The following is a 72,089-nucleotide window of genomic DNA, read 5'->3' on the forward strand; positions in this document are numbered from 1 at the left end:
GTCAATATGTGACTACATCTCCAAGATGTGATCACACCTAGACCTTGCCTTGCCAATAGGGCTTGAGTGACCTTAAACTTTTTAGGAACTTGTGGGTTAGGGAGAATAATTGGAGGAGGTGAAAGAAGTATGATATCCATGGGACATCATCTTCATTTAGGAAAGCTTGTTTCAAGAGATTTGGGAAGATCATAAATGTCTAGACCAGACATCTTTTTGGGAGATATTCAAGATAGTTGATTTAAAGTCCTTAATATGACACCCAATATGAAATATTAAGGCTAGGACCCAACAAACTATTTTATAACTTAGAAGAGGGATGCCGTAATCCAAGTTATAAAATATTTGAAGGTAGGTGAATGACGATTCACCAATTTCCACCATGAAAAACGAAATAATTTATTAGGTTTTAATTGGATTTGAAAGTCCTAGATCTTTGAGATTCATTGAACTGTTCAAAGGCATGTTTCAATCTCAAGTGTGCCCTTCAGGTTTTGTGACTGGGATGCCGAGGATCACAAAACAAGGTGTGAATAACCATGCAAATATACTTGGTACCCTTAATATTTACCCCTTAATCAGTGTGCCAGTTAACCACACACGCTCCACCGATACTATGATAAATATTAAGTTACCCTTTGCCTACCTTGTTAAGTCCAGGTTAGTGTGCCGGTTAACCACACACGCTCCACTAACGACTTAAGCAAAGTGCAAAGTGTAATTTCATGGGTTAGCACCAAATTCACATTTTCCTAAGTAACTAAGATTGGGTATTAATAAGAGTTTAGTTACTTAGTATTTATCATTAATACTTTTAATGAAAGGAGAATTATAGTCCTTGTCCTACCCGTTCGGCTAACGACGCTCCACCAGTCAAGGAAGCGGTGGGTGAGAGTGGACACCCATTAAACTGCCATTTTATAGGCAGTAACCTTATACCCCCCTTATAGACCGGCTTCGTGAATGAGGCCTACTAACGGTAAGACTGACTTTACTCTTATACATATATATAAATATTATTAACTTATAATATTATAAAGTATAAGGGTTGAATTTTAACTTTTAAAATTCTAAGGGCTAACTTGGAATTAAAGTATTCATAAGTGAAAACTTTTCAAATTCCAAAACTTGAGGGCAAGTTTTGAAACTATTCAAAACTAATTAATTCCATAACTTATGAGTTTAAAGTAGTTTTAATAAAAATAAAAATAAAAAAAAAAAAAAAAAAAACTCTTCAAGTTCCATAACTTGAGGACAAGTTATGGAAGACTTTAAACTAATTAATAAAAAAAAATAACTTTTTTTTATTGTAACTTATGGAACTAATTAAGGTTACACTTTTTTTTTTTAATTTAATGAAGAGACTCTTCATTTTGTAACCTTTGCCAACTTTTATGAGTTTTATGATTCTTAAATGTGACTTTTCATATAACTTGAGGACAAGTTACAAAAACACACTTTGGAATCAACTCTTAGATTAAAATGGATTGAAAACAACTATTTCACACAACTTTTCTATTAATCTAAGAACCTCATAAGAACAAGATAATTCAAATCATCAATCTTCAAGAAATTAGCATGAACATACAAACTAATACAAATCTTGAAATTATGACAATTATCTTAGAAATTGGATTAGCATGAACATTACCACATCAAAAACAAGTTTATAAGTCCAAAAACATCTTAGGGTAATGTTCCTAGTCCAATTCCAGCCAAAACAATCGAATATATGCATCCAACTCGATTTTTCAGCTACTTTTGCAAGTATAACAAGAAAACAAGCCTAGGCTCTGATACCACTGTTGGGTTATGAGCATTCTAACACTCCTAAGTGTACATGCAACCCTAAATACCTTGGATCTATGGTTTCTCTATTATACATACAATTATGAACATCCAAGGTATTATCCTAATCTAGCATACAAAATAATAAATATAACAAGATAGAATACATACCTATTTGATGTAGAATGTCTTCATGAAGCTTGAGTGCCTAGTGCCCTAAGTGTGACACCTCAAATGGTTCACACAACACCAAATACACTTGGAATAACTTGAGAGAAACTTGAACACTCCTTAAAATCGTCTAGCCCTCACACTCACACATTAGTGTACGATTTCTTGAGCCATGGGATTCTTTTATATGGTGGCTATTAGGGTTACACCATGTAACTCATAACTTTACCCATTCCTTATGCTCCATGGATTTTAACCTCCATGGAGTATCCATGGGTCACCCCATGGACTTAGTCCAATATAAGGAATCTTGGATCACAAGCCCACATATATAAGAATGAATGATTTACACAATCAGCCCATATATTTAATTAGTCTCCTTTTGATCACTTAATTAATTCCAAATTAATTCTTGATCAATACTAATTAAATAACCTTATTAATATATTAGAACTTATAATATATTAACCAACCTTAAGTGTTATTTCTCTCATTATAGTCTATCCAAATGCATGATGCCATGCAACCCAAATGGACCATGCCGGGTCGGGTCAAGTCTTACCAATTATAGTTATGGACTTAGACATTAATCCAACAATAAGCACATAAGATACTCTGGTCACATATAGATCACTACTCATAGTAATTATAATGAGAAGACTCACCTCATAAGCAAGCAAGCAATCATTCTCGAACTAGCCACCGCCTAACACATACGGTAAATATCTCTGATTAATACTCGATTCTCAACTCTAAGTAATCTGAAGGTTACTACTTCTCTCTCTACTCTGGAAGTGGGTAAAAGACCATTTTACCCTTACATGGTCTCCATTACTCATGATTGACCCAACCCTAAAGTCAACAAAAGTTAAACTCGAGTCGACAATCCTTTTGACCCGACTCGCCGAGTGCACCCATGTGACTCGTCGAGTCCACTCGTTTTCCTCAGAAGTCTCGCAAAGTTCCAGCTCAGCTCGTCGAGTTGACCCCCAACTCGTTGAGTTATCGCATGATCAAGCTCATCGGGACAAACCCTCACCGACTCGTCGATTCGGCTCCTCGACTCGGTGAGTCCATTCAGACTCTCCTCACTTTCAGACGATCTCAAGGCAGAAAACCTTTCCAAACTTTAGATCTACACTATTAAGGCTCGTTATCACGTAAAGTCACAAGCTTTACGCCCATGCATGGCACTTAGGTCTTGAAATGCCAAAAACATACTTTAACAAAGGTTTTCACTCAAGAGCATTAACATGGCTGGATAAAGCAGGGACTTTTGGACTCCAGGGACCTCACATGGTCCAGATCTGAAGTTCAAACCTCAATATGAACTTAAAACACTCAAGGTCCTCATAATACATGGAAAAATCCCTAGCTTCCCAAAATCATGAGATCTACTAAAGAAAATGAGAAAGGTGCAAGCTTTATACCTTTCCCAGAAGCTCTAGAGTGAAACAACCACGGATCTAGCAGCTCCTTCTCATCCCTTGGCTTGGAATTCTTCCTTTCTCTTCACAAGATGCACCAAACACTCAAAGTTAGCTCAAAACACTCTCTCTAAGCCCAATGGCCGATTAGGGTTTACTCTCAGTGAAGGTGAGCCGCAAATGAGGCTATAAGTTCCCTTATATAGGTCCCAAACCCGGGGATTTAGGGTTTCATTGCACAGCACCAACTCGGCGAGTCCGCTCTCTGACTCGTCGAGTCCGCTCATTAATCCCACGCGGATAACTCGACTCTACTCGACGAGTTGGACTCATAACTCATCGAGTCACCCAATAAATCTCAAAATAAACACATAATTAATATACTTGGGTTTCCGGATGTTACATAAACATTGGCAGCTATAGACTTAGTGCCTAATAAATAACATCGGCAACTATGGACTTAGTGCCTATTAGATAAACACTGGTAGCTATGGACTTAGTACCTATTAGAGAAACGCTGGTAGCTATGGACTTAGTACCTGTTAGAGAAACGCTGGTAGCTATGGACTTAGTACCTGTTAGATAAATGCTGGTAGCTATGGACTTAGTTCCCGATAAATGAAGATTAGCAGCTATGGATTTAGTACTTTATGAACGAGCATTGGCAGCTATGGACTTAGTGCCTGTCATATGAACCCTGGAAGCGATGGACTTCGAAATGAATGAATGCATGATAGATGATTCTTAGGGTAGACCCTTAAGAATAACGATGATAATGGGGATGGGTAATTGGGTTAATTGTTTGATGATTAAACATAATAATTATATTATTGTGGGTTGAAAACCCTATGTACTCACCAGGTTTCCCAACCCGACTCACTCAGTTTATTTGTATCACATGTGTCGATACGAAGCTGCATTACACTGAAAGATTAAAGGAGATGTAAATCACTAGTGTAAAAGAATGTAAGGTCTATTTATGCTTATGTTTCTGTATTAACGATGACATCCTAATGTTTTAATATAAACAAATACATTTCTTCGGAAATGCTTTGATAAAACCTTTATCATGTTTTGTGGGAACAAAATTCCGCAACATTGTTCTTTAAAAAGGATACTCTGATTTTAAAATAAACATAAATAAAATTTTTAAAATGACCGTGGACAGATATTATTAAAGCGCGAGGCATGAGAGGTATGAGATCATCACTTCGATGATCACTACCAAGATGAAGGACGGAGAGTCTGTCACAGCCCATCTGCAGAAAATACAGAGATATGTCGACCGCCTGCAGAAGTTAAATGTTGACTTCACTGAGGAGCTGGCGATTGATATCATTCTTCACTCTTTACCTCCTTGCTACAACCAGTTCCGCATGACCTACCACATGAACAAGGAGGAGGCCACGTTGAGCAAGCTTCAAGGCCTGTTGAGGACTGCTGAGAGCAACCTCAAGGACAAATCTATTGCATCAACTCCTACTACTGCTTCCCCCGTCTTGGCTATTGGGCAGGGGAAGGGTAAGAAGAGGAAGGCTCCTTCCAAGAGCCACCATAAGGGAAAGTCCCATGATGACACCTCTTCTAGTGGGACCAAAGATGGTTCAGTTGCACCCTCCTCCAACCCGAAGGATGCAGAGTGCTACTACTGCCATGAGAAAGGGCATTGGAAACGAAGTTGCCCGAAGTATCTGCAGGACATCAAGGATGGAAAGATAAAACCATCCTTCGCAGGTATTTATTCTATTAAATATCACATGCTATTTCTTGGGTTCTCGGTACAGGATGTGGTTTTCACATTTATTCTGATTTGCAGGGCCTAAGAAGAAGTAGGGATGTGGAGCATGGGAAGATAAACTTGATCATGGGGAACAGAAGAGCGTCGCCTGTCACAAAGATTGGAGTTTACTCTTTACTGCTTAGTAGTGGGTTAGGGATAGATTTGAATAATTGTTGCTATTTGCCAGAAATGGCAAGAAACATCATTTCTTTTCATGGTTTATATAAACAAGGATTTAGATTTTCGTTTGATAATGAAAAGGGTTCTATTAATGCTTTCTTTAATGGTGTTTTCTATTTTGAAGCATTGCCTTGTAATGGAATATATGAAATTGTGATGGTTGTAGACAACTTAGGAAATGATGTGTTGCATATCGATTCTTCCAACAGTTTGGACAAAGCATGCTTATGGCATTGTCGTCTTGGGCATGTCAACAAGAAACGCATAGCCCAACTCCAAAAGGATGGAGTGTTGGAGTCATTAGACCTTAGGGACGATGACGTGTGCGAGTCTTGTTTACTTGGAAAGATGACCAAGTCACCCTTCACTGGTACTTGTGAAAGGGGTGAGGGTTTATTGGATCTCATACACACCGATGTGTGTGGGCCCTTTAGATCCACCACAAGGGATGTGAGCCACTTCTATGTGACTTTCACCGATGATTATAGCATATATGGGTATATCTACTTAATCAAGAACAAGTCTGAAACCTTTGAAAAGTTCAAAGAGTTTAAGCAGGAAGCGGAGAATCAGCTGGGCAGGAAAATTAAGATGCTCCGATCCGATCGAGGTGGTGAGTACCTTAGTCTTGAATTCCACGATTACCTCAAGGAATGTGGAATTGTTTCGCAATTGACGCCTCCTAGGACACCGCAGTTGAATGGTGTGGCTGAGAGGCGTAATCGAACCTTATTGTACACGGTTCGTTCCATGACGAGTCATGCTTCGTTACCTATCTCATTATGGGGGTATGCCTTAGAGACTGTCGCCAATATCCTTAACCTAGTCCCTACAAAGAAGGTTGCCAAAACACCTCATGAGATGTGGACAGGGAAAGCTCCCTCGTTGGCACATATCAAGGTTTGGGGTTGTGAGGCTTTCGTAAGACGAGAGACTCACAACAAGCTCGAACCTCGTAGTGAGCGATGTATTTTCATCGGCTATCTGCAGAAGTCCTTTGGATATCTATTCTATAGACCGAGTGACAATGTTGTCTTCGTTGCGAGGAGAGGGGTTTTCCGAGAGCGAGAACTCATAAGCCAAGGGGACAGTGGGAGGCAAATCGATCTTGAAGAGCTTTAAGAATCGAACGATGAAGGAACCTCTAACACTGGCGCTCAACCTGAGGAGGAAACTCATGTTGAACCAGTTGACGAGTCCCTACCTCTTAGACGTTCCAGTAGAGTTAGTTTTCTACCGGAGTTTTATGGTTTTCATATTACTACCAAAGGTGATACGTTTATTAGTGATAGTACACTAGTAAATTTGGATGAACCTAACAGCTACAAGGAATCCATGGCAGGCCCAGAGTCTGCAAAGTGGAAAGAGGCTATGGACAACGATATTCAGTCCATGTATGACAACCAAGTTTGGAATTTGGTTGACAATGTGCCAGGTCGTAAGACGGTCAGGTGCAAGTGGATCTTCAAGAAGAAGACTGACATGGATGGGAAGGTACACACTTATAAGGCGCGATTGGTTGCGAAGGGCTTTACTCAAACTCCCGGACTTGACTATGATGAGACCTTCTCACCAGTTGCGAAGATAAAGTCTATTAGAGTGATGCTAGCCATAGCTGCGTTTCATGACTATGAAATAAGGCATATGGATGTCAAAACTGCCTTCCTTAACGGGAAGCTGGCTGAGGATGTTTACGTGAGTCAGCCAGAGGGTTTTGTCGATGAAAGCATCCAAATAGAGTGTGTAAGCTTGAGAAATCCATTTATGGATTGAAACAAGCATCTCGCAGATGGAATCTTTGTTTCGATGAGAAAGTCAAAGAGTTTGGCTTCCTGCGAAGCGAAGATGAGTCATGTGTATATGTCAAAGCCAGTGGGAGTATAGTAAGCTTCCTCGTATTGTATGTCGATGACATAGTACTTATAGGAAACGACATCCTAACCTTGAAAGAGGTTATGTCCTGGCTTGGGAAGTGCTTCGCTATGAAGGACCTCGGAGAAACTGCCTATATTCTAGGAATAAGGATAGTGAGAAACAGGAGTAAAAGGTTAATAGGACTTAGTCAAAATACTTACTTGGATAAGGTACTAAAATGTTTTAGTATGAAGAATTCCAAGAAAGGGGAGTTACCGATCCAAAGCAATACCAAGTTGAGTAAGACTCAAAGTCCGAGTACCGAGGCTGAGATAGCAGATATGAGTCGAGTACCTTACGCTTCCGCAGTTGGCTCGATCATGTATGCTATGACTTGTACTCGCCCTGATGTGGCCTTCGCTTTGAGCATGGTCAGCAGATATCAAGGGAACCCTGGTAGAGTGCATTGGACCGCAATCAAGAATATTCTTAAGTACCTTCGGAGGACTAAGGAATGGTTTCTTATCCTCGGTGGGAGTGATGACTTAAGGGTACGAGGGTATAGTGACGCCAGTTTTCAGACAGACCGAGATAATTATCGATCTCAGTCAGGCTAGGACTTTACCCTGAATGGAGGAGCAATGACTTGGAAAAGTTCCAAGCAGGAAACCGTAGCTGATTCAACGTGTGAATCAGAGTACATAGCAGCTAGCGAAGCGTCGAAGGAGGCAATATGGTTGAAGAACTTCATTGGAGACCTTGGAGTTGTGCTAGCCATAAAGGAGCCCATGGAAATTTTTTGTGATAACGAAGGTACGGTTGCCTTAACCAAGGAACCGAGGGATCATGGCAGATCCAGGCATATTGACAGGAAATATCACTTCATTAGACATCGGGTAGAAGAGGGACTTCTCGTAGTGAAGAGGGTATCGTCATAGGATAACCCAGCAGATCCCCTTACAAAGGGACTGAGTAGGGTTAAGCACTTGCAGCACGCTAGGAGCATTGGGCTGAAGGACGATATAAGTTTTAGTGATTAGATAGTTTTGCTACGTGTAATAGATAAATTGTAATTAACATTTGATGATTAAATAAAGTAGTATTATTTATAAGTAAAGTTACTGTCTTGTGTTAATTATTTACCTATTGTTTCACTTTGCATGTTTTGACTTCCTGAGTAATAAGACTATTCGAACAGTCCACAGTCGTTCATATGTTGGAAGTAGATATGAAAGAAGATTGTCGTGAATTGGTTTGTAGACTGTCTAAAGTGTATTATACATAGAAAACGTTTGCTGCAACGTTCATGAGTGCTTATGAAATAAGATTTGAGCATTGGATTAAACCCACGCTTACTAGTATCAGTTCATGGAATTTATCACGAGTGAACGTAAGACGATAATATCATATAGTCTTTAAACCTAGATATATGGTTTATTGTTTGCAAGTTGGTTGTGCATTGATAATGCGTAAACGCATCAGTAACTTGATGTTATAAAACGCATTGTTGTGTATGATTTGATGAGTGAATAGTAAAATGCATATAAGTCGAGTTTATTTGTTCCTTTTATCCTAAGAGGGTAAAAGCGATATTTGGGCCCCTCGATGCTTTGGTTTGACTAATGTGTCGGTCCCGGTCAGGACTGAGTTGATGTGTTCAATTAAGTCTTATGTCAGACAAATCAGAGATCGAGAAACAAACTGTTGGACAATAAGTATGACTATGTTCCATGTAATTGTCCGCACGATATCTTGAGAACGGACTATACGATCCCTTATCTAAAGGACCAATCAGAGTTCGACATCGGCTTTTGAGAGCTACGATTGCTAATCGGATCTTGAAGTCGTACTTGCATTTATAGTTATTAAACTTATCCAAGTGGGAGACTGTTGGATTAGTGGCTAAGTCCATAATTATATTTGGTATGTACTTGACCCGGTTTTAGCATGGTCCTTTTGGGTTGCCTTCACCAAAGCAACTTGACTGGATGATTAATGGAGAAAGAGGTTATTATGGTTTATTAATATATTATAAGAGAAATCATAGGTCAAGAAGTAATTAAGAAATTAATTTTGTGATCAAAAGAAATTAATTGAACTAAAGGGGACTGGTATTGCAATTATAAGATAATTGGTTTTGGGCTATGAATCCCTATGGATCAAGGGGGACGAAATTAGGGTGGAAGGCCACCTTGAAATCGTCCAAGGCCTTATTCCAGAAGGTTCCATTGGACTGCTTAAGGCCTAAGCTAACCAATTAGGGTTTTGACTGAAACCCTAGCAGCTCAAGTATATAAGGACCCCTAGGGCTACAGAAATCGGCTACCAGAAACCCTAAGAAGTCCTTAGAGCCGATTTTGTGCCTCCATCTCCTCTCTCTAAGATCATCCTTCTTGCCTTGGTGTTTGTGAGCCATTAGAGGTATTACAATTGTGATACTAAGCTCTTGAACTTGAAGATTCTTGCTACTATCAAAAGGTAATCATCTAAACTTGTTGTAGTTGTAGATTTCGATTTTTGTAGTATGTTAGATTAGGGTTCATAAGCTTTGGATGATTTGCATGTACAATAGAGAAACCTAGATCCAAAGCTTTAGGGTTTTGCATGTGCATATAGGAATGTTCTTTTACTCAAAACCCATAAAAAAAATGTAATTTAGCTTTCCATACAAATAGTTTGGAATAGAAAAACGATCCATAATGGTTTTCCAATGTTCTTAGAGCAATGTTGGCTCCTAACGATACACCTAGATAGTTGAATGGAAGGGATTCAACTTCATCCAAGAGATCTTGCTCATGCATTTACTTCCTTTTCTTGAACACAAATGCCAAATACTTTTGATTTGTGAAAGTTTACTTTTAGACTAGATGATGTTTGAAAACATCTAAGAATGTGACAGGTGTTTTTAAAATTGGTTTGTGACCATTCACTAACAAATATTGCATTATCGTCATAAAATAGATGAGAGATTTAAAGGCTACTGTTTGGGACTTAAATGCCATGAAACAAAGACTTGGAGCATGCTGTTTTCATAACATTTAATCATACTATGGCTATTATTAATAACAAAGGGGGAGAGGGGGTCATCTTGTTGTATGCCTTTGGTAATTAGGAATTCCTTCGTGGGTGATCCTTTAACAAGAACAAAAGCACGAGCAAGCTAAGACATCCCCTAATCCATGATCTCCAACTCCATCAAAATCTCATTTGAGCCATGATTGAGTCAATGAAGCTAGGGGTGAGCATTTGGACCGGTGGACCGGACCGGACCGTTTTTTTGGACCCCCGGGCCGGTTCTCGGTTCTAGGAATCCATCCCGGTCCGGTCCGGTTTTTATCGGGTTTAGAACCGGTTGGACATGATTTTAAAAAAAATTTGTAATTTGTGAAAATTTTTAAACAACCATAACTCATTCATTTTAAATCGGATTGACACGCGGTTTTTTCCAACGTTTAACTTACAGTTTGTAGATGAATTTAGACTATAGTTTTGTTGATTTTGGTATAGTATTCAATGAGTTATAGACTTTCAAAGTTGAGCTATCAAAGCTGAAAAATTTCAGCTTTTCAGCAACATTTTTAAAATTTTGTAATCTGTGAAAATTTTTAAACAACCATAACTCATTCATTTTAAGTCGGATTGACACGTGGTTTTTTCCAACGTTTAATTTACAGTTTGTAGATGAAATTAGACTATAATTTTGTTGATTTTGGTATTATATTCAATGAGTTATAGTCTTTCAAAGTTGAGCTATCAAAGCTGAAAATTTTCAGCTTTTCAGCAAGTTTTTTAAAATTTTGTAATATGTGAAATTTTTTAAACAACCATAACTCATTCGTTTTAAGTCGGATTGACCGGAGGTCTTTTCCAACATTTAGTTTACAGTTTGTAGATAAAATTTAGATTATAATTTTTATGATTTTGATATTATATTCAGTGAGTTACAATCTTTCAAAGTTGAGCTATCAAAGCTGAAATATTTCAACTTTTTAACTATCATTTTATACTATAATTCTGAATTTTATGTATCTTTCATAGATAAATCATATGAAATTGATCTTGGTGAACTTGATTTATATGTTAGTTGATTTTATTTGGAAAATTAATTTTGCAACTTATAATATTATAACATCAAGGTAGATTAGTTATGCATGAAACGGAAACATAATCATTTTTACAAGTTGTATCGTATCAAACCTAAAAACTTATTTTAACGACTTGTACTCTATGCAATTAAAGTTGTACCGGTTCAAACGTGTCCTAGAACCGGAAAACTCGGACCTGGACCCGGACCCGGACACGGACACGACTCATCCGGTCCGGTCCATGGTCCACAATATTCTCCATAACCGGTCTGGTCCAAACGCCGGTCCGGTCCGGTCTAAATGCTCACCCCTAAATGAAGCCCTTTTAAATAAGAACATCGTCTTTTTTATTTTTTGGCCCAAGAACATAGTTTATTTACTATAAATGGGCCATCAAAGATGTTTCTTTCTTTTAAAATACTCAATCTCGATGAAGAAGATTGGCATTTATTTTATACATGGAAAGTTCCCTTAGTTGTCTAAACAAAAAAATCTCAAATTGTAATTGCTTTTACAAAATATGGCCCTAGTTTTGACAAGAAAAATGATACTACACAATATAACGAAAATAACAAGTTTGAAGATTTAAATGCAGAAAACAACGAAAAACAATCGATTCATCCACAATTCACAATACAAAACCTCAAAGTTGAAAAATATTGTGGGGGAAAAACAAAATCCCTCTATATCCGAAACTTATTCTTCGCTAGCATTTATCAAAAACGCCTTTTCAAAATCCTCAATTTATCATGACTCAAGTAAAAGATTCGCCATCATTTTATACTTATATAATCCCAAAATTTGACTCAAAATAAAAAAAAATTAAGCACCACCGGAACCATACTTCTTTCCGAACACAACAACCTGAAGTTTGTCATACCCAGCAAGAACACCAGCACCAGCCACCGCACGTAAAATGTTGGCACCAGCACCCTTGAAGAGTGACTTGGCGCCTTCATTTTTCAGGATTTGAGTGAAAGCGTCCAGAGAGCTTTTGTACTTGACAGCTTCACCTGACGTCATCATCATTCTTCTTCTCACTGTGTCAATTGGATATGATGCGAGTCCAGCACCATTAGTGATCAGCCATCCGAGACCAAAACTAGCAAAGAAACTATCCTGCAAATTTCCAGTCAAAAGAACCGGTTTCAAGGAATCATACATTCCGAAGTACAACCCACGATAAACAATGATTCCAACACACGAAATATTAAACCCACGATATAACCCAGCAATTCCATCCGAAGCCAAAGTCTTCTTGTAAACATCCACCAACCCATTAAACTGTCTCTCTCCACCCTTCTTAGCAGCCTTCGCATCATTAGCCAAACGAGTCCTCGCATAATCCAAAGAGTAGACAAACAACAAGGAGGAGGCACCGGCGGCACCACCAGACCCAAGGTTTCCGGCGAACCACTTCCAGTACCCATCGCGATCTTTCTTGAAGTTAAACAGCCTCTTGAAGTAGTCTTTAAAAGCAAAGTTAAGTGCTTGAGTAGGGAAATAACGAATGACATTAGCTGTGTTTCCTCTCCATAAAGAACCGAATCCTTCTTCATTGATTGTTCTTGAAAAGCATTCTCCGATTCCTTTGTAGGGTTCAGAAAGACGCCCGGTTTTGATCATTTCGTCTTGGTTTTGGATCAGGAGTTTGACACGTTCGATTGGGGCGGCGGCGGTTTTGGAAACGGCGGCGGAAACGCCGCCCATGAGGAAGTCGATGGCGAATCCGGCGAAGCCTTTTTCTGATGGGGCTTGGATGAAAACAGGGGAGGGGTTTGTGATTGCGAATCCATTGTTTGTGTAGTTTCCGTATGTGAATTGTCTTGTGGAGGGATTCTGGAATGAACCATAACGGGATCGGAGATCTTGGGAGAGGTGGAGTTGGGTGGTGAATTTGGTTATGGTTGATGAATACTGATTTTGATCGGCCATTGTTTTGAAATCAAAACCTGGAAGATTAAACAAATCATATACGATTGTCAAATTTAGGTATTGAATTGATATGAACAAATCAACAAAATCATGCAAGTTTCCATTCACAGCAAACTTAACTTTTTATATATCATAAGTTAACAGGGGTAATATTGTGACTTTTTAATTACAGTATGTTAAGATCTCCAAAATAGGGGTGAATATTTTCAGTTGACATAAACAGCAGAAGCGATTTGATTCGTCAACCTGTAAACTTCTAGGATACAACTCGGAAAAGCTCAGAAGCATGTAAAATTAAGCATCTGATTTCAAAACGACTAGTAAATGATGCGTCGTTATAAAAAATGTCTGGAATACGAAACCAAAATTCATCAGATTTTTTTTATTTTGACATCATGAAGCTGGCCACCTTTAAGGTGATAAAAATCACATGAAATTCTGCTACAAAAATCGATCAATAATTTCTGGAAACATTCTGCCTCGTGGAATATCGCATATACGAACAGATCTAACGCTAAGCATCGAAACAATATGAATCAACTATAAGTAAACATGAATAGACCTTGAACCAAGTATCGAAACAATACGAATGATAAATCAACTAACAGATGCACATCGAATACATCTACCAAGGCAGATCTATTTTAGAAAAGCAAAGTACAAATAACAAACTACACAGGAGATCTAGAACAGCATGTAGAAAATAGCATAAAAATTTTGCGAAATTAACATCTAGCATTTCTGTATGAACCTAACAATACTTTTTGAGACAAAAAACCGATCATACCGGCGGCGAAACGGCGGAGAAAATGCAATGTGAAAAGGGAAGAGAGAATACCTCAGCGATCTGCTGAATGCTCGGAGAGAATAACGAGGAGATATGGTGCGAAGCCAAGTGACGATCTCGTAATGCTCAATGGAGCAGTATATATAATTGGGGATTGACCTGCGACTGCGAGGGATTCGATTATGGAGGAGCGTTCGAGTGCTTCGCGGGTGTATTGTATTTGCAATCGAGTATTTGATCCAACCGTGAAGATTGTGTCTTGGGAAAGATCGGCGGTGGGGAGATGATGTTCTCGATGCAGTGGAGTTTGAAAGTATCGATATTGTCTATTTGTGTAAAACGCAGTATTTTGACAAAAATATATTTTAATAATTTTATTATTACTATCACTGCGTGATTTTGGTTTTAGATTGTTCCGTCAACGATGGTGACCAATTTTTTTAATAATGTTTTTGACTTTTTGGAAAAACGGTAAAATAAAATTTTTAAAATTTTTAAAAAGTTGTAAGTTGGTTGTATTTAGAAAGGTATTCAAAATTTTATAAAAATTTTAATTTTAGGGTAAAATTTTAAGATCAAAATCCAAATTAAAATTCTAATGAAAAATAGAAATTTTGGAATTTGATAACATGTTATACCTAACAGGTCCAAAAACTATTTCACAGTTTCTTTTTCGATGTAATAAAAGACACCAGAGAATTCACCTTTTCCAAACACAATATTAACCATTGTTTATATTATTTTGTGTAAATGTCGTGTATATAAATATTATTTGATAGTTTGGTGCCTTTATAACTAATATGCCTCGAAAAGTCTAAATACTTTAATTGATTTTTATAAATATTTTGAAATCAAAAGCCCTTTTGCGATCATCAAACGAGCAACTCATGGGAAATATGGCGGGTCGATATTAATCGAAGTGTCCACTGCACCGACCACCCCCATGTTACTTGGAAGGGTCGATATTAATCGAAGTTTTGTGGCCAGTTAATAAAAATGTCTTTTGTATACTTTTTATATGTTATCTTATAATAATCAATAATTCAATATATTAAAATAATTAACATTATTCTCATCGAATCGGTCAATATCATTTGTTCGAAACTTCTTATTCTCCATCAAACAATCAATGCATAACTTTGCAAAACGAGGTTGTCTTATGGTATATCATTGTCTTATGGTATATCAAACCTCGATTACAACATCGAAGTAATATTTTATCACTTTTAACAGGGTCCGGTCCTAGACAATTTGGGGCCCGGGGGAAAAAAAAATTTGGAGCCCTTATAATTTTTTTTTTTGTAAAGGAGTGTGGCACCTCCAGAAAAATTTATTAATTAAAAAAAATAATACAATTGAAGGCTAGGGACTCCTCACCTATGTAAAGAAAAAACTTCGGGATAGACCCCGGATGCCAAACAACCTACCATCTATTAATACAAAACGACAAAATAAAAAGGCCAGAGCACGAACCCTAATACATAAACATAACAAAGAAAAACTACATAAATAAGTGATAAAAGGCAACCAGTAAACAGATAACAAGAAACAAACAAATTAACAAATAAATAAAAAGAGTTCTCTTGTACCTCCTGTTGTTGGCTGCATGTGATGCTAATGTTGTGAGCCTAACAAAAAACAAACAGCTTAACAAATAAAAAAAAAAGTTCTTTTGTACCACCTGTTGTTGGCTGCCTTTGATGCTAATGTTGTGAGCTTGTAAATAACTTCTAAGCACTTGCCAAATGCCAACTGAAAAAGCTCCAAGTCACAACAGAAAATTATGAAGTTAAAAAAAAACGGAAGTCATATTAAAATGATGAACATTCTTACATTCAAAAACTGAAATTAAACAAATGAGTAACAAATTAACTCTAAAAAAATCGAGAGGCCACTTAGAGTGAGAGTTACACGGATTCATAATCACTCAATCAGAAGGTCATAAACTTGGATTTGGATAAGTTGGATTCTCTGATTCTTACACAACATAAAATTCTGAAGATCAAAAAAGATTCATAAAAGAATAGAATATCATTATATCACAGATTCACAGAATAGTAAGAAATTTCAATTCAAGGCTAGAAAGTATAACTTACAGAAACATAAGAAATTTCACAAATCACAAATTCACAACCAACGATTTCGGTTGGAATGCTCAGAGTCTCAGACGCTAATGCGACTTCGTCTGTGACTAGCAATTCTCAGAATTTCAGTGGTCTGGTGCTATTCCAGTCTTTCCAGAAAAAAAATGAAACTTGGAAATCAAAAAATAGAAGGGCAATAATCAGGAATCGTGAAAACTGAAACCAAGAAGCAAATAATCTAATTTTGAATGTCGATTTGAGAATCAGATACCCTAAATCAGAAATCAGAAAAGATGGAGAATCGGAGAAGAAATCAGAGATCGAGATCGATTCAACAGAAATTGAAAAAGAAATAGAACAAATTTGAGTTCTGACCGTTGCTTACCTTATCGATTCCGGAGAAAACGTTTGGATTTTCCATGGAAATTGATCGTTGAAGATTTAATTTGCCTTGGAAGTCGGACATCACTCATCTCTCACACACCAGTCTCGCACACCAGTAGCGATCGCTCATTCCTCCCGCTTCCTGTTTGGGTTGGCACATTGGGCTTCAATAACCGGTCAAATAAGCTAAAACCTAATGGGCTACTGCTATAAAATTAATATAAGAAATTTAAAATGGGGGTCATTTGGCATTTGGGGGCTCGGGGCGGTCGCCCAGCTTGCCCAGGCCCGTTATTCATTTTTCCAAAAAAAAAAAAAAAAAGATTTTGGTTGTTTAATGTGTCAGTATTAGAAAAAACAAACACATACAAATAAAATTAAAGAATAATACTTTTATAATTTAATAAAATATATCAAGTAGACGACTCCAGCTTAGTTAATATGTAGTCACAGGTTGTGACTACATATTAACTAAGCTGGAGTCGTCTACTTGATATATTTTATTAAATTATAAAAGTATTATTCTTTAATTTTATTTGTATGTGTTTGTTTTTTCTAATACTGACACATTAAACAACCAAAATCTTTTTTTTTTTTGGAAAAATGAATAACTTATATAAAATTATAAACCAACATTAGCAATATGTTAAGCCTTAAGGTACCGAGTACAACAAAAAATGCAGAATAAGAAAGAAAATCCAAGGTACAAAAATATGTAAAAATTACATAGGAGAACAACTCCATTCCGCCCAGTTTATATATAGCTTCCTGTATTTGCATCATTCATATGTTTGAAAAATGATTGCATCTGCAGTTTTTGTTGGAGATATCATGATTTTCTTGAAAATTTTATCATTCCTCACTAGCCAAATGTTCCACAATATCACATAGAATATCATAATCAATGTCTGTTTTTTCTTGGGATAGTTCCCCATGAGTCGGCAAAATCCAAGAGCTCATCTACTGTTTTGAATTGAATATTTTGTAGTCCACACCACCTAAAAATCCAGTAATATACATTTTTGGAAAAATCACAGTCCACCGGTACATGATTAGTAGATTCCACATGTATCCCACAAAGCTGACAATTGGAGGATAGAACTATAATACCCTTGTGCCTTATATTTTATGTGACCGGTAATCTTTCCATTGATGCCCTCCAAACAAAGCATTTAACTTTTAGTAGGATAAGTTTTGACTAGCATATCTTGTATCCCTGAACTTGATTTGCTTAGAATCCACCAGCCTTCTCGTGATACTCACCAAGTAAGTTTCATTTGGATTAAGATTGAACCAAAAACCAATATTTGAGGGAGAACGAAATTCGATTGAACCAAATAGAAGGTAGAAATTGTGTAGTTCAATCATAGACACATAATCCGTTGGCAAGTATTTCCATTGCCATGTGAATCCATTGTTTCCCAGTCTCTCCATAAGCGTACACCTTTTGACTTTTTCCAGCTTATATAATTGGGGAAACCGATATTGCAAAGTAGTATTCCCACACTAAGTATCCTTCCAAAATAGAATGTTACAATTTGAGCTGGGAATGACAGAAAACAACCTATTTGCGTCAATGTCAAGCTTGCTAAGATTTTTTATTGCCTTGGAGATGTTGTCCCATACCCCTCTTGCGTCTTTTATCACTAGGTAATTAGATGCCTGTTTTTTTAGATTATGTATGCTTTCTATGTTATCAGTCCATAAACACCCAGCTTTATTTTTCAGTCTCCACCACCACTTTGTGAGTAATGCCAAGTTTTGAGCTTTTAATGTCCCCACATTGAGATCTCCATCCTTTTTATCTACCACCACTTTAGACCATTCAACCCAATGTATTTTACATTTCTCACCAGTGCCACCCCATAAGAATCTATGTCTTAATTTTTCAAGATAATCTCGGATACCTTGTGGAGCCTTGAATAGGGATAGGTAGTAAGTTGGTAGAATTCCAAGAACTGATTTTACGAGTGTCAGCCTACCCCCAAATGACAAGGTATTTGCTTTCTAGGATGAGAGTTTTGACAGAAATTTCTCAAATATAGGCTTCCAGTTTTTTTTTTTTTTTTTTTTTTGAGTAACATGTTGGCACCGACAGGTACGCCGAGATATGTAAAGGGAAGAGAACTCTTCAAGCAACCAAGAATTTGGGGCATGTTTTGTAATTCAGTGTCTGAGGTTCATATACCAAACAACGAGACTTATGGAAGTTTACTTTTAGACCAGAGGATATTTGGAAAACACTTGAGAATGCGAGATAGCTTTTATATGTTGCCACGATCCCATCGTCTACATAGAATAGATGGGAGATGATTGGCCCTGAATAAGGAAGTTTGACACCCTGTATCAAAGACTTGTCGCAGACACCCTTTATAGCAACGTGTAATCTAACTGGATCTATGTTTTCACTATTGAATGCTATAATCTATAAACATCAAAGAACCTTATGGAAACCCTAGTTTAATCAAAATTAATAAGAGGGTTAGGGTTTACATACCTTTTGATTATCCTTGTAAATAACCGATGAAATCCTTTTTCAAAAGCTCATGGAAGCAAGCACCAAAAATCTCGTGCCTCTGATGGTTCACACCCAAACCCTAGCCACTAAGAAAGATTGAGAAGAGAGGAAATAGGATGGAAATTCGGCTATCCTTCTAGGAGTATGAGTGACCGAAAATGGGGAGCCAAAGGACCATATTTATAGATGATAGGAAAACCCTAAAAACCCTTGTTTGAAATAAAACAATATTTCAAATCCGGGATTAACTAGTTTCCTAGTTATACATATTATCTATATGAAACTAGTTGTGAGACCTATGTATTACATAGGTTAATTATATATATATATATATATATATATATATATATATATATGTATATATATATATATATATATATATATATATATATATATATATATATATATAGAGGTCTAAATATTTAACAACTTTGAATTTATAAGAAAATAAGAAATATAATGAATTATTACAATGGAAATGTTTTTTATCTTTTAAATTTAAACAAAAAATTTTAATAAAAAAAAAACTAATGAGCTTTAATTTTGAAATTTTGAAATTAAAATGTAAGCTCATTAATGACATTGATATCCATTTATTATTTTATTTATTGCAATTATTACATAAAAATATTATGTGGAATTTAATAAAATAAAAATACTTATGAAATGACATTTGGACAAAAAAGTAATTCAAAATAACCATAAAATTACATTTGGCAAATTAAATATGAGTGTGACAAGTGGCAAAAAAACATTTATTTATTATAGTAGATATTCCACAAACCCTAGGGAGCCTCCAATTTTCGGCCAACCCTAGGAATTTTCTAGAATTCATCTCTTGTTCAGCTATTAAACAATTACAACTTTAGTCTTTGTACTTTTAATTAATGTAATTAATCTCAAAATTAATTCTAATTAATCTCTTATTAATTCTTAATTAAATAATATTATTTCTAACTAATATATTAATCTCATAATATACTAATAAATCATTTATTGTTATTTATTAATATTACAAAAGATCAATAAACTAACCTCTCTCTTTAAAAAAAACATTTTTATCAATTACTAGGCTTGAGGGCAACAAAAAAAGATTTTGCTAATAATTTAAGTATATACCAATTTATTTATTGACTTAGACACTTAATCCAACGAAGGCAAGTGCCCTCAAGCCATACCAATCAAGTCTTACATGTAAAGATATGGTTTAGGAGTACTTGTGGAGAGAACACAAGCTACAAATATATCCCCTTAACCCCTATGGGGTCCTTAGTTTTAAGACCAAAAAGAGGGAAAGAAAGTTCTAACAATCTTCCATTATATATATATATATATATATATATATATATATATATATATATATATATATATATATATATATCAAGTTTTGTAAAACCTAAACTAGTTTAGTTTATATATAAAAAAAACTAATGAGTTATATAAAACAATCCAAGTGTATTTATTAGGGGTATGCAACAAACTGAATAAACCGTCCACACCGCACCGCATAATGCGGTTTTGGAGGCTCGTGGTGCAGTTTGCGGTTTGTTATTTTTGTAAACCGCACTATGCAGTGCGGTTTGCGGTTTATAGTTACCAAAACGTTGTTGAAACTGCACCATATATATATATATATATATATATATATATATATATATATATATATATATATATATATATAGACAAAATTGCAAGTTTGGTCCCTGTGGTATGTCAAAAATTGGATGTTTGGTACAAAATGTTTTGGAGTTGCACCACTGGTCCAAAAAGTGAATTCTATTGTAGGTTTGGTCCAAATGTTTTTGGAAAAACTTAAAATGACTGATTTACCCTTCATATTTTGTTTTCTTATTTTTATTTTATTGCATAAATTTAAAAAAAAAAGACAAAAAGAAAATACCACCCACCCACCCACCCTCTCCTTCTCTCTCTCTCTCTCTCTCTCTCTCTCTCTCTCTCTCTCTCTCTCTCTCTCAACGCATAAAAAAACCACTTTCAGGAGCACACCACCACCATTAATCTCACATTTTTCACACCAAACATATCAAAATCCAACAGAGAAGTGTGATGAATGATTTGAGACTTCGAGATATGGGTTTTATCTTTTTTGGCGAATGATGGATCTGAAAAGTAAGCATTTACCAGAAAAAACACCACCATCATCGAAAACCCCTTATGTTCATGTCGAAAACCTCTTGGTCGATGTCATCGGTTGCTCGATTTCACCGACTGAAGGATGATCTGCGCGTCTCATCTCTATGGAGGTAAAAAACACCAGAAATGTCCAGCTAGCTGGAACGAGATCTAGGTTTTTGAGGGTATTTCTTTAGAGAAAATTAATTAGATGTTTCTTTTCATTGATTTTTTGGTTGAAGTTTTTATCCATCCAGTGAAAATTGTGGAAGTTTTGATCCATCTAGTGAAAATTGCCTCCTCCATTTTTCAAAAATCGATAGTTCTTGATAAAACTCAACATATGTTTCAGATCCAAATATAAGCTCTCTATTTTTAATTTTTTAGTCGAAACAGAGGGATTCAGAAGGGGTGAGAATGGGATTTGGTTCGTGAAGCACACCAGTTGAGGGAAAACCATCCAAAAGAAGGATTCCAATTTCAAATGGGCTTACACTGTTCTTCACTGTGTGTGAGTGTATGTTTTTCAATTTTTCAATGTGTGTAGAGAATGAAGCAAATTTCTGAAAAACGAAGGTTGTAGATGAAGGTTTGATGGAAGTAACGGATCATACAAGTTTTGATCCATGTGGGTTGGGTTTGAAAACAAGATTGATGAGTTTGAGCATCTGGGTAACTGGAAAAGATTAAGAAAAGAGGGTGGGGCTTGATAATTTTCTTCTTGGTGAGAGAGAGAGAGAGAGAGAGAGAGAGAGAGAGTGTGTGTGTGTAGGTGGGTGGTATTTTCTTTTTGTCTTTTTTTTTAATTTATGCAATAAAAGAAAAATAAGAAAACAAAATATGAAGGGTAAATCAGTCATTTTAAGTTTTTCCAAAAACATTTGGACCAAACCTACAATAGAATTCATTTTTTGGACCAGTGGTGCAACTCCAAAACATTTTGTACCAAACATCCAATTTTTGACATACCATAGGGACCAAACTTTCAATTTTGTGTGTGTGTGTGTGTATATATATATATATATATATATATATATATATATTGAACCGGCAAATACAAATATTATAATCTACTCCTAAACTAACACCTAATTCCACCTCTGTTCACCATGAGACTTGAACGCTCGACCTCAAGAAGGGAGGACAACACCTGATACTGTTGGGCTAGAAGCCTTTTGGTACATGAAAAATATATGTTAACAGATTGATCAAGTTCGTATTATTATAATGTTAAAACATTATAAATGATTTTCCTCTTTTGCATCAAGAAGATATTTATGCTAACATACAATATTTTCTTCACAAGATATAAAGCACTACATACTTTATTGTGTTTAAAATAAATTCAGTATTTTCATTCATTGAACCGCATAAACCACTCAAAAATTGCAAAACCGCCTGCACAAAATCGCACCGCATAACGCGGTTTAGAACCTTTGCGGTGCGGTTTCCAAAAATCTCTAACCGCATCTGCGGTGCGGTTTGCGGTTTTGAGTGTAAACCGCACCACGAACACCCTTAGTATTTATATGATACTTTTGATAGAAAATTTTTATTTTAATAAAATAAATATTTTTCAATTAATTATAAGAAATATACTAATATTTATTAAGAATCAAATTCTTATAAATAATAAAAAATAATAATATAAGTGTTTATAATGAAACAAGTTCTTATAAATAATATATTATCATCAAGTTATTGTAAGTGTAACCCTTCATAGATCATATATTATCTAGAATATCATTTTATAAATTATAATGTCTGTTAGACATAAAAGTCTTTCAAAAAGTACCAAGCTTACAGACCTTAATCGAACAAAAACCACATTTTTAGGTCTGTAGAATTACATGGCCGTGTAATTTCCAAGGGAAAAATTACATTGCGTTGAATCTCAAGTTTTTAATGATACGTTTCAAAAATTATTTCACCATTATGCAACCAAATATGGTTAGCTAAGTAATCAAATAGGTTATCATATGCAGGGGGAATGACGAGATCATCTAAAAGTATTCGAGATGCGAATATCCAACTATATAACATTTTGATGCACATGCTCCTAAACACCGATGAACGTTGGCTCCGAGTAGCGAGCTGGGAAATTATATGGCATCTATCTTTTTAGCCTACTATTTTGTCAAGGGATTTAACAATCTTAACATTTTGGTTTGGTGAAGATAAAGGGAACCGCAATTCCGATTCTAGCCGCCATCGCTTGTGGTTTACTAACCATCCAAGCTTCCACGGTAAGCTTCAAAATTTGTTTTTTCTGTTAGTGGAAGAGTCATATTAGAACGAAGGTCATGATTCACCGCCCAATCGATGGAAATATGTATTTTATTGAAGGATTACCTAGTCGGCGTTGAGATGTCACAACTTTGTGTTTGGCTTAAAAGACCGTTTTTACCACCCTTCGAAGATTTCACACAAAAAGAGGTTGCACAGTAGATGTCACCTCCAATGACCGAACTAGATGAGATTGAATTTGAAGATTTCTCGTATTAAAAATGTTCAATTTCATGATGGCTGCAAATTTCAAACTATAATTGCTAGTATATTTTGTTTCGAAATTTATGTTTTAATGTAATTCGAATTTCAAACTATGTTGTCTTATATTTTGTAAAATAGATACTAATACAATTATTCATTTGGTTGGAGTAAAAATTGAGTAAAGAGGTTATTATCGGTTAAACCGAAACTGTTTTTTTTTTAAAAACAATTTATTCTTATCTGAAACCAGACCGAGTATCCTTCTGAGACCCAAACTATCGATAAAAAACGGCTATGTTTTAACTGAAACTGATATAAAAACACGTGATTAAAACCAAACCCTTTTTTTTAAGAAAACAAAAAAATCATTTCAGTTTTAACCATAAAATGCACCTTTAAGTATGTGTGCTTCAAGAGTTCAGGCCTTCAATCCAAGAACCAACTGGGTTTCCTGAATCCTGACTTTCTCCCAAGTTTGGGCCGTTTATGGCCAATTGGGTTGCTTGGTGGATTGCTTCTTGGACGGACCCATGTCCGTGACCATCACTTTGATTGATTATTAAAGATGTTTAATTTTATATTCACATATCTTCCCTAATTTCGTAATTATTTTATAATTATAAAACTTGTAAAATTATCACTTCAGCAACCATGTATCATGCCACATTTACACCATATTAATGTAGATTTTAGTATATTTCTTAGAAGAACTAAACTTGAAATTACTTTTAGGACTTTTATTGAAAAATCTATTCATTTTCATTTCACACATGCAAACAGTTTATCATCTCGTGTACGCAAACGGCTTCTTATACGTTTGCAACAACAACGAAGAACAAACCACACTCACAGAAGAAGCAGCCATACAAGCTCCGGCCAACCACGGCGGTAACCTAATTCCGATGAAAGGAAACAAAATTCCAGCCGCCACCGGCACACCAAGAACATTATACCCAAGAGCCCACACATAATTAAGCCGGATTCTCGAAATCGTCCTTTTAGACAAATCAATCGCTGTAATCACATCCTCTAAGTTACTCTTAATCAACACAATATCCGCCGCCTCAATCGCCACATCTGTTCCGGCACCAATCGCCATTCCGACGTCTGCTGCAACGAGCGCCGGCGAATCGTTGATGCCATCTCCGACCATTGCAACGACCATCCCTTTCGCCTGTAAGTCTTTGATTCTATCGGCTTTCCCCAACGGATCTGTTTCCGCAAACACGTTTTCGATTCCGACCTCCTTGGCTATGGCGGTGGCCGTTGACCAGTTATCACCGGTGACCATTATGCTTCTGATACTCATCGATCGTAAAAAGGATACAACACGTGCCGCCTCGGGCTTCACCGGATCTGTGACTGCAACAGCGCCGACGACTTTTCCGTCGATTGCGAGGAGCACACAGGTGCGAGCTAGGTTTTCGTTGTCGGAGAAGTAGGTTTCGACCTCAGGGCTGAGGGAGACGTTGAAGGATCTCATGAGCTTCTTGTTTCCGACTAAAACTGTTTTGGATCCGACTTTGCAACCAACTCCGGCGCCGGGATGCACCTCGAAGTCCTTCACTACTGCACTGTTGGTAGTTTGAGATTTGTGATTTTGTAATCTGTTTTTGGCGTGTTTCACTACTGCTTTTGCTATGGGGTGTTCACTATTTGCCTAAAAACAAACCAAACATATATCAAATTTAAGATTCCAACATATATAGACTTTCTGTGTCTAGCTGACATGAGACTTTGTCAGATATACGGTTAATGAGATAATCCGGAAGTTAGAAAGTAGAAACTTAAGCAGACCTCTACGGCAATTGCTGTGTCACAAAACTCCTCCATTGAGATTCTGGAAAAAAGTATTGCGCTAACAACTTCCGGCTTTCCAATTGTTAATGTTCCCGTTTTATCAAATACTACTGTGTTAACCTACACAATCCACACAATCTTCTTTAAAATCGACACAAAATCTTGAAGGATACAATTGTTGAAATTTTGTTTCCCAAACATTATATTGGAGCTTTCAGTTATAAAATAACCGAAAATTTCAATATAACCATCTATTGTCATAAATATCAGCATCGACATCAGTTGACTGATCAACTAATGCTGATGCTGCTAAAATACCTTGTGGGCCTTTTCTAATGCATTTCCGCCCTTGATAAGTACTCCTTGAGACGCGCCTTTACCGGTCGCAACCATAACAGCAGTAGGAGTAGCTAAACCTAATGCACATGGGCAAGCTACAACTAAAACCGATATCCCAAACTGTAATGCAAGCTCGAACTCGTCCATAGCTTTTGGTATCCAACTTTTGGGATAAATTCCAGCCACTCCTGGAATAAACCACCCCATCCATGTCACAACAGCAGCCAAAACCACCTAAAATTTATAAAGTCATATTCATTAAAAACAAGATCTCGAATGAACTTGGGTTGACTCATATTGAGCGTTAGAATGACAAAAAAACTCACTGCGGGTACAAAAAACTTTGATATTTGATCAGCTAGTTTTTGTACGGGAGCTCGAGCAAGTTGAGCGGCTTCTACTATTTGAACAATTTGTGAAAGTGCGGTCTCAGAACCAACATGAGTAGCCTTGATTAACAAGCAACCATTTTCATTCACAGTGCCACTGATAACCTATTTACATTTTCAAAAGTGTCTCCAATTTCATAAAATGTGTCCACATGTTTTTAGGGCTTATGTCATATTTAATCAATGAAGTTTGTCTCATTTACCCATTTAGTCTTGTCTAATACACACAAGTTTGTTTAAATTTAGGGATTTGGTTTCACATAAGCCCCTAAATTTAATGGCAAAGTCATTTCTATTAGAACTTTCAAGACTAAGGTTATGTTTCACAAGCGATAATTATTTTATTTTTCAAAAAATTTTAGGTAGTCATGTTCGTCAAACAAAAAAGTTGATTGTAAGTTAGTTTTTTTATAAGGCTACTCAGACTAATGTTTCAATTGAGCTTACGAAGCTTTTTTAAAATTCTTTAAAATATACCATCTCCTACATAAATTTTTATGCCATTTTACATATTTTTATGTCGTTTTACATATTTCAGTTAAGTTATCAACTAGTTTTAGTTCTACCAGATGTCAACTTTTATCAGTAGCAACTCGCTTTTCGGTTAGCTCGTCAAACATAGACTAAATGAGTAATTTGGACAGACTGTGTTGGGAAAATATAACATAAACTTTTTCTTTTTATAGAAAAATATAAAAATAAATCAGATACCCGATCGCCTGGATTTTTAACTACCGGGGTTGCTTCTCCCGTGATCATACTTTCATTCACATACCCTTGACCATTAATCACAATACCATCAACAGGAAACTTCGACCCAGGAAAAATCTTCAAAACATCATTTCTTTCGATCAACCGCGTGTTAATTTCTGTTTCTGAAAGAATGTTTCCCTCATCGTTCATTGTCAATAAACAAGCGGTATCCGGGGCTAACTCGGCCAATTTAGCTAAAGCAGCGGATGTTTTTCCTTTCGCGGTGGATTCTAAGTATTTACCTAGAAGAATAAATGATATTAACATGGTACTTGTTTCAAAGAAATCTTGACCCTCAAATTTGTCTGAAAATAGTGCTTTTATTATTGTGTATATAGAATAAAAATACGCAGCATTTGTCCCAAGTGCAACAAGAACATCCATGTTAGCCGATTTTCGTCTTAATGCGTGATAAGATCCCACATAAAACCTGAAGATTTAATCAAAAATTGTTTTAAGAAATAATAATTATAAAAGCCGTTTTTTTGGTTAAGTAAATGTCAAAGTTAAAAAAAATTATTGTGGAGCTTCTTCATCTACATAGTTTTTTCACTTCTTTTTTCAAAATGTACTTTTTTTATTAATTTCAAATAAAATTGGTTGGCCGTTACAAAAATGGTTGTTTAATTTTGTTTAATATAATGTGTAAAATATTCTACAACCTATAAGATGCTTTTTTTTTTAATTTCATAAAATATAAGTTAGAAAAAGTAAACATAGGAATATATAAATATTATAAACTATAAACTACATTATAATGACCAATATATATTTTCTTTTCTATAATAAGATAATTATATACTATTTTGTTATATCTAACTTTACTTCTTATTTTCATTTCGATAAAAATATAGAAAAATGATACAAACTGAAATTGGTAAGACCTACAAAATGAGCTTTTAAGATTTGTGAAAAAGCTTTACTATAGTGGAGTTATCTACTTATCTTGAACTTTTTGTTTTTGTTTTGTTGTAATTTAAAAAGGCACATAATTATGGATATTGTAAATATGCTTAAAATAAGAGAGAGAACTTAAATTAAATCTTTGTTACCTTCGACCAATGAAGAACTGGACAGGTGTACATAAGATCCATCTTAAAACCATTCCAATCGTAAGCATATTATGAATCTTGTAACTCAACCAATTCCCATATGGTGGAATCATTGGAAGCACCATAGAGAAGATAAAAACAGGAATCGAAAACAAGCAACTCCAGAAAAACATATTTCTGTAAACTTTAATTTCATGGTTTCTCTCTGAATCACGTTTTCTTTCTGGAATATATAAGCTTGCTTGATAATTAGCCGATATAAATGACATAATTGACCTTGGACCAGTTAAATTTGGATCATAACCAATAGTCAATCTGCATTCTTCTGTATTTGTTTCAACATGATTGACACCATTCAACGATTCTACAGATTGTTTGATGGAAACCATGTCTTGTGGAGATATGAAATTGATACCTTCGAGTTTTATATGAACTTTATTTGCATCAATTTCAGGTCCTATAAGATCGGCTTCAAATCCTGCATCTACAACTGCTTCAATGATTTGATTTGTGTTGGTGATGTTTGGATCGTAGTTTATCTTTGCTTCTTCAAGAGCTAAACCCACAACTGCTTTTTTTACTCCTTCAACGATTAAAAGAGAGGATTCAATCGATTCAGAACAACTTGTGCATGACATTCCCTTGATTTTAAGTCGGCATACTGCTATGTCTTGCTCTAGAAACTCAGCGATTTGAAAACCTGCAACTTCCATGGCTTCTTTGACTGTTTCTCCCTGAATAACGAATTAATATCAGAATATATATATATATATATATATATATATATATATATATATATATATATATATATATACGGCATAAATCAATTTACGAGGGAATAGTTCATTGTGACTTACATTAGATTGTTGCAGAAACGGTATGATTAGATCTTCGTTCGCATTACCCTCCATTTCTGCAATGCAAAATTTGAATCGATAACTATGAACAACACATGTTTTTGAGCTAATAACGAGTTTCAAATCTTTCATTGTTTACTATGACTTCGTATTCCTCATATACATGCATCGATCAACATATATTTTGAAACCCTAACTATTATGAACACGGCGATTATTCAATCTGCTGAAAGCACACGCCACGCCACTCTGATTACTTCCTGTAGCTAAATAAAACTAACTAACTAACGAAAAATCTATCCTTTCATGGCTAAAACTACGGAAATGGATGAATTGAACAAACATGATTGAAAACATTCGGAGATTTAGTTGCTAAAGTGGCTCAATTGAAGCTTCTACGATTAAATAAAGAAGTATAGAACATAATAGTTAAATATATGGACAAGAGCAACGGTTTACCTATTCCGGAAGTAGATGATTAGGGTTTTGCGAGATGATTAGTGCAGATGTTTGGAGTTGGAGAATTCAAAATTTCTGTTTATGAAAGGATATATATATATATATATATATATATATATATATATATATATATATATATATATATATATATATATATATATATATATATATATATATATATAGAGGTGAGTAGAGAGTCTAATATAAAATATGTTTGTTCAAAAAGACCGCGCAAGTGTTTTGGGTAAACCTAAGAATTTAGACAAAACTGCACAAATGGTCCCTGTGGTATATCGAAAATTGCCAGTTCAAAAATGTTTGGACTAGCACCAGTGGTCCAAAAGTTTGATTTTGTTGCCACTTTGGTCCAATTGGCTTTGAATTTTTTTATAATGACCATTTTGTCCTGTGCAAAAAAAAATGTATATTCTTTTTTTATTTTTTTATTATAGAGATAAAAATAGGCAAAAGGAAAATACCCTTATATCTCTCTCTCTCTCTCTCTTAATACATTTCCCTTTCACAATAATATAGTTGCCGGAAAATCAAATCAGATAATATCATCTCGCTGGAGCTATCATCCTCTCGCCGGAAAATCAAATCATACAATGTCATTCACACGTCTACCTCCCTCTTCCACTTTAGTTTTCATCAGGCGAACCCTAACTCCAGTTAACTATTTGCAGATCTTTGGTTCCTCAGAGATAACTAATGTCAGCATTGGATCTGCACCATATATGCAAATTGTCGACACCGAGAATGGAAATGAGTAGAAAGAAATGGGAATGGTGCAACTTTTGTACCACCACTTCTCCAGTGAACCCTAACCTTGACGCCTCAACCACCATTTGGAAACCCTAACCCTAGCGCCGTCAAACCCTAAACGACCGATTGGAGTGGCGAATCTAGGGTTTCTGTAACTCATAGATCGTTGTCGCTATCAAAGAAGGATAGAAACGAAGAGAGAAGAAGGTGGAGCTAGGGTTTCTGAAAACGCAAAGTCTTGAGCTAGGGTTTCTTATATGCAACGACAGCGGCGAAGTCGGCAATCGTCGATATCTGTTGAATAGATCTTCGTCCCAAGTCGTCACTCTCTATCTCTTCTCTCTCTCTCTCTCTCTCTCTCTCTCTCTCTCTCTTTCTTTCTCTCTCTGATGGATTCGTTTACATTCGTCCTCGTCTTTCCAGATCCAACTGATCGTTGCCGGAAAAAAGATGTTGGTGGTGGTGATGGTGCTCGGCTGGTGGCAGTGGTTGTTCATATTTTTCTGCCAGCTGATGATGGTTATGTTATATTCCTTTTTATGAAAAATAAGAGAGAGAGAGAGAGAGAGAGAGAGAGAGAGAGAGATATGGGAAGAGGAAATGGGTTGAAATTTTCTTTTTCATTTTTATTTTAATATATTTAAATAAATAAATAAACAGAAAAAAACTAAAATAAGGGCAAAATGGTCATTATAAAAAAAGTTTAAAGCAAGTTGGACCAAAGTGGCAACAAAAATCAAACTTTTGGACCACTGGTGCTAGTCGAAACTTTTTTGGACCAAAGTAGCAATTTTCGACATACCACAGGGACCATTTGTGCAGTTTTGTCTAAAATTTATTTGTTACGTGTTTCGAATAAATTATAGAATTAAATATTATTAAATATTAGAAGAATAATTTTAATAAAATGATCCAATTTGACTATTTGAGACTTAGGTTTTAAAACTTATTCACTTAATCAACACCTTGGGTTACTAATATGTCATATGCTCGTTATAATGATTGGTTGATTGATAAATTTTAATAACATGCAAAGTAAACATTATATGTTACGCTTAATGTCATTAATTAGTGAACAACTAGTTTCTATATTAATTTAAAATGAGTCACTAATTAACGAATATCTTGTTTAAATTATACCTATAAGACATGTAACAATATACTTTTGTTAACGTGACTTTCATGTGGCTAAAAATGTTGACTTCACAACTATGGTTGTATGCTATTTTTAATCAAAATAAAATAAAAAATCGGTTCAACTACAAAGAAATCAAAGATCGATCCAACTACCGTAAAATCCTAGAATCCTAATATTTGCAAAAATATGTGTTTATGTCTTCCTCGTCCTTGTTCTTAAACCAGATAGATTAGAAATCAAACTTATGTGAAACCCAAATCAGGAATGGAAGAATGGCAATCATCAAGCTTTATCACCAGTTGTCTAGTTCACGGGAGTAGGAAATCCACACATCAAGCTTCATCCTTTCCCACCTCCCATGATGTGGATGCAACATAAGGTGTACCCAATGAAAACTTGTTATTACTGTATTACATTTAATATCGGTAAGTTTAAACATTTTTTTGTTAGTATATACCCTAAATATGTATATCTAGCTGTTAGCGACCAATATTGAATATATAAAATAGTTTGTTACCCGTTAATATTAACAAACAAAGATAAAGATATTGTACTTTGATAAGAATCCTCTTTTTTCCTCCTTTTTGGCTTCCATCAGCATGGGAGGTGTTTTGCTACGTCTTTTTGCTTTTTGGAATACGCCTTTCGCACCAAAGATGATAATGTTCGTTTGATGCATGTTTCTTTTCTTTAAATAAGGCCCCGTTTGATACGCATCTTTCCAGGTGCAAACAGATCTTTCTGGCTGAATGGACCGGAAAGACTGTTTGATTTGCACAAAAGAATGGGTCTTTCCCGGTAAGATATGTCTTTCCCAGAACGCCCCAAAATCATATCTTTCTGGCTGAATGGGCTGGAAAGACAATTATACACCAAACCCCGCCTCTTTCTTTCTTTATTGAATTATTAATTTTTTTTCATCATTCAGCACAGTCAATCAGATGTACAATCAAACAACATTGTTTCTTTCTCAGTCAGAAAACTTTCCCATACAACACTTTACCAGACAGCACTTTCGCAGACAGAAACTATCAAACGTGACCTACCTTTATTTTTCTTTGTGCTAGATCTACTACAAATTTCTTTTTGACGTTTGTGAGGGTTTGTGTTTGAAATTTTGCTCTTTTTCTTTTAATATTTTCATAATAATTTATACAATAATTATGAAGGTCCTGCAATCCAAGACCCTGTGAGGGGCCCAAAATTTTTAGCTAATCTTCGGGAAAATAATAAAAATGTACCTCGAACTCGGAAGCGGCAAAGAAGGAGAAGAAGATGTGATCAACATAGCGGGACAAGAAGGTTATCATCGAGGAAAAGTTAGAAACGGGCATCTTTAAAGTCATTTAGGCAAATTAGAAAAAGAATATATTTGATTTCTACCTATTGGTTCTTAAACCCCTTATTGGGCAAATCATTGTTGCTCCGCCAAAAAGTGTCGAATTTTTCCTAAATTTGGGTTTTATATGATTTGTTTCACAAAAATTCCAAAATCAAATCCAAATAGAGGTAATTTAGTTTGTAAAGTCTTTTGGTGAATTGGTGTTTGTAAATTCTAACGGGCTTGTATGTGAGATATGTTGTCACTTTTTATCACTTAAATCTATGTTTTTGGTTGGGTAAAATTTATGTATTAAATAGTGCATTTTGAGATACATTAATTGGGTTGGTTGGTTGCATAACCCTCAAATTGTTGTTATGCAATGTTTATTTTTTTCGGTTAGTTTCTTGCTAGTCTGGTCCCAACAAAATTATGCCGTTCAAAAAAAAAAATAGTGAACAATTAATTCCTATATTTAAAATGAGTCACTAATTAAAGATTGTCTTGTTTAAATCATACAAATATAATATTTAACAATATACTTTTTCATGTGACTTTCATTCATGTGGCTAAAAATGTTGACATGATATCACATCCATGCTATTTTTAATCAAAATAAAATAGAAAAAAAAACGTCTTAAACCCTTATAGAAACTTGGAAGATCATCTACATCAAAGACCAAGTTTCCAAATCCTATGAAGATCATCTCATCAAATATTGATTCAATTACAAAGAAATCAAAAATCGATCCAACTACAAGTTATGTCAAAGACCCTATGAAGATCATCTACATCAAATGCCAAGTTGACAAAAATATATGTTACATCTTCTTCTTCCATCTTAAACCAAATTGATTATACATCAAACTTATGTGAAACCCAAATATGGAATGGAAGAATGGAAATCATCAAGCTTCATCACTATATCATCAAGCTGATAGGTTTTATACAAACAATCCTATGTGTGCATGCAACCCTAATTGGATCTATGTTTTCACTATTAGACATACAACTTCATGAACACAAAAAGAAACCTGGAATACTCCTATGATTTTTGAAATCCACAAAAGAGAATAGAATACATACCTTTTGTTGTTATATAGCAATAACAACTAGTTCCTTGAATTTCCTTAGCTCTTGAAAGCAAGTACCACAAGTGTAGTACCTCTAATGGCTCACAAACACACTAGGTGAAATGATGAATATGGGAGAGAGGAGAGAAGGGTATCTTGCTCTAGAATTCGTCCCTTTTAGGGTTTCCCAAGGCTTGGACGAATTCTAGTGCCTTAGGGTGCTATTTATATTGGAGGCCAGCTAGGGTTTCAAGGTGGAAACCCTAATCCCTTAGCTTAGGGCCCAAGCAAATCCATGGACTCCTTTCCTTAAGCCCTTGGACGAAAACTCCTAGATCCTTCTAGGATTTTCGGCCAAGCCATAATAAAGGTGATCCAATGTCCCAAAGCCTCAACTATTGAATAATTACAAAACAGCCCCTGTACTTTTAATCAGTTCCTTTAATCCCAAAATTAATTCTAAATTAATTTCTGATTAAATACTAATTAATAATATGATTCCAAATTATTATATTATTCTTATAATATAATAAATAAATCATATTTATGCCCTAATCAACCTCTCTCCTCAACTGTCATCCTGTCTAGTCACCCGTGTGAAGGCAACCCAAAAGGACCATGCTCACAATCGGGTCAAGTACATACCAAAATAGTTATGGACTTAGACACTAATCCAACAGTCTCCCACTTGGATAAGTCTAATAACTATTTTGCATAACTTCAGAACCTGATCAGAAATCGTAGCTTTCAAAAGCCGCTGTCAACTCTGATCTTATCAGATACGCGTGTCCTTTAGATAAGGGATTATATATTCCTCCATTCTCAAAATATCGTATAGACACAAGACATGAATTTTAATCATTCTCTCTATATTGTTTCCCGACTTCCGATTTATGACGACTGACAACAGACTACAATTGAACACATCAACTTAGTCCCGGCTTGGCCAAGCGCTTAGGGTGTCATCACTAAATCATCGAGGGGCCCACAGATATCGCTTTTATCCCACTTTGGGTAAAAGGAATGGATAAACTTCGACTCAAATGATCGCTTGCATTTACTGATCGAATCACACACAACAATGAGTTTTATAACACCAAGTTACTGGTGCGTTTACTTATTATCAATGTGTAACCGACCAACAAATAACAACTCACACGTCTCGGTTTCAAGAATATACAATATTATCGACTCACAATCATTCGCGATAAAATCCATGAAGTGATTCACGTGAGCGTGGGTTTAATCCAATACTCTAATCTTATCAAAGTACTCATGAACTCTACAGCAAACTTGTGCTATGTCTAAACACTTTAGACAATCTATAGACAGATTCATGACAATCTTCCTTCATACCTACTTCCAACGTATGACCGACTGTGGAGGTTCGAATAACCCAGTTATTCTGGAAGTCAAAACATGCAAACTGAAACACAATAATAATACTTAATCCTTTATGGCCCCAAAACTTTTGAGTGTAAATAAAACACTTTTATTTAAACGCCATATTGATTACTCATTATTCATTTGGTTAATGTTTCGGATAATCAACTTATTACTTGAATTACAACAATAGTTATCCCATGCTCCGAGCATGCACACTATGTTTCCTATGGTCCATGCTTTGTGAAATAGATCAATTGAAAACCTTTCCAATGATGCTCATTTCACAATTCTTAATCCTCATCGTTAGTGTAAGAATACAAGGTTTTTGCCACTATTAGAATATGTTAGATTCTAACATTTTATGCAACGATCCTTTCGTAAAGTCATAGCACAAAAGTCACCAAGACTTGGCCAATGAAATTACAAGGTTCTCTATCAGAAATTGTTACAAAACAATTCTATAGATGTGATGTCTCTCACTCAAAGTATATTCCTTTGAACATCCTTTTTGCATAAAATTTTCTAATCTAGACATAAATTCTCAATTTCTAATTCCCAATATGGAAATATTTCCATATTTGCCATATGACAACTTATTCTAAATAGAATCTTATCTATTCATAATAATGTCGATATGGTCCATCCAATATTATACTTCCAACTATTCACAAGCAACAAATCCTTGGCGAACCTTAGATCGTCCTTTGATAGTTGTTTAATTATTTTAGTCAAATCCAGTTCTAGTCCTTTTTCCTCTTAATGCCCTAGGCATTTGGAAAATTTTAGAATAGTCAAATATTATAGCATTTGCAATCGATCCTATACCCGAAGCGTATGGGACACGATGCATAATGTCTTACATAAAGATATGATACTTTATCAATCTTCTGCCATAATATTTTATGTGTCACGTTCTCACAATTCGAACTATGAAGAGGGATGTCGTAATCATAATTGAAATTTGAGAACACACTATGTATTCTTTGACTAAAAAACATTAAAATTTCTCAATCTAAGCTTTAGATTTTGAAACGAAGTATAATATTCTCTCCCTTAAATTATAGCAAAACAACTTTTCAACCCTTGCGACTTTGCAAAGTATAACTCTTGTTTTCTATAATTAATATCGCTAACTTGCAATACTTACCATAATAATCATGCTCCCACTAACATGATGATTATTTCCTTATCAGCATAACACTTATGCTCCCACAAGCTTCGACATGTATTCAGAAAACAGCTGAACTTCCAGAAAACAATGCTTATTGAATTCCATAAGTTCATATTTCTAATACTTGATGCTTTGATAAGCCTTTATCTAAGCTTCTTAAACTCATACACCTTTGCCTTAGAAAGCTCACATGTGTATCTCAGACAAATTCAGAACTTATGTTACTAAGTCCCAAATGTTCAGACTAATTGCCAAATCTCACAATTCGAACTATGAAAAGGGATACCGTAATCATAATCGAATTTGAGAATACAATTTTCACAATTGCTATCTTCTCAAAATCTCTCTTAGTGAAATCATTTCCTCACAATCATTTTCATGAAGGAGGGAAACCTTATGACACTTAGATTTTATGGTGTATGTGATCCTATCCATGTGAATTTGCCAAAACCAAGGTTTGCGACAAATCCAAACTCATATGGACTGAACTTGTTTAATCTTGATTTCTTGCCTCATGGTAACACGAGTGCCCACCATGTCTTCCAAGTAGTTTAGCAACTCACCCTTACATATCAATGTACTTTCCATTGATCAAGGTGCTTGCCTTTATGCATACAAATGAGAACTCATAGAACTCACATGCATAATTTGCTCAATTGGAATGGCACAGAAAAAGAGTGTCTTTCACGATAGGCTATAAACCTCAAGTCATGTGCTAGTGATGATTACCTAGGTTTATTCTTGATTTGTTCTTGAAATCTTTTCAAGACCATTTAAGACTCCCACTGACTCCTTGATATATAAGCTTCTTTTGCCAAGAAACATTTCTTGACAAACAAATATTCAAGAGTTAGTGTAGCTTTTCATCAAGTTTAACACTTCACACAATTGGTTCTAGTTGGTCTTTGTCTTACCCAAGACATCACAATTCACCAATTTCAAATGTGCAAGAATAAGAAAACTTTTCCTAATTCCACATTTGATGAGTGTTACAAACCTACCAAAAATATATCACTCAATTCTCAATCTTGGAGTATGATTCTAAGATTCGATATTGGAACGAAGTATGATTGACTTCTTGATTTAACTATTTCCACAATTCTCGAATCCTCTTCTTATACATACAAATGCACTAAGACTCACTTTGAGGATCAATTGAGAAATGGTCCTTAATCTTTAAGACTTATCATAAAACACAATAAAAGGTACTCTCCCTTCTTCTTAGAATAGAGAAACTTTTATCTTTCTGCCTACTTGATTCTTCTTATTCGTTCTGCTATTGATTGAAACTCTTTCAATCAACTCAGAATTATACTTAATCTTATAAGTGTAACCATATTTACTAAACTTTAGTAAATCATGACGAATATCTTTATCACTCTTGTGGTGGACTCGATCAACGCACAACCTAGTGTACTCGATCTTCTAGTCCTTCACTTGACACTTTGCCAAAGAATTAGTCTAATTTCCAAATATGAAGTTTCTCATTCATCACGCAACCAAGTTGTATGATTCCAAGTTTCTGTCCAACTGGAACTTGGGCGATGAGAAACTCTCCCTATTTGGTAAATTCTCAACATTTCCACAAATAACATAATTAAGAATCAGATCCATAATTTCTAATAATAGAAACATTCAAACATCAATTTTTCATACACGCCATTGCAAGGATAAATAAATAAGATAAAATCAAAATTTATTTTATTGCGGAAAAATTTGTCCTTACAATGCAATTCAACTGAAAACTATGCTATTACATATTTCTTAGCAATCTTTCCTAACTCTAAAGTAGCAGCTCAAAAATCCGATCCTCGAATCCATGCGATCTAAATCCATTTCTTCATGATCAGATTTAGCATGCTTCTTCCTTAAGCTTCCTTTCTTATCTTCGATCCTACAAAACATCAAAATGTAATCTTATCACATCATGTATTAAGAATCAAAAATAGGAACTTATAGAGTTAGTTAATGGATTTTACCTGAAGTGGAGCCATACGTCTTGACTCTCACATTTCTTAGATCTCTCAGGTAAATAGGGCAGCTTCGTCTCCAATGCCCCTTCTCTTGGCAATAAAAGCAAATGGACTCCTTTGGCACATTACATGGGACAATCTCATACTTACTCCTTTCTGGACTTCCAATGTTGCTAGTGTCCATTGAAGCTTGGGAGTTTGATTCACCAGACAAATTTGCTTGACCAGCACGCCAAATCATTGCTGATTCAGCATCTATAAGCAAATATGTGAGATCAATTAGGGTCACGTCGTGTTCCATCATATAGTGCTCTCTTACGAACTCACTATATGATTCAGGAAGTGACTGAAGAACCCAGTCAACAGCCAACTCACCTGAAATCTTGACACCCAACATCCTTAACCTGTCAATGTGCGACTTTATCTCTAAGACGTGTGCACACATAGGTTTCCCATCTTCGTGTTTACTTGCCAAAAGGGCTTGAGTGAGCTTGAACTTTTCAAGCCTTCGAACTTGTGGGTTAGGGAGAATAATTGGAGGAGATGGAGGAAGTGAAGCATGATCTCTTGCTCATCGATCATATCGTGGAACATCATCTTCATTTGGAAAGCTTGTTCCATGGGATTTGGGAAGACCATGATTGTCAGAACTAGACATCTACAAAATGGGAGAAAATTCAAGTTAAGTTGATTGAGTCCTTAATAAAACACCCAAATGAGTTATTAAGGCTAGGATCCAACACAACACTCTACAACCTAGAAGAGGGATGCCGTAATCTAGTTGCAGAATATTTGAAGGTAGGTAAATGACGATTTACCAATTTCCACCATGAAAAACGAAAAAGAAGTTTAAGTTTTAAATGAATTGAAACTCCTAGATCTTTTGAGATTCATTGAACTTTTTCAATGGCATGTTTAATCTCGATTATGCCCTTCATATTTGTGACTGGGATGCCGAGGATCACAAACAAGGTGTGAATAACCATACGAATCACGTGGTGCACCCAATGCTACTATCACCTAATCAATGTGCCGGTTAGCCACACACGCTCATACATATATATATATAATATTAGAAATTTTAATGTTATATATAGTATATGGTGTATTTTATACTTTTAAAATACTAGGTGGTCTAAATTATACTTTTAATTTAATTAAATTTAAACCAAAACTTTATAGAATTATTAACTCTCTTTTAATTATACACTTTAATTGATTAATAAAACCATTAGGGTGTAATTTGAACTTTTCAAAATACTAGGGTTTTAATCATATTTAACTTTTTCGAAAAATTAAAACTTTTTAATTTTAAACTCTTAAATATTAAAATATTGATTTAATAATTATCCAAAATTAAACAATTAATTTAAAATTATTAAATCTTGTAGGATTATCTATTAAATTAAACAATTAATTTAATCTAATCCCATATCCCCTAAGATTTTAAAATTTATGGAATGGGATAATTCATAAGATCTTTAATTATCTATTTAAGGAATCAAGGATAATTACAAGATATGACATTATTCAAATCCATAAAATTTGGGAATCCTATCTACGGGACAAGGCAAATTTCGAAATTCTAGGGTTAGACAACCCTACCAAAATTTCGAAAGGGTTTAGGAAACCCTACCAAAATTTTGAAATCTAGGGTTTAGAAACCCTAATTTCGAAAATCAAGCCTCCAGGGTTTATTAGCCATAAACCCTAATTTGTCATGTTCATATATTTGTATCAAATCTAATTGAAAACAAAAACCTAAGGCTCTGATACCACTGATAGGTTTTATACAAACAATCCTATGTGTGCATGCAACCCTAGTTGGATCTATGTTTTCACTATTAGACATACAACTTCATGAACACAAAAAGAAACCTGGAATACTCCTATGATTTTTGAAATCCACAAAAGAGAATAGAATACATACCTTTTGTTGTTATATAGCAATAACAACTAGTTCCTTGAATTTCCTTAGCTCTTGAAAGCAAGTACCACAAGTGTAGTACCTCTAATGGCTCACAAACACACTAGGTGAAAGGATGAATATGGGAGAGAGGAGAGAAGGGTATCTTGCTCTAGAATTCGTCCCTTTTAGGGTTTCCCAAGGCTTGGACGAATTCTAGTGCCTTAGGGTGCTATTTATACTGGAGGCCAGCTAGGGTTTCAAGGTGGAAACCCTAATCCCTTAGCTTAGGGCCCAAGCAAATCCATGGACTCCTTTCCTTAAGCCCTTGGACGAAAACTCCTAGATCCTTCTAGGATTTTCGGCCAAGCCATAATAAAGGTGATCCAATGGCCCAAAGCCTCAACTATTGAATAATTACAAAACTGCCCCTATACTTTTAATCAGTTCCTTTAATCCCAAAATTAATTCTAAATTAATTTCTGATTAAATACTAATTAATAATATGATTCCAAATTATTATATTATTATTATAATATAATAAATAAATCATATTTATGCCCCAATCAACCTCTCTCCTCAACTGTCATCTTGTCTAGTCACCCGTGTGAAGGCAACCCAAAAGGACCATGCTCACAATCGGGTCAAGTACATACCAAAATAGTTATGGACTTAGACACTAATCCAACACAAGCTTCATCACTAGTTCTCGTTAGTGTGAAATTCGGCCCAGAGCACATCGAGCTTCATCCTTTCCCACCTCCCATGACGTGGAAGCCACATGGATGCAATATACTGTGTACCCGACTACCTGGTAAAAACATACTATTATTGTATTACATCTCATATTGCTATTTTTTTTTGTTAGTATATACGCTAAATATGTATATCTTGCTATTATCGAGTATATAAATTAGTTTGTTACCTATTAATATTAAGAAACAAAGATAAAGTTATTGTATTTTGATAATAATCCTCTGTTTTCTCCTTTTTGGCTTCCATCGTGTTGAAATATTAGTATAAAGGTGCAAGATCAACATTGATAAGAATAAGTTAATTGGTTGGATTTTGTAAATTATTAGTTGTTAGAGGGTGTGTTTTGTCAATATTATTTGTGCAGGGGTTGTGTCTAATTTACTTTAAACTCACAGAAACACGCAAACTTTGGGTCGGTTAATGGGTCAGGGTTTGATACGGGTTTTACCCACATTTGCCCTGATTCTTTACCCGGAGTATATTTTCTAGCAGCTCAGTGTAAATTGGGACGGAAGATTCATTTTGTACATTTTTTCATACTCTTTTATCTTCGTCCAGTTCTCTCTCTGTAGATTAGGGGTTATGCAACCCATGTTTGTTCATATTCTTTGTAATCTCAGAGTTAGATTTAGGTTAAGTTGTAATTCTTTGAGTGTGAGTGTGATTGTAGTGAGGTTTTTCCCTTGTAAGTTCCTGAAAACCAACTGGATCTTGGTTTAATCAATAAAAGATCTATTGATGTTGTCATTATGTGTGTGATTTTATCGTTTTGAACATGGTATCATAGCCATTTTGAGGTCATTCGTTCATTTTCTATGTCTAGGTATGTATAAATATTGTTTTCTCTGTTTCGTTGTCTAGGTGATCTGGGGTTTTTTCTCTATCGTCTAGATATGTGTTGGTCTAGGGTTTATGTTGGTTGTTTTGTGATTCCGTTCATCTTTCGATCACTTTTGTGTTAGAGTTTATTCATCTCAAAAACCCTCGTTTTTGGGGCTTCTTCTTCTGGAATTTCTTGGTCGTTGGTCGTATTCATGGTTGATCTTGTTGGATTAGGTGTATAAACTCATAAGTACAATTGGTATGTACTTGAATTGATAGTAGCACAATCATTTTTTATTGTCTTCATACTAGCAACTAGACAGGATGACCTATTGAGAAATAGGAAGAATTTATTATTTGGAATAATAAATTAATATATAAATCATTTATTAATGTATTATGAAAATAATATATTAGTTAGAAATCATGTCATTTAATTAATATTTAATCAGAAATTAATTTGGAATTAATTTTGGGATTAAATGAATCAATTAAAAGTACAGGGGCTATTTAGCAATTAATTAATAGTTGTGGTTTTGGGCTCTTGGACCATCCTTGAAGGGATGAACTAAAACTTCTAGGGAGGCCCTAGAATTTTCGTCCATGGTCATAGGGATGGGGAGTTCATGGGTTGGTTAGGCATTAAGCTGGAAATTAGGGTTTCCTCCAGGAAACCCTAGCTTTGGCTCTATGCAACCAACAACCATTTAAGGAGCCTCAACCCTATTGATTTCGGCCATGCCATCAAACCCTAAGGATAGCCTAAATTTTGAAGTATCTTCCTCCTCTCTCCTCCTATCCTGTTGCATAGTGTGTTTCTGAGCCATTAGAGGTGTTACACTTGTGACACTTCCTCTCAAAGTTCAAGATCTTCAAGTAATCCATTGTTATTACAACATAACAATAAATGTATGTATTATAACCCTTGGTTTGTCAATTTTGAAAATTGCAGTTACCTCCTAGTGTTTCTTGTTTTGTGTTCAATGCTTGTATGTCTAATAGAGAAAACATAGATCCAACATATTAGGGTTGCATGCACACATAAGGATTGTTTGCTATGATCAAAACCCATCAGTGGTATCAAAGCTTTTGGTTTTTGTTTTCAATTAGATATGATGCAGTTGATTGAACTTGACAAAATTAGGGTTTATGACATTAAACCCTAGGCCTTATGATTTTCGTAAATTAGGGTTTCATAACCCTGGTTTTCGAAAATTTGCTAAGGGTTTTTTTAAACCTTTCCTTTGGCCTCCTAAATTTCGAGATCTAGGGTTTCCTAACCCTAGGGTTTTTGAAAATAAGACAAGGATTGAAAGTCTTGCCTTCCACCCCAAGTCATGATTTCGTAAATTAGGGTTATGGGTAGGATTGTTATTTTTGGTAATTATCTTCTTAATTGTTTAATTAGATAATTAAAGATTTTGATATATCCCTCCCATATTTTCGAGATTTAGGGGATAAGGGATTAGGTTAAAATAAATTTTAAAATTTAAATTAAAATTGTTTTTAATTTTCAAAAATTTAAAAGATTTAAAAAACCCTAGTATTTTAAAATGTTTAAAATACACCTTATACTATATGTAAAATTAAAAGTTTAAAACTTACTATATGTATAAGACAAGTCAGTCGAACTGCTAGTACGCCTCATTTACGAAGCTGATCTATAATGGGAGTTTAAGGAAGCGGCCTATAAAATGACCGTCATTAGATATTGTTAACACCGCTGTCGTGCGCGTATTAAGCAAATAAATTATCAATGCTTGTTGCACTAAAAGTATATTACAGGGAAGCAGGGTCGAATCCTCATGGACACAGCCTAATGGTCAATGCCTTTTTGCATCAGGCACATCTAGTCAGGAAACATAAATATAAAAGGGGGATTTAAATTAAACTAAAAACAAAAATTGCAGTGATATTAAACTAAACGAAAATCAATAAAAAAACGATTTCAGCTCTGCTGTGACTTTCCTAATCATGCAATCAACCCAGTTCCGGTTATTTGAGATGCGTTCTATCTAAGCTGGTACAGAGAAAAACTAACAAGCTCCAGTAATTTCTCTTTTACCTTATTTAGTTAACCAAAACAAGCTCTTCAATTAACCCTAACTTTTTATTGTCTAATCAAACAAGCTCTTAATTAAGATCAAAAAAGTTGCATTAAGTTCTACGTAAAATTCCCAGCAATATCCAATACTTCTCACAAGCTCGGAAGCGTAAAGATATGATTTTTACAGTTTATAATAAAGTCAAATCCCAAACACAGAACCGATTTATTACTTGTTACTTTTACTAGATGACAAGAACAATTACGTATTCTAAACTGATTAACTGGAATGATAAAACCCTAGCTAGGTGATCAGACTAACAAGAATCAAAATCAAACATTCATTAAGAACAAAACTGAAGAATCTAGATAGAAGCACAAATCAAAAACCAGATCTAATGATCAATCACATGAAAAGTGCTTTTCTTTGCAGAACTGAAAACTAGGGTTTTAGCCAGACATGGCTAAAATCTGATAAAAACAACTGAAAAGAGACATCAAACAACTAATCTTACTAATCTACTTGAAGGAGATGATCCACAGTCTTCAGATCTTCAGAAATCGTTGAAATCGGAGAAGAAACGCCTCCAAAATCGTATTTTCGTCGTCTGGAACCTCAGGAATCGCCAACTTAGGTTACAGGAATGCTATCAGGGTCTATTTATACGTCCAGTAGCAAAAACGACGCGCATGCGATCACATGTATCAAAGCTGCGATCGCAGGTTTTGAAGAAAACGCGTCTCGTGCCTTCTTAATGAAGTAGGATACCATTTTGGCACTTTTTGGCCAACCTGCGATTGCATATACACAACCTGCGATCGCGGGTTTTCATTTTTTGTTTCCGGATGAATTTTTGGCACTAAAAAACCTCGAATCCAAGCTGCGACCTAACCAGCGATCGCATAAAGGCCCCATGCGATCGCATAAAGGCAACCTGCGATCGCATATTGTACCTAAGACGTCCGAAATTTCGTCTACTTTCCAGATCATTTTGAATCGCGTTAATCAGAGGTACGGTTCTCTAGATATGGTCAAAATACTGACAGGGGGTCAAAGCTGCCAGCAACATCCTTTAACTTTAGATTGCATATTCTCTCTTCGTGCGATCAATTCAATTGAATGTTTCTTGACCAAAACATTTTCCAAACATTCCTCAACATCCTCCATAAGTCCCAAGCTCAATTTTAAGCTCCAAACGCGCATCCAACTGCTCCCAAAGCACTGCTCCACTCGAACTATCTGGAATTGACATAAAAACATGAGCAGTACGAGAATTTTTACGAATTACATGAGCTGGACATTATTTAAATAAATGAAATGAAAATGTACAAAATATGATACTAAATAATAATGAAAACTACCCTATAAGATGCAAAAAATGGGATCTAACAGGTATCAACTCTTACCCACCGCTCCCTTGATTGGTGGAAGGTCGTTAGCCGAACGGGTTTGATAGGACACTTAATTCTCATTAATAAGTATAATGGAATAAATAAAGTAACTAAAATTTTTTATTAAATTCCCAATCTTTGTTACTTTAGGAAAAATCTGAATTTGATGCTAATCCATGAAATTGCACATTGCACTTTATAAAAGTCGTTAGTGGAGCGTGTGTGGTTAACCGATGCACTAATATGGACTAATAAAGGGTGGCAATGGGTGTCTCGTAAATTATCATTGATTAATGGAGCATGTGTGGTTAACTGGCACATTAATTAGGTGATAAATGACATCGAGAGCGCCAAGCTAATTTGCATGGTTATTCACACCTTATTTGTGATCCTCGGTATCCCAGTCACAAATGGAAAGGGTATAATCGAGATTAAACATGTCATTGAATAGTTCAATGAATCTCAAAAGATCTAGGAATTTCAATTTAAAAACCTAATCCATTCAAATTTCGTTTTTCGTGGTGAAATTGGTAAATCGTCATTTACCTACCTTTAAATAATTCACAATTTACGACATCCCTCTTCTGAATTGTGAATTATTTAGTTGGATCCTAGCCTTAATATTTCATTTGGGTTTTATATTAACAATTTTATTATCTAATAAAAACTTTTCCTTCTTCCTTTTCAGATGTCAACTTCAAACAATGCTTCTAGTTCCTCCTCCAACCACTTCTTGCTCTTAAGCATCCGCTCAAAAGTCACTTTTGATGGCTGAAATTATAATGATTGGATGTGTAACATCAAGATGGATCTGCGCTTCGAGGACAAGGAATATGTACTCGAAAAAGTGCTGAACGAGATTGATGAAACAATTGCTTCGCCTGAAGAAATGGTTCAGTATAGGAGACATTGCAATGATGCTACCAAAGTGGCATGCATCATTGTGGCTACTATGACGCCTGAGCTACAAAGGTTCTATGAGGATTATTGGGCGTATGAGATGAACAAGGACTTGATGGAAAAGTGCCATCAACGAGCTCGTCAAGAGAGATACGAGATAGTAAAGTCCCTCATTACTAGCAAGATGAAGGACGGAGAGTCCGTCACGACTCACTTGCAACGCATGCAACGTTATGTGGATCGTTTGTTGAAACTCAATGTGAACTTCGATGAGGAATTGGCTATTGACATAGTCTTGCACTCATTGCCTAGCTGTTATGATCAGTTCATTATGACTTATCTTTTGAACAAGGAGGAAACCACATTGAGTAAGATTCAGAGCTTGCTGAGAACTGCTGAGAGTGGAATGAAGGGGAAGAAGAGGAAAGTTCCTCCGAGACAGAATTGCAAGGGAAAGTCCCAAGCAGGTTCCTCAAGCAATGGACCAAAAGGAAAAGCCAATTCTGATGCTCCTCCTGCCTCTAATCTTAAGGAGGCTACTTGCTTTTACTGTCATGACAAGGGGCATTGGAAACGAAGTTTCCCCAAGTACTTGCAATACATAAAGGATGGCAAGGTTAAGCCAACCTCGTCAGGTATGTACACTATCCTATCTAAAAACTCATCACATTCGAATTCTTGGGTCCTTGATACAAGATGTGGTTTTCACATTTGCTCTGACTTGCAGGGATTAAAAAGAAGTAAGGATGTGGAGCATGGGAAGATGAACCTGATTATGGGAAATAGGAGATCGTCACCTATTACCAAGATTGGTGTTTATTCTTTAGTGCTTAGTAATGAGTTATGTTTAGATTTGAACAATTATTTCTATTTGTTAGAAATGAAGAGAAATATTATTTCATTTCATGGTTTATACAGACAATGTTTTAGATATTCTTTTGATAATGAGAATGGTTCTATTTATGCTTATAAAAATGGTGTATTTTATTTTGAAGCATTACCTTGTGATGGCATGTATGAAACTGTGATGGTTGTAGACAATTTAGGTAATAGTATTTTGCAAATTGATTGGTCTAATGGTTTAGATAAATCATGCTTGTGGCATTGTCGTCTTGGACATGTCAACAAGAAACGCATTGTCCAACTCCAAAAGGATGGAGTGTTGGAATCATTTGACTTAAGGTCAGATGATACTTGCGAATCTTGTTTGCTTGGAAAGATGAATAAATCACCTTTCACTGGTTCTTATGAAAAAGGTGAAGGATTGTTGGATCTCATACACACAGATGTGTGTGGGCCCTTCAGATCACCACAAGGGATGCAAATCGATTCTATGTGACTTTTACTGATGATTATAGCAGATATGGCTATATCTACTTAATCAAACATAAGTCAGAAACCTTTGAAAAGTTCAAAGAGTTTAAACAAGAATCCGAAAATCAATTAGGAAGGAAGATCAAGATGCTCAGATCTGATAAAGGTGGTGAGTATCTTAGTATCGAGTTCCACGACTACCTTAAGGAATATGGAATTGTTTCACAACTGACACCTCCTAGGACATCACAACTTAATGGTGTGGCTGAGAGGCGTAATCGAACCTTGTTGGACATGGTTCGTTCCATGATGAGTCGTGCTTCACTTCCAATCTCATTCTGGGGGTATGGCTTAGAGACTGCCACCCACATTCTGAATCTTGTCCCAACAAAGAAGGTTGCCAAAACACCTCACGAGATGTGGATAGGGAAGGTTCCCTCGTTGGCACATATCAAGGTTTGGGGTTGTGAAGCTTTCGTTAGATGAGAGACTCACAACAAGATTGAACCTTGAAGTGAGAGATGTATTTGTTGGGTTATGAGCATTCTAACACTCCTAAGTGTACATGCAACCCTAAATACCTTGGATCTATGTTTTCTCTATTATACATACAATTATGAACATCCAAGGTATTATCCTAATCTAGCATACAAAATAATAAATATAACAAGATAGAATACATACCTCTTTGATGTAGAATGTCTTCATGAAGCTTGAGTGCCTAGTGCCCCAAGTGTGACACCTCAAATGGTTCACACAACACCAAATACACTTGGAATAACTTGAGAGAAACTTGAACACTCCTTGAAATCGTCTAGCCCTCACACTCACACATTAGTGCCCGATTTCTTGAGCCATGGGATTCTTTTATATGGTGGCTATTAGGGTTACACTATGTAACTCATAACTTTACCCATTCCTTATGCTCCATGGATTTTAACCTCCATGGAGTATCCATGGGTCACCCCATGGACTTAGTCCAACATAAGGAATCTTGGATCACAAGCCCACATATATAAGAATGAATGATTTACACAATCAACCCATATATTTAATTAGTCTCCTTTTGATCACTTAATTAATTCCAAATTAATTCTTGATCAATACTTATTAAATAACCTTATTAATATATTAGAACTTATAATATATTAACCAACCTTAAGTGTTATTTCTCTCATTATAATCTATCCAAATGCATGATGCCATGCAACCCAAATGGACCATGCCGGGTCGGGTCAAGTCTTACCAATTATAGTTATGGACTTAGACATTAATCCAACAGTCTCCCACTTGGATAAGTCTAAAACTATTATTGCGTATGACTTCAGGAACCGATCAGCAATCGTAGCTCTCAAAAGCTTCTGTCGAACTCTGACCTTGTCGATGAACTCTGACCTTTATCAATGACTTGTCCATTAGATAAGGGATCATATATTCCTCCATTCTAGATATCATATGGACTGAGACATGGATTATCAATCATTCTCTCTGTCCATTTGTTGTTTCCCGATTTCCGATTCATGATGACTGACTGATTGAACAAATCAAATCAGTCCTGGCTTGGCCAAGCACTCACATGTATCATCTTTAAATCATCGAGGGGCCCACAGATATCGCTTTTATCCCGAAGGTAAAAGGAATGGATAAACTTCGACTCATATGGCTTGTTCTACTACTTGTTGAATCATACACAAAGGCACGTTTTATAACATCGAGTTACCAATGCGTTTTCGTGCAATCAATGTATAACCAACTCATAGTAACAACTCATATCTCTAGGTTTGAAGAAGATAAGATATTATCGTCTCATGATCACTCTTGATAAAATCCATGAAGTGATTCAAATGAGCGCGGGTTGAATCCAATACTCAGAACTTATGAGTCCTCGACAATTGCTTAATCATTTTAGTCATATCCAATTCTAGACCTTTTCCCTTCATAATGCCCCAGGCATTTGGAAAATTTTAGAAAGGATGAATATAGCACATGTAATCGATCCTATATCCGAAGCATATGGGACACGATTCATGATGTCTCACATAAAGACTAAACCAGTCTTTTGCTATAATATTTCCATTTCAATTTGCCAAGTTCTCAAAATTCAGATTATGAAAAGGGATGCCGTAATCATAATCGAATTTTAGAACGCAAATAATGGACCCATATATAGAATTTCCTTATGTTGAGCCATTCCAACATGAAATTCATATATATATCCTTGATTAAATACGATTAAAATCTCAATCTAAGCTTTTAGAATTGAAATGAAGTATAATTTCCTCTCCCTTAATTATAGCAAAACAACTTTTTCAACCTCTGCAACCTCACGAATTGAAACTTTTTGTTTTCTATAATTAACATTGCTAACTTGCAACCTTTGTCATAATTATCATGCTCCCACTAACATGGTGATTATTAGCATAACACTTATGCTCCCACTAGCTTTGACATGTACTCAGAAATCAGCTAACTTTCTTACCAAAGTTCAGATTTCTGATACTAGATTGTTTTTGATAAAACTTTATCAAAATCATACACCTCTCTTAGATAGCTCACATGTGTGTCTAAACAATTTTAGAACTATGAAAAGGGATGCCGTAATCATAGTCTCAATTGTTTAGACCTTTGCCACTTCTCACAAGTCCATGTTAGTGTGTCGGTAAACCACACACGCTCCACTAACGACTTTGAGAATGCAAATATCACAATTGCTATCTAGCTAAAATCTACTTAGTGAAAGTGTTTCCTCACCATCATTTTCATGAATCGGAGAGAAACCTTATGACACTTAGATTTAATAGTGTATGTGTTCTTATCCATGTGAATTTGTCAAAACCATAATCACAAGACAAGGTTAGTGACAAATCCAAACTCATATTGATTAAACTTGTGCAATCTTAAATTCTTGCCATTTGGCAGCTCAGGTGCCTGCCATTGCTTCCAAGTAGTTGTGCAACCAATTGAGAACTCTCAGAACTCCTATGCAAAACCAACTTGAATAGGCACAAAAATTTCAACACGATAGGTTATAAACCTCAAGTCGTGTGCTAGTGAAGGACTTTAGGTTTTATTCTTGATTAAGTCTTGAAACTTTCAAGAGCTTTAAGACTCCCACTGTCCTCTTGACATATAAGACTCCCTTGTCAAATATTCAAGAGATAGTGCGGATTCTTTATCAAGACTAACATTGTACACAATTGGCCTAAGTTGGTCTCTGTTTTTATCCAAAACATCACAACTTACCAATTTCAAATGTACAAGAGTAGATAACCTTTTACTCTTACATTTGACTAGTGTTAACAAACCCTCTTTAAGATATGTCACTCAAGTTACAATCTTGGAGTATGACTCTAAGAATTGTTTTGGAACGAAGTATGACTCATCTTTTTGATTTAACCATTTCAACAATTCATGACTCCTCTTCTTAGTCATAAGAATGCACTAAGATGACTTTAGAAGACCAATTGTGATATGATATCTTAATCATTAAGATGATCATAAACAAGATACTAAAGTACTCTCCCATCTTTTCAGATTTGAGAAACTTTTATCTTTCTGCCGTACTTTGATTCTTCTTATTCGTTCTGTCTCACATTGAAACTTCTCCAATGCTACAGACTTATACTTAAACTTATAAGTATAACCATATTTACTGAACTTAAGTAAATCATGACGAATAGTCTTCTTGATCTTTTGTGGTGGACTTGACCAGTGCACAAGAATGTGTACTCGATCCCTTAGTCCTTTCCTTATTCACATAAGGAATTAGACTTAATTTTCCAAGCTGAAAGTTCTCATTCATCATACTATACAACTTGCATGATTCCAAGTTTCGGTCCAATTGAACCTTGGGTGATGAGAATCTTTCCTTATTTGGTAATATTAGACACTACCACAACCGAAAGAATCAAATCCATTTTTCCAATATTGCTATCAATGGAATCTTATAAGCAACAACTTTTCACAAATGCCATTGTAAGGATACTTAAAATAAATAAAATCAAAACCTTTTTCTTTTATTTTAAAACTTTGCGGAAAAACTTATCCTTACAATCCATATGAAAACCTTGTTGTTATCTATTCCTAAGCAATATAAATATCATAACTCTTAAGTAATAGCCCAAAATTCTGATCACCAAACCATGCGATTGAAATCCATCTTCGCGATCAGAATCAGCATGTACTTAATAGAGTTAGACAATGGACTTTACCTGAAGTAGAGCCAAGCTTATTGACTTTAACATCCTTAGGTAAATTTGGCAGCTTCGTAACCAATGCCCCTTCCTTTGGCAATAGTTACCTATGGACCCTTGATAATGGGACTATCTCAGACTTCGCCTCTCTCTTTACCATTGGGTCAACCGAGTTGACTATGGCCGATCCCTTTCCATTGGGAAGAGAGAGCTTTACTGGATATCCAATGTCATCATTGTCAATGTCCATAGCGTTTTAGGAAGTTGATCTTAGCAAATAGATAAGATCATTAAGGGTCTTGTCTTAGTCTGTTTCATAGGATTCCCAAAAGAACTCACTATGTGACTTAGAAAGTAGTTGAGCCACCAACTTTCTCAAGACTTTGACACCCAACTCTCCCGGCTTGTCAATATGTGACTACATCTCCAAGATGTGATCACACCTAGACCTTGCCTTGCCAATAGGGCTTGAGTGACCTTAAACTTTTTAGGAACTTGTGGGTTAGGGAGAATAATTGGAGGAGGTGAAAGAAGTATGATATCCATGGGACATCATCTTCATTTAGGAAAGCTTGTTTCAAGAGATTTGGGAAGATCATAAATGTCTAGACCAGACATCTTTTTGGGAGATATTCAAGATAGTTGATTTAAAGTCCTTAATATGACACCCAATATGAAATATTAAGGCTAGGACCCAACAAACTATTTTATAACTTAGAAGAGGGATGCCGTAATCCAAGCTATAAAATATTTGAAGGTAGGTGAATGACGATTCACCAATTTCCACCATGAAAAACGAAATAATTTATTAGGTTTTAATTGGATTTGAAAGTCCTAGATCTTTGAGATTCATTGAACTGTTCAAAGGCATGTTTCAATCTCGAGTGTGCCCTTCAGGTTTTGTGACTGGGATGCCGAGGATCACAAAACAAGATGTGAATAACCATGCAAATATACTTGGTACCCTTAATATTTACCCCTTAATCAGTGTGCCGGTTAACCACACACGCTCCACCGATACTATGATAAATATTAAGTTACCCTTTGCCTACCTTGTTAAGTCCAGGTTAGTGTGCCGGTTAACCACACACGCTGCACTAACGACTTAAGCAAAGTGCAAAGTGTAATTTCATGGGTTAGCACCAAATTCACATTTTCCTAAGTAACTAAGATTGGGTATTAATAAGAGTTTAGTTACTTAGTATTTATCATTAATACTTTTAATTAAAGGAGAATTATAGTCCTTGTCCTACCCGTTCGGCTAACGACCCTCCACCAGTCAAGGAAGCGGTGGGTGAGAGTGGACACCCATTAAACTGCCATTTTATAGGCAGTAACCTTATACCCCCCTTATAGACCGGCTTTGTGAATGAGGCCTACTAACGGTAAGACTGACTTTACTCTTATACATATATATAAATATTATTAACTTATAATATTATAAAGTATAAGGGTTGAATTTTAACTTTTAAAATTCTAAGGGCTAACTTGGAATTAAAGTATTCATAAGTGAAAACTTTTCAAATTCCAAAACTTGAGGGCAAGTTTTGAAACTATTCAAAACTAATTAATTCCATAACTTATGAGTTTAAAGTAGTTTTGATAAAAAAAAAAAAAAAAAACTCTTCAAGTTCCATAACTTGAGGACAAGTTATGGAAGACTTTAAACTAATTAATAAAAAAAATAACTTTTTTTTTATTGTAACTTATGGAACTAATTAAGGTTACACTTTTTTTTTAATTTAATGAAGAGACTCTTGAACCTCCATAACTTGAGGACAAGTTATGGAGTCATAAAACCATTTAATTAGAACTAGACTCTTCATTTTGTAACCTTTGCCAACTTTTATGAGTTTTATGATTCTTAAATGTGGCTTTTCATATAACTTGAGGACAAGTTACAAAAACACACTTTGGAATCAACTCTTAGATTAAAATGGATTGAAAACAACTATTTCACACAACTTTTCTATTAATCTAAGAACCTCATAAGAACAAGATAATTCAAATCATCAATCTTCAAGAAATTAGCATGAACATACAAACTAATACAAATCTTGAAATTATGACATTTATCTTAGAAATTGGATTAGCATGAACATTACCTCATCAAAAACAAGTTTATAAGTCCAAAAACATCTTAGGGTAATGTTCCTAGTCCAATTCCAGCCAAAACAATCGAATATATGCATCCAACTCGATTTTTCAGCTACTTTTGCAAGTATAACAAGAAAACAAGCCTAGGCTCTGATACCACTGTTGGGTTATGAGCATTCTAACACTCCTAAGTGTACATGCAACCCTAAATACCTTGGATCTATGTTTTCTCTATTATACATACAATTATGAACATCCAAGGTATTATCCTAATCTAGCATACAAAATAATAAATATAACAAGATAGAATACATACCTCTTTGATGTAGAATGTCTTCATGAAGCTTGAGTGCCTAGTGCCCCAAGTGTGACACCTCAAATGGTTCACACAACACCAAATACACTTGGAATAACTTGAGAGAAACTTGAACACTCCTTGAAATCGTCTAGCCCTCACACTCACACATTAGTGCCCGATTTCTTGAGCCATGGGATTCTTTTATATGGTGGCTATTAGGGTTACACCATGTAACTCATAACTTTACCCATTCCTTATGCTCCATGGATTTTAACCTCCATGGAGTATCCATGGGTCACCCCATAGACTTAGTCCAACATAAGGAATCTTGGATCACAAGCCCACATATATAAGAATGAATGATTTACACAATCAACCCATATATTTAATTAGTCTCCTTTTGATCACTTAATTAATTCCAAATTAATTCTTGATCAATACTTATTAAATAACCTTATTAATATATTAGAACTTATAATATATTAACCAACCTTAAGTGTTATTTCTCTCATTATAGTCTATCCAAATGCATGATGCCATGCAACCCAAATGGACCATGCCGGGTCGGGTCAAGTCTTACCAATTATAGTTATGGACTAAGACATTAATCCAGCAGTATTTTCATCGGCTACCCACAAAATTCCTTTGGATACTTGTTCTACAGACCTAGTGAAAACGTGGTTTTTGTAGCACGAAGAGGAGTCTTTCGCGAGAGAGAGCTCATATGCAAAGAGGACAGTGGGAGTACTGTTAGATTAGATGTCTAAGACCATAACTATTATTGGTATGTATTCGACCCGACTTGGCATGGTCCATTTGGGTTGCTTGGCATCGGAACAATTGGATAGACAAAATGAGAAAAAAGGATACTAGTGATTTATATTAATATATTATATGTTCTAATATATTAATATGAAATCATATTATTTAATTAGTATTGATCAAGAATTAATTAATCTAGTGATAAAAAGGAACTAATTAAATATGGACTCTTATATATGTGGTGGGCCAAGTTCATTTAGGTTGGGCTAAGCTTTCATGGATAATCCATGGAGTGTTTAACCCATGGATCCTATGGAAATGAAAGGCCATGGGTATTAGGGTTTACATGAATGTAACCCTAATCATCCACACTATATAAAGAGGTCCCTAGTTCATGAAATGGCACTAGTGTGTATACACAATAGGGAAAAACCGATTTAGTGCAAGTATCCTGATTCTCTAGTTATTCCAAGGGTTCTTGGTGTTGTGTAAACCATTTGAGGTGTCACATTTGAGGCACTAGGCTCTTAAGCTCCATGGAATCAATCTACAACATCAAAAGGTATGTCATTCTACTAGATTCTTGTAGTATAGTTGCTTCATATTATGCTAGTTAGGATGAAACCTTGGAATATCAAATATTTGCATGTATAATAGAGAAAACATAGATCCAAGGTTTATAGGGTTGTATGTACACCATAGGAGTGTTAGAATGCTCAAAACTCATCAGTGGTATCAGAGCCTAGGCTTGATTTCAATTATACTTGATGCTATTTGCAAGAAAAATCGTTTTTTGGGAACGTGAGGATTCAAGGAAACAGAGGTATCCCCATCATTTCCAAGTCCACGAGTACATCTTTATTCTTGAATTTCGGGACGAAATTCCCTCTAACGAGGGGATAATGTGACATCCCGGAACTTCTATCAAGGATAAACTCGACTCCATCACATTTTATCACCGTTTAAGGGTCCGTTTAAGTGTTCTAAGCTTGCATTTGACCAAGGTTGAGTTTAGGAATGAGTCAGCACGTCCCATAGTGAGAAAACCGGGCCATACACCCTCTTGGAAGGTGTGTACGGCCGCAGACATGAGTGTACGGCCGCACACCCATCCTCCAGCCGCACACTCATCCCTATTTATATAGGGTGACCCCTTCACTCATTCCTTTCATTTGGCTGCACTCTACTTTCTCTCTCTAAAAACTTCATCCAAGAACACTCTCAAGGCCTCAAAAACGTGAGTTTTCCATCACCTAGCTTATCATACATGAAGGACCCATTGATCTAAGCCCTTAATCATCAAAGTTCATCATGTTCTTCATCACATGAAGGTGTACGGCCGCACACCTTCATAAGGTGGATGTACACACCTCAAAGAACCTCCAAAGTGAGATTTTGATTCCCTATCTTCTAGTTGGACTTGGTTTGAACCTTAAAACGCTGAAAAATCGACTCTTGGGGCATATATGAAGGGTGTACGGCCGCACACCCCTGTGTACGGCCGCACACACCCTCTGTACGGCCGCACACTCCTGTGTGCAACCGCACACACCCTCTGTACGGCCGCACACTCCTGTGTGCAACCGTACACGCCACCTGGCCGCACAGCCACGACCGCACACACTTCATATGGGCCGTACACTTCCCTTAGGTGAATCACAAGTGATTCCAACACTTGGTTCAAGTGTTTCCTAGTCCCTAAGGGGGTTCCCTTGCATTTAGTTGCTTCCAAACACTATATTCATGGCTATATATGTCTCTAATTGTCAATTAGGACTCGTTGTGTCTCGGTAATTCTGTCGTGGAACTTCTTGTCCTTACGCGAATCTACCTTCGAAACATCTTCCAAAGGTGAGTTCATACCCCTACGCTTTTTCAGAGTTTTTTATGTTTTCAGGGGGGAATACAAGCAAAATTACAAGGAAACTTGTACTCAAAATATATTATTTTGTTTAAGATAATTATACTTTCAACATGTTTTTAACACGGAAAACAGTTTTAACAACCGATTAAGAAATCAACTCGTAGAAACAATTTTCAAAACTAGAACAATGAACTTGTGAATCATGTCATAAAATGTGATATTTTGCAAAGGATTCATATAAAACATAAACATGATTTTCAGTATTATTATTTGTAAAATTGTTAGGCTAAGTTTTGAGACACGTCCTTGGTAACACTCCACCGGATTCGAGAGTGTAGGACTAACCCTTGAAACCAGAATCTCTTGGAGGGAAAGCGTGACTATTGTGTATAGATCTATATGGGACTGACTATCCCGCACCTTCGCTGCTAGCTACAGCGGGACCGTTAGGTTCAGGGGTGACAAAGTCATAAAAAGATACTGGCCCCCGGTACGTGCCATATCCAGTCTAAGTACGGTTATGACACTCACAACTTAGGTAACGAGAATTTACTTTTGTAATAATGAAACAAGTGAACTAACCTCAAAGTAATAACCGATTTGATTACTAGAGGGTATTAGTAATACCCTTAGGATCTAGTTCACTACCTATTTTATTTAGTTTTATTGATGTAATAAGGCTAATATACCTCTCTGGGTGTAACCAGGGCTTTTAAAAGAAAACTGCTTTTCGAGTATGGTAGATACTTGCACACCTCAGTTTAGAACGGATAATCAATCATCAACCTTTAGGGAAAATATAGGATTTTCCCGGGATAAACCGGCCATTCAAAACAGGATTTTACAACATGAAATCAATGGATATTCATACTCCTTCCACGACTCCTTGGGTTGTACATATCTTGTATGAATCTGGAAGTCATGGAAGGAATGAGTTTTTCAAACACGCTTTTCATAAGAAAATATTGGATTTTCTTGAGGAACACTTTTCAAAAGGATTCAAAGAACTCTCTTCCATCAAAACTAAATGCTTATGAACTCACCAGCTTTATACTGATATTCTTCAAAACTGGTTGTATTCTCAAGGAATTAGTAGACAGGTACTCCCAGGAGTTTTGCAGAAGTCGGAGCGTTAGAGTCACGTCTTTCTATTTTGCTTTTGATATGAACCAAACTATGTATTAAACAATGTAAATCTTTTTCATATATGTATTCAATGTCTGGTTGTGTTTACTATGCTTGCTATGATACAATTGTTGTGATACTACGCATGACGTCCTCCACCTCCGAACGTTTCCGCCGTTCCGGTTCTGGGGTGTGACAGATTGGTATCAGAGCTATTGTTTATAGTGAACTAAGTATACCGAACCTTACATGGTATACAACTATAAACATTAAGGGGCCTAGGTGCTCTAAACTAAAAGTATACTTTCAAAAATATAAGTATTTTTATAACAAAGTATACAAGTATACCCGAGTACCAGAATCCGTGTCGTAAGTAGAACAAAATAAAAGTATTTGGATGTTGGACACTGCGGTTAAACCTGGGCAGTTATGTAATCATGTCTAGGATCAATATAGCCTGATCAACTATATTCATTCGAGACATGACAAACATGTGCTTAGGAGTGACTATCGTGTTACAACAAGTCTAAAACTTACCTAAATAATAGAGGAGTTCTAAAGCCAAACATAAGGATTAAAATACTATTGGAGTATTTTAGGATGCAATAGCAACTAAGCCGAAAACTTACCCAAGGATCCATCCTTCAAGAATCAAGCACATAGCCATGATACATTGGAAGTATTATTAGATTCGATGCCTATTAGCTATTCCTTTACCATCACCTCGCGTAGATAGCATGGCTGGATTTCATCTTCCTGGCGACCCGTATTTTCCAAACCAAGGAGATGGCGGATGGATCGAGCCAGAGCCAGAAGGAAACCATGAAATCCCTTTTGACGGTGGCTTTGCCGAACCATTTCCTGAAGAGTCGGACTCGGAACCCGAGGTCGAGAACCTACCCCCAGTGGCCCCAATACCAAATCCCAACGCTCAGCTTGTACTTGAAGGCCCAACGCCTATGTGGGTCGGAAGCTTGGATAGGTGGAGTCACGAACAAGGCCAACCCCACCCGTACAATGGGGATCGTCGTTTCTACAATGTGGACGGAGGAGGCTCCGTAGATAGAGCCCTTCCAATCATAATCCGCCGAGTGGCCCGCAATGTTGAACTAAACGTTGCGGCCATTCAACGAACTGTGGAACTTGAGGCAGACTCGGATGCCAACACAAACTGTATTCGTAATCTCGAAGTTGCTCATGGGAGAATTTTGAGAAACCATGAAGCCCAACAGCGAGAGTTAGCTGCAACTCGAGCTGAGGTCATAGAGCTCTGAGTACGCCAATCAGTATACGAGAGCCGCCTGCTTGACATGGAGCGCCAGCTGGCTAACTTAAGGTTCCGTCCGAGGAGTGCCCGTCGCCAGTAGGAAATATCCTACTCATCCTTCCTTTTTGGTATAAAAGAATAGCTTTCATATTTATGATCTAAGTAACTCTTTTCCCTGTAGGCATTCTCGTTTTGCAAGTACCGATTCACTAGATCTTTATGGTGTCAAATTGTTCCTCTGTTGGTATTTTGTAGACCTACTCCTAGGTCAAATTTTCCGAACTCTGTGTAATCTTAATATCAACAATGGTGGCAACTATCATATTTCAGTTAAAGATTATCATTTTCAAAAGTATACCTTAGAGCGGTAGCATTCAAGTTGAGCAACTTTACCAAAGTCCTATCACTATTTTGTCTTCAGAACATGTATCATAGGGTGTACTTAGGTGATCATTCCTTTTCCCCGTCAATTTCATATCGGTCTCCACGAAAAGCTTCAATGTCTTAATCGGCATGGGACGATTGAGCCCCCAAATCGTGCTGATGACCTTTGATTCGAGAAGGCGATTATTCTTAATCTTCCCTCTGACAAGGCCCTCACTAAACTCAATAATAAGACTGTTCGAACCTTCGTATCATTTCCTGCGTCCCAGCCCAGAAGTATCTATAAAAGGGATACTACGTATTCCGGGCTCATGTTGTCTATATGACGCAAAAAGTTAAAGACCTCGAGAGCGCCTCCGAAGTCTGCAACTTTCCTGATGTCTTTCCCAAAGACATTCCAGGGAATCCTCCCGAGCGTCAAGTTGAATCCTGTATCGACTTGACTCCCGGAGCTACTCTTATAGCTAACCCCCCATATTGTTTGGAGCCGGAGAGAATAGGAGAGTTACTCGGCTAGCCCCATGAGCTGAGCAGTAAGGAGCCAGTGAGTTTATCGTATGTAAACTTTACTGTGCTCAAATCTCTTCTACTTTTGCTAGGATCACATCATGGGGATGTGGGTCAAATTGATGAGAGTCAGATAGCAAAACGGACAGTCTCAATGCATAGATAAACGTATAGAATATATATCCAGAGGCAACTCTTGTCGCTCACAAACTTCTTTCCTTGACATATAGCAGATCATGCCTCCAAAGAAACGTAACCAACCCACCGGTAAGATGCCAATCCTTCAGATGGACTCAGCTACGTTCCAAGCTACTATCACAGCAGCCGTAGCAGCCGCCCTAGCTGTTCTTAACGCTAACAACACAAATATGGGTGGACGTGTTAATGGCAAATCAAACTTTGGTGTCAACCAATCTCAGCAAGCCGTGCCTATCAGACAGGACACCTCTGATCTCCGACCCAACATACTGAAACGGAAGATCCACGGAAGTTGTTCAACCCAAAGACCCATGGAAAGGCAACGGATTGGGATAGTGAATACCCCAGTCAAATCTACCTCACCCTATTTGGGAAACCTCCCGCTCTGCAGCAAATGCAACTTCCATCATCATAAAGTCTGTCGGGTGCTGTATTGCACTAGATGCAACAGGAAGGGACATACCTCCCGTAACTGTAGGACCCTGGTCAAGTTCGTCACTCTGACTAATAATGGCGGGGCGAGTCCAATCTGTTATCTCTGTGGTAATGAAGGACATTTCAAAAGAGACTGCCCGACCAAGAAGAACGATGAGGAGACAGGAGGAGTCTGACCTCAGACGAGGGGAAGCATCAAAGAACCCTACCGTGTTTTGGGTACATTTTCAAAAACCTTAATAATTATTCATAATCGTGATTTCTTTCTCATCCAAATCAAATCACGACGTCCTTATAGTATTTATAGCCCAATGAGTAAATTTATGGTAGCATGGTGTATACATTAGAATCAGTTGTGTTTATACATGACTTGTATACGCCAAGCAATCATAGAAAATTCTAGTGGGAACCATTCCTCCGAGAGTTCATAGTTCCAGAAAACAGCAGAGACATTCATCTAGGGACACCAATGTGTTAACCAAACGACCCTCCCGGACTAACTTAACGCACGATTCTACAACGTCATCCTGTTTAGTCCGACTGAGTTTACGTCATATCAAACCCTTTTGTCTTAAATCGTTCGATCGTGAAACTCCCGTCGCTCGTGACGACAACTAGATGCGAACTTCGAAAAATTCATGTCTCTTCGAAACCTGAAAGTATTCATACGAAGAGTATCATCCTCAAGGAGAAGGACAAAGTAAGGAAACCATCCGAACAATTGAAGATGCGTCGTAGGACACACATCTACTTTTAATTGAACTTCTTGCAACAACGGCGACCTTTCCAGTAGCAAGGTTGCGCTGTTCGAAGCCCTCTACAGCCATAAGTACAGACCCCATCTGTGCTGGGCTGAGGCGGGCGACACACAAATAGACAAGAGTTAAGTCCCCGATAGCACTCTCACGAGTCCTGAAATCATCCGAGAGACGGCAGAAAAGATCGTACGAAAGGGGCTATGTCGATAATAGACGAAAACCCTTGGAATCCCAGATTGGTGAACGTGTCTTTCTTACAGGTTTCACCCTGGAAAAGCCTGATACGCTTCGGAAAGCGTTGAAAGCTAAATCCAAGATACGTTAGACCGTCCGAGATCCTTGCTAGGATCGGTCCCATAGCGCACAAACTCCAGTTACCTCGAGCGCTTAGCAACGCTCATCTCGTCTTCCTCGTTCCAAACCGAAATGAGTGTCCGTTCGATGAGACACATACGATTTTCCCTCGACAACCTCGAGTTAGACGAGAGTCTACACTTCGTGGAAGAACCTGTCGAAATCATGGATCGAGAAGTCAAACGTTCAAAACAGAGCCGCATCCTGATAGTGAAGGTCCGCTGGAATGCCAAGCGGGGTCCTGATTTCACTTGGGAACGCGAGGATTCAAGGAAACAGAGGTATCCCCATCATTTCCAAGTCCACGAGTACATCTTTATTCTTGAATTTCGGGACGAAATTCCCTCTAACGAGGGGATAATGTGACATCCCGGAACTTCTATCAAGGATAAACTCGACTCCGTCACATTTTATCACCGTTTAAGGGTCCGTTTAAGTGTTCTAAGCTTGCATTTGACCAAGGTTGAGTTTAGGAATGAGTCAGCACGTCCCATAGTGAGAAAACCGGGCCATACACCCTCTTGGAAGGTGTGTACGGCCGCAGACATGAGTGTACGGCCGCACACCCATCCTCCAGCCGCACACTCATCCCTATTTATATAGGGTGACCCCTTCACTCATTCCTTTCATTTGGCTGCACTCTACTTTCTCTCTCTAAAAACTTCATCCAAGAACACTCTCAAGGCCTCAAAAACGTGAGTTTTCCATCACCTAGCTTATCATACATGAAGGACCCATTGATCTAAGCCCTTAATCATCAAAGTTCATCATGTTCTTCATCACATGAAGGTGTACGGCCGCACACCTTCATAAGGTGGCCGTACACACCTCAAAGAACCTCCAAAGTGAGAGTTTGATTCCCTATCTTCTAGTTGGACTTGGTTTGAACCTTAAAACGCTGAAAAATCGACTCTTGGGGCATATATGAAGGGTGTACGGCTGCACACCCCTGTGTACGGCCGCACACACCCTCTGTACGGCCGCACACTCATGTGTGCAACCACACACACCCTCTGTACGGCCGCACACTCCTGTGTGCAACCGCACACGCCGCCTGGCCGCACACCCACGACCGCACACACTTCATATGGGTCGTACACTTCCCTTAGGTGAATCACAAGTGATTCCAACACTTGGTTCAAGTGTTTCCTAGTCCCTAAGGGGGTTCCCTTGCATTTAGTTGCTTCCAAACACTATATTCATGGCTATATATGTCTCTAATTGTCAATTAGGACTCGTTGTGTCTCGGTAATTATGTCGTGGAACTTCTTGTCCTTACGCGAATCTACCTTCGAAACATCTTCCAAAGGTGAGTTCATACCCTTACGCTTTTTCAGTGTTTTTCATGTTTTCAGTGGGGAATACAAGCAAAAGTACAAGTAAACTTGTACTCAAAATATATTATTTTGTTTAAGATAATTATACTTTCAGCATGTTTTTAACACGGAAAACAGTTTTAACAACCGATTTAGAAATCAACTCGTAGAAACAATTTTCAAAACTAGAACAATGAACTTGTGAATCTTGTCATAAAATGTGATATTTTGCAAAGGATTCATATAAAACATAAACAGGATTTTCAGTATTATTACTTGTAAATTTGTTAGGCTAAGTTTTGAGACACGTCCTTGGTAACACTCCACCAGATACGAGAGTGTAGGACTAACCCTTGTAACCAGAATCTCTTGGAGGGAGAGCGTGACTATTGTGTATAGATCTATATGGGACTGACTATCCCGCACCTTCGCTGCTAGCTACAGCGGGACCGTTAGGTTCAGGGGTGACAAAGTCATAAAAAGATACTGGCCCCCGGTACGTGCCATATCCAGTCTAAGTACGGTTATGACACTCACAACTTAGGTAACGAGAATTTACTTTTGTAATAATGAAACAAGTGAACTAACCTCAAAGTAATAACCGATTTGATTACTAGAGGGTATTAGTAATACCCTTAGGATCTAGTTCAATACCTATTTTATTTAGTTTTATTGATGTAATAAGGCTAATATACCTCTCTGGGTGTAACCAGGGCTTTTAAAAGAAAACTGCTTTTCGAGTATGGTAGATACTTGCACACCTCAGTTTAGAACGGATAATCAATCATCAACCTTTAGGGAATATATAGGATTTTCCCGGGATAAACCGGCCATTCAAAATAGGATTTTACAATATGAAATCAATGGATATTCATACTCCTTCCACGACTCCTTGGATTGTACATATCTTGTATGAATCTGGAAGTCATGGAAGGAATGGGTTTTTCAAACATGCTTTTCATAAGAAAATATAGGATTTTCTTGAGGAACACTTTTCAAAAGGATTCAAAGAACTCTCTTCCATCAAAACTAAATGCTTATGAACTCACCAGCTTTATGCTGATATTCTTCAAAACTGCTTGTATTCTCAGGGAATTAGTAGACAGGTACTCCCAGGAGTTTTGCAGAAGTCGGAGCGTTAGAGTCACGTCTTTCTATTTTGCTTTTGATATGAACCAAACTATATATTAAACAATGTAAATCTTTTTCATATATGTATTTAATGTCTGGTTGTGTTTACTATGCTTGCTATGATACAATTGTTGTGATACTACGCATGACGTCCTCCACCCCCGAACGTTTCCGCCGTTCCGGTTCTGGGGTGTGACACTCACCCACCGCTTCCTTGACTGGTGGAGGGTCGTTAGCCGAACGGGTTTGACAGGACTATAATTCTCCCTTCATTAAAAGTATTAATGATAAATACTAAGTAACTAAACACTTATGAATTCCCAATCTTAGTTACTTAGGAAAATGTGAATTTGGTGCTAACCCATGAAATTACACTTTTCACTTTGCTTAAGTCGATTAGTGGAGCGCGTGTGGTTAACCGGCACACTAACTTGATTTAACAAGGTAGGCAAAGGGTAACTTAATGTTTAGCATAGGATCGGTGGAGCGCGTGTGGTTAACCGGCACATCGATTAAATGATAAATATTAAGGGTACCAAGTATATTTGCATGGTTATTCACACCTTTTTTTGTGATCCTCGGCATCCCAGTCACAAAAATTGAGAGGGAACAATCTAGATTGAAACATGCCATTGAAAAGTTCAATGAATCTCAAAATATCTAGGAGTTTCAAATCCAAGTAAAACCTAATAAATTATTTCGTTTTTCATGGTGGGAATTGGTGAATCGTCATCCGGCTACCTTCAAATATTTTATAGCTTTTATTACGGCTTCCCTCTTCCAAGTTATAAAATATTGTGTTGGGTCCTAGCCTTAATATTTCATACTGGGTGTTCTATTAAGGACTTAAATCAACTAACTTGAATATGTCCCATTGTAGATGTCTGGTTCAGACAACTATGATATTCCCAAATCTCTTGGAACAAGCTTTCCTAATGAAGATGATGTCCCGGAAATCATACTTCACTTCCTCCACATCGTCCAATTATTCTCCCTAACCCACAAGCTCTTGAAAAGTTCAAGGTCACTCAAGACCTATTGGCAAGCAAAGTCTATGTGCACTCACATCTTGAAGATGAAGTCACATATTGACAAGCCGGGAGAGTTGGGTATCATAGTCTTGAGGAAGTTGGTTGTTGACTAGGTTCTTCAATCACTTTCTAAGTCACATAGTGAGTTCTTTAAGGACTACTATGCAACAGACTATGACATGACCCTTAATGATCTTACATATTTGCTTGATGCTGCTGAATCAGAAATGATTTGGAGCACTAGTAAAGCAAATTTGGTTGGCAGTTCTACTTCCCAAACTTCCATGGACATTGACAATGGTAACATTGGAAATCCAGAAAAGCTTTCTCTTCCCAATGGAAAGGGATCGACCATAGTCAACTCGGTTGACCAAATGGTAAAGAGAAAGGCTAAGTTTGAGATTGTCCTGTGTACCATTCCCAAAGGGTCCATATGTTTCTATTGCCCAAGGAAGGGGCACTGGTTGCGAAGCTACCAAATTTACCTAAAAGATCATAAGGATGGCAAAGTCAAAAAGTTTGACTCTATTTTGGGTAAAATCCACTATCTAACTCTGTTAAGTTCCTAATTAATGATTATTAATACAAAATGTGACTTGGTTACATTTTGGCGTTTGGCAGGATCAAGCAAAGGAAAGGAAGCTTAAAAGAAGAGTATGTTGAATTTGATCTCGAAGATGGATTTCAATCGCATGGTTCGAATATCAGATTCTTGAGCTACTTCTTAGGAGTTATGATACATTGCTAGGAAATATGTAATAGCATAAGTTTTCATTTAAAATTGCATTGTAAGGAAAAGTTTTCCGCATTTTATAAATAAATAAAATTTTGTTTTGTTTTATTTTATTTTATATCTCCTTGCAATGGCTTTTATGGAAAACTGATGTTTGTATGTTTCTAGCAATGTGAATTTGATTCTTTCATTTGTGGTAGTGTCTAAATTTACCAAATAAGGAAATATTCTCATCACCCAAGTTTTCAATTGTACCGAAACTTGGAATCATGCAAGTTGTATGATGAATGAGAATTTTCATCTTTGGAAAATTAAGACTAATTCCTTGTTCACATGTATATGTGAGTCAAGTGAAGGACTAAGGTATCGAGTACACATTCTTGTGCACTGGTCAAGTCCACCATAAAGATCGATAAGACTATTCGTCATGATTTACTAACGTTTAGTAAATATGGTTATACTTACCATTTTTAGTATAATTCTGAAACATTGAAAAAGTTTTAATGTATGGCAGAACGAATGAGAAGAATCAAATTTGGCAGAAAGATAAAAGTTTATCAAATCTGAAAAGATGGGAGAGTACTTTAGTATCATGTTTTATGATCATCTTAATGATTGTGAGACCATATCACAATTCATCCTCTAAGGACATCTTAGAACATTCCTATGACTAAGAAGAGGAATCTTGAATTGTTGAAATGGTTAAATCAAGAAGATAAGTCATACTTCATTCCAAAACAATTCTTAGAGTCATACTCCAAGATTGTAACTTGAGTGACACATCTTAAATAAGGTTTATAACACTTGTCAAATGTAAGAGTAAATTGTGTCCTACTCTTGTACATTTGAAATTAGTAAGTTGTGATGTTTTGGATAAAACAGAGACCAACTAAGGCCAATTGTGTGAAGTGTTTGTCTTGATAAAAATCCACACTATCTCTTGAATATTTGTTTAACAAGGCATGGTACTTTGCAAGAGAGTCTTATATGTCAAGAGGACAGTGGGAGTCTAAAAGATTCTGAAAGAGTTTCAAGAACTGATCAAGAATAAAACATGTAGTTTATCACTAGCACACGACTTGAGGTTTATAACCTATCGTGTTGACATATTACTATTTATGTGCCCATTCTAGTTAAAGTTGGCTTTGCATATGAGTTATGAGAATTTTCAATTGGTTGCATAACAACTTGGAAGCAATGACAGGCCCTTGTGCTGCCAGGTGGCAAGAATTTAAGATTGCACAAGTTCAATCCATATGAGTTTGAATTTGTCACTAACCTTGTCTTGTGATTATGGTTTTGACAAATTCACATGGATAGGAACACATACACCATAAAATCTAAGTGTCATAAGGTTTCTCTCTGATTCATGAAAATGATGGTGAGGAAACGCTTTCACTAAATAGATTTTAAGTAGATAGCAATTGTGATATTTGTATTCTCAAAGTCGTTAATGGAGCGTATGTGGTTAACCGACACACTAACATGGACTTGTGAGAAATGGCAAAGGTCTAAACAATTGAGACTATGATTACGACATCCCTTTTCATATTTCTAAAATTGTTTAGACACACATGTGAGCTATCTAAGTAAAATGTGTATGATTTTGATAAAGTTTTATCAAAGCATCTCGTATCAGAAATCTAAACTTTGGTAAGAAAGTCAATAAAGTATTGATTTCTAGAAGTCTAGCTGATTTCTAAGTACATGTCAAAGCTAGTGGGAGCATAAGTGTTATGCTAACAATTATCATGTTAGTGGGAGCATGATAATTATGATAAGTGTTGCAAGTTAGCAATGTTAATTATAGAAAAAACAAAAGTTCAATTGGAAAAAGTTGTTTTGCTATAATTAAGGGAGAGGAAATTATACTTCATTTCAATTCTAAAAGTTTAGATTGAGGTTTTAATCATCTTTAGTCAAGGATATATATGAATTTTATGTTGGAATGGCTCAACATAAGGAAATTCTATATATAGGTCCATTATTTGCGTTCTAAAATTTGATTATGATTACGACATCCCTTTTCATAATCTAAATTATGAGACCTTGGCAAATAGAAATAGAAATATTATTGCAAAAAGACTGGTCTAGTATCATGTCTTTATGTGAGACATCATGAATCGTATCACATATGCTTCAGATATAGGATCGATTGCATGTGTTATAATATTCATCCTTTCTAAATTTTCCAAATGCTCAGGGCATTAAGAGGGGAAAAGTCTAGAACTGGATATGACTAAAATGATCAAGCAATTGTCGAGGACAATCTAAGGTTTACCAAAGATTGGTTGCTCATGGACAGTTAGAAGTATATTGTTAATTTTGGAAGGACCATATTGACATATTCTGAAAAGAGGCAACTCTTGTTCAGAAGTGATAGTCAAAATGAGAATACAGAAATATTCCCATAGGTGGAAGTTATTCATTAAATATGTGTAAGGTTAGGAAACTTAATGCAAGAAGGATGTTCAAAGCAATGTACTTTGAATTTGAGACTTCGTTCCATGGAATGATCTCCATTGGAATACTCTGTAATGACTGTTGACAAGTCTTTGTGACTTTGTGCATAATCATTACAAGAGGATCAGTGCATATAAGTTTAAAATCTAACGAGATTTCGGTAAATGACAGGAATTTGGAATTCTTGCATTTGCGGTAAGGATTTGGGACTGTGAAATGAGAATCATTGGAATTATGTTCAATCGATCTATTTCACAAAGTAAAGATCATAGACAAACTTAGTGTGCATACTTGGTGTATGGCATAACTAATGTTTGGAAAAACATAGTGTGTATACTTGGTGTATGGCATGACTATTGTTTGGATAAACATAGTGTGCATGCTTAGGAGCATGGCATGACTATTGTTTTGATTCAAGTATAAAGTTGATTAGTTGAAACATTATACAATGAATAATGTGTAATCAATATGGTGATAAATAAAAGGTGTTCTATTTATATTCATAAGTTCTGAGACCATATTGGATTCGATTATTCTTGTGTTTCACTTTGCATGTTTTGACTTCCATAATAACTAGGTCATTCTTCCTGAATGACTAAGTTATTCAAACCATCCACAGTCGATAATACGTTGGAAGTAGGTATTAAGGCAAGACTGTCATGAACTTGGTTTGTAGATGTCTAAGGTATTGGACATAGCGAGAGTTGCTACAACATTCATGAGTACTCATAAGTTCTGAGTATTGGATTCAACCCACGCTCATTTGAATCACTTCATGGATTTTATCACGAGTGATCATGAGATGATAATATCTTATATTCTTCAAACCTAGAGATATGAGTTGTTAACTATGAGTTGGTTATACATTGATTGCACGAAAACGCATTGGTAACTCGTTGTTATAAAACGTGCCTTTGTGTATGATTCAACAAGTAGTAGAACAAGCATATGACTCAAAGTTTATCCATTCCTTTTACCCTTGGTGGGATAAAAGCGATATATGTGGGCCCCTCGATGATTTAGTGATGACACCCCTAAGTGCTTGGCCAAGCCTGGACTGATTTGATTTGTTCAATTAGTCGGTCGTCATAAATCGGAAATCGGGAAACAACAAATGGACAGAGAGAATAATTATAATCCATGTCTCAGTCCATATGATATCTAGAATGGAGGAATATATGATCCCTTATCTAATGGACGCGTCATTGATTTGTTCAGAGTACGGCAACGACTTTAAGAGCTACGATTGCTAGTCGGGTTTTGAAGTCATACGCAATAATAGTTTTAGACTTATCCAATTGGGAGACTGTTGGATTATATGTCTAAGCCCATAACTATTATTGATATGTATTCGACCCGACTTGGCATGGTCCATTTGGGTTGCATGGCATCGGAACAATTGGATAAACAAAATGAGAAAAAAGGATACTAGTGATTTATATTAATATATTATAAGTTCTAATATATTAATATGAAATCATATTATTTAGTTAGTATTGATCAAGAATTAATTAATCTAGTGATCAAAAGGAACTAATTAAATATGGACTCTTATATATGTGGTGGGCCAAGTTCATTTAGGTTGGGCTAAGCTTTCATGGATAGTCCATGGAGTGTTTAACCCATGGATCCTATGGAAATTAAAGGTCATGGGTAGTAGGGTTTACATGAATGTAACCCTAATCCTCCACACTATATAAAGAGGTCCCTAGTTCATGAAATGGCACTAGTGTGTATACACAAGAGGGCAAAAACCGATTTGGTGCAAGTATCATTATTCTCTAGTTATTCCAAGGGTTCTTGGTGTTGTGTGAACCATTTGAGGTGTCACATTTGAGGCACTAGGCTCTTAAGCTCCATGGAATCAATCTACAACATCAAAAGGTATGTCATTCTACTAGATTCTTGTAGTATAGTTGCTTCATATTATGCTAGTTAGGATGAAACCTAGGAATATCAAATATTTGCATGTATAATAGAGAAAACATGGATCCAAGGTTTGTAGGGTTGCATGTACACCATAGGAGTGTTAGAATGCTCAAAACCCATCAAGTACAATTGATCTTGAAGAAATCAAGAGTCAAACGATGAAGGAACCTCTAACACTAGCGCTCAACCTGAGGAAGAAATTCCCGTTGAGCCAGTTTACGAGTCATTTCCTCTTAGACGTTCTAGTAGAGTTAGCGTTCCGCCTGTGTTGTATGGTTTCCATATAACTGCAGAAGGTGATACGTTTATCAGTGATAGCACACTGGTAAATTTGGATGAACCTGCTAACTACAAGGAAGCAATGGCAGGCCTTGAGTTTGTCAAGTGGAAAGAGGCAATGGACAGCAAGATCAAGTCTATGTATGACAACCAAGTTTGGAATTTGGTTGACAATGTACCAGGTCGTAAGATAGTTGGTGCAATTGGATCTTCAAGAAGAAGACTGACAACAATGGAAAGGTACACACTTTCAAGGCTCGACTGGTTGTGAAGGGCTTTACTCAAACCCCAGGGGTTGACTATGATGAGACCTTCTCACCAGTGGCTAAGATACAATTGAACACAAAACTCCACTTCGTTGAAGAACCTGTGGAAATTATGGATCGAGAAGTGAAGTGTTTAAAACAAAGTCGTATTCCTGTCGTGAAAGTTCTTTGGAACTCTCAGCGAGGACCAGAATACACCTGGGAATGCGAGGATCAGATGAAAAAGAAATACCCCCACTTGTTTTGTGATATCCCTTCTACAAGTTGAATTTCAGAGCGAAATTCTTTTAACGTGGGGAGAATGTAACAATTGGAAAAAATAAGAACGAACATACGATACTATGTTTTGTGTGACATACCCATTTTCACGGCCAGAAAAGACCGATTTTGTTTATGCTTGTTTAAAAATCAGAGTAACATTTTAAATAAAAGAGTTGCGGAATTTGTCCCAAAACAAAGTATGATAAAGATTTATCAAAATCATTTCCAAGGAAATGTATTTCATTAAAAGACTCGGGATGTCATGTTCGATACAGATCAAAAGCATAAACAGTACAACATAATCCTTACTACATTATTTCGTATTTACAGGCCTATAATCCCTTATCTCTCATCCAAACATCTATGCTCATGCGCCACTACCTGTAATACAAGAAACTGAGTGGGTCAGGCTTGGGAGCCTGGTGAGCACATAGGGTTTTCAACCCACAATAATATAATTATTATGCTTATCAAACCAAACAAACCCGATTACCCGTTCCCGTTATCCTCACTTTACGTCCCTAAAACATCTAACTCAAGGGACCTAGTCTAAGGACTTTCATCGGGGTGACAACACATGCTTCGGGGATTCCTCAGCAATTCATGTCAAATAAGGCAACCATGTGGGGGATGGAGTACTGCTGGTAAACACACAGTTCAAATAAACACCTACAGGTTGCGAGCCTGCTAGCGTTCCACTGGACTGTCTAGAATAGTCTGTGGTCGTCATCTATACTCCGCTAGATGACTGGATCATCAATAACTCTCATCATTTTATTTTGTCACACAGCAACTAATACATCTACCCATGTTTTACCCAACACATTTTGTAGATATAAAATACATATACAGTTTAAATCATTTAGATCATGTATAAAAATCTTTCAGCAAACATAAACAGCAAGTATTCAGGCAATATGCACACACAGCACGTAAATTATATAGTAAATACTTCATATCTATGTGTAAGATGAAAGGGACTATGCACTCACCTGATTAGGTGGTGACTCGGTACTTGAACAGCACTTCGTTATCTCAAAACAATTTTTCCTTTACCAAAACCTAGTATTAATACCACTATAGTTTAGTTTTAACGTTAACCGTGACTAATTAATAGTCTAGCTATTATTATTATTATATAAGCGTTAAATAACACTCAATATAACTCATAATAATAGCTCAAATAATTATTTTAAGGACCTAATAACATTA

At 36.2% G+C, this 72,089-nt stretch overlaps 2 protein-coding genes across 2 annotated transcripts; both read right to left on the reverse strand.

The window, feature by feature from the left end:
• Positions 1–11,875: 11,875 nt before the first annotated feature.
• Positions 11,876–14,167, reverse strand: LOC145120068 (ADP/ATP translocase 1, mitochondrial-like). Its single transcript, XM_079055853.1, has 2 exons — positions 14,059–14,167; positions 11,876–13,237 (listed from the first exon to the last, which is right to left on the reverse strand). The coding sequence occupies exon 2, from the start codon at positions 13,218–13,220 to the stop codon at positions 12,108–12,110; it is 1,113 nt and encodes a 370-aa protein (XP_078911979.1). The 5' UTR covers positions 13,221–13,237; positions 14,059–14,167; the 3' UTR covers positions 11,876–12,107.
• Positions 14,168–24,327: 10,160 nt separating this feature from the next.
• LOC145119723 (copper-transporting ATPase HMA4-like) lies at positions 24,328–29,353 on the reverse strand. The gene is made up of 8 exons (XM_079055438.1): positions 29,266–29,353; positions 28,807–28,862; positions 27,950–28,683; positions 26,856–27,327; positions 26,082–26,249; positions 25,735–25,989; positions 25,414–25,536; positions 24,328–25,276 (listed from the first exon to the last, which is right to left on the reverse strand). The coding sequence occupies exons 2-8, from the start codon at positions 28,858–28,860 to the stop codon at positions 24,401–24,403; spliced, it is 2,682 nt and encodes an 893-aa protein (XP_078911564.1). The 5' UTR covers positions 28,861–28,862; positions 29,266–29,353; the 3' UTR covers positions 24,328–24,400.
• Positions 29,354–72,089: the final 42,736 nt, after the last annotated feature.

Source organism: Lactuca virosa, chromosome 6 (assembly GCF_052849685.1).
Source record: "Lactuca virosa cultivar CGN04683 chromosome 6, Lactuca_virosa_CGN04683_v6, whole genome shotgun sequence".
Lineage (NCBI taxonomy): Eukaryota > Viridiplantae > Streptophyta > Magnoliopsida > Asterales > Asteraceae > Lactuca > Lactuca virosa.

What these genes read in the sequence shown, in the direction of transcription:
- LOC145119723 (XM_079055438.1), bottom strand. Translation starts at nt 28,860, where the DNA reads ATGGAGGGTAATGCGAACGAAGATCTAATCATACCGTTTCTGCAACAA. An exon ending in CAGTTCTTCATTGGTCGAAG is followed by an intron (nt 27,328 to 27,949) that starts GTAACAAAGATT and finishes TTAAATCTTCAG; the next exon opens with GTTTTATGTGGGATCTTATC. An exon ending in TTAAAAATCCAGGCGATCGG is followed by an intron (nt 26,250 to 26,855) that starts GTATCTGATTTA and finishes AAATGTAAATAG; the next exon opens with GTTATCAGTGGCACTGTGAA.
- LOC145120068 (XM_079055853.1), bottom strand. Translation starts at nt 13,220, where the DNA reads ATGGCCGATCAAAATCAGTATTCATCAACCATAACCAAATTCACCACC.